Genomic DNA, 72089 nt, shown 5'->3' with positions numbered 1-72089 from the left:
TTGAGGCACCACAGAGTGGAGTGTCTAGGACTAAGTGCCCCATGGCGGCTTTCCCCACCCCCTTCCCCATGCCTGACCACAGCCGGGGCCTCCATCTAGGTGGCTCGCCTTAGTCACGAACTCGTGGCCGTTGAAGTTTATCTAGGAACTCATGCGCCCTGGTCGGTGACGTTTGATGGAAGGTCATCCGCCCAGTGATTAGTGTTAGTATCATCTGTTTTCTCTACAAGATGAGGTGCTGTCCCCAGCTATCGAGCCTTATCTGCCCGAGGGTTCGAACTCGGTACTTTTCGGTTTCGCAGATTATAACATTTTTAAAAGCATCAATCATTTCTTTACTGGAAAAATATGTTCTGCAAGAAAAGTATTTAAAAACTTAAAATCTTAGTAATTAAAAAATCACATCATGAAAAATAAATGAAACCGTGTCTTCACCGACACATGGGATTATTTCTTATGTTTTTTTTCTATCTTAGAGCGTCACAAGAATGTGGCATACCCGTGAAACGGTCAATGTGGTGGTATTGTGTCTAAGTCTACTGCTAACAGCTGACAGTGTCTATTCAGTTCGTTTGTCAGTGTCCTACATGAATGCTGACAATGTGACGTACAACAGATTCACTGACATGAATGATTACTTATACAACAGGTACGTTTATTGCGTATAAATGTTTTTTTTCAGTTTCCCACAGTTAGGATATTACAAGTTTGTATATGTGTTTGTTTATGTGTGCCAGTGTTTGTCTGTTGGTGTGTGTTTTGTATGTGTGAATGTATTTCAGAAAATTAGAAAAACAAAATGTATCTTTACGATTGAAGAATTAGTTAATTATATCTTGTTATTAAATTATATTCTTTTCACACATTAATTTATGCATTTCTTTAAGTAATAATATGCATCTTATTTATCTTAGCATCGTGTCTACACTATGTAGCAGCGACACCAGCAAATACGAGTTATCTCCCCAACAACCAACAGGCTACACTGAAACACACCAGAACCCTACAGAACCTACCAACGGCACCTTATTCTACGAGTGCCACGCATCCTCCACTGACATTCTCAGCTGCTCCAATACCCACATCATCACCGACTGCACCAACTACGGCCGCATCTTTCCGCTGGATACAAACACCATCGCTTCCTGCACTGACATATGTGTGCTCATCCTGTGGTCACATGACCAAGACGCCAACATAACCATGGTACCAGAACCATCAGACGGATTAAACTCAACCACCTGTTTTAACCCATGCTTGATAATCCCAACACTAAACCCTATCGACTCTCAAAATACCAGTGATACTTCATCACTCCAGACTACTGAAACCACGAATGTTCCCGAAACTTCTTCAAAAAACTCCGCGCAGATCTCTGTTAAACAGGATTCTGATGACCACACCAGTCTCATAATCGCCGTAACCATCAGCGGTGGCATGGCGCTGATTCTTCTCATCGTTATCGTTGTTTTTATCTGCTTCAAGCGGAGATACCCCGACCAAGAGCAGCCTTTGAATGAGAGTAGCGCATCCACTGATGAAAACAACGATAACAAGAACGAAGACATACATTTCACGCAAGACGATGTTGCGTATAAGGATAATAAAGATGGAGGATTATCTCAACAAAATGTGTATCATGTCAACGTCGCTGCTGACGTCACACATGGCCGTGATGACGTCAGTGAGTCATTAAGCTCCTCACCTGTAATGACAAGTATGTACGGGGTGGATGAGATTTCTGCAGCTGATGATGTTGTAGATGACGGGTCAGCTCAAGTCAGACTTTAAAAGCGACTCAGAATTTACACTTGACAAAATGTACATCGGTAATTCTGAGTTTAAGTGTATTATATTTTAATTAATGTTTGTACGATTTAACAACGTTTTAGTTGAATAAAAAGTAGGAGTAAAAATGTATTATATCTTTTTAAGTATGCATTAAATAATTAACTGATAAGGTGTATAGAAACGATGTCTCGCCAGCTATATTGAATGCTTGTTTGTATAAAAATATTATGGAAAAATCGATATATTTTCATTAACAAATACTGCCGGTTTCGAATTTAATTTACAACGTGAACAAATGTGTATATTGACTATATTTAATTAAATATGTGTATATTGACTATATTTAATTAAATTTTTTATTGTTTCCATTGTAATACTTATTACTTTGTAAAAAACAATGATAGTTTACAATTCTAAAATTTAAATCAAATTATATAGATATGTCGTCTAAATTATGTGAAATAATTATACGTTTTTTGTCTGTAGTAAATTTCAACTTCAACATCCTAGTTTAATGGCTTATATTAGTTCCCTTATACCGAAGTGTAGTATAAATTCAAACAATTCCCGTCATTGTTGTCTCCCTTCAAAAATCTCTTTGTCAACACAGCACAGGATCTTAACATTCTTCACTGTGAAATGTAATCTTCATAACATTTTTGTAAAGCTCAGCCTGAATCTAGATACTTGAATATCAACGGTAATTTGAACTGTCAGGTGACAACGTTATACAGCGATACATATTTAAAAAAAAACTATCTTTAAATAAACTGGCATCAGCGCAAGGATAAATAAAATGTAATATATGTGATTACCTGGTCTGCTGTTGTATTTGTTCTGTTATTTTATGATTTAAATACATTTTCTACTACCCCGTTAGGGTCTAACCTAGATTTTACATGCTTATATCAAGGTTTTTTATTAAATGCATATTTGCATTATAATCACACGTATAAAAGTATAGAGGCCTATGTATTATATAATTACATTTTGGATATTGTAAAGAATGACAGAGAGAGGGGGAAGCAATAGTTAACATACACACAGATATATATATATATATATATATATATATATATATATATATATATATATATATATATATATATATATATATATATATATTGGATTATCTGCATAAACATACTCATATGAAATTCACATTTGATGGTCTATTCATATTTGTTCAGACTGAAACATTCAAGTTGAAAGAAACGAAAAGCTGTATGAATATGTCTAACTTTTTCACAGAGCACACACATACACATACTACACTTCACAAATACACCCACCTCAGCATATTTCAGTGTGTATATAGGCCTAAACTCTTTTGATCCATTCAGCAGCCTAACACTAACTTTCTATCACACTACAGTGTGGAAATGATCAACTGTTATGTGTACACGTATGTGTTGTCGCTAAGGCGTACAACCTGTGTAAATGGATGTACTGTTGCCCGTAACTTTGCAGCGATCATTCACTTATATTAACATATAAATATAAACATTTCACATTGAGTAAACTATTGTTTACATGGGTATTGTCATATCCATTTATAGAGCAAAACTTAAAATGTAAGGGCTCTTTCTTCATATTTTTTAATGTGGGAAAGGATTTCATAGTAATGCACATCTATTATCATATGCATTAAAATGTATACAATGTTCTCTGTAATTGTGATTTGACTTAGAACAAGATGCAACAGAGAGCTCCTTTGACCACAGGTGGTTTGACCACAGCGGGGTTTTGACCTGAGGGGATTTGACCACATGTGTGTTATCACCAGATGGTCTTTGATCACAGGTGGTTTGTCAACGGGTGTTTGATCACAAGCGCTTTGTGCGGCTTTGATAACAGGTGTTTTGTCCACATAAGGTCTTTGATCACAGGCGGTTTGTCAACGGGTGTTTGATCACAGGCGGTTTGTGCGACTTTGATAACAGGTGTTTTGTCCAATGCTGGATTTGATAACAAGCTGGGGTCGACGGTAAAGCTCATGGTTGCTAAACCGAAAAGTCTCAAGTTCGACCCCCCGGGCAGATGAGGCTCGTTAGCTGGGGACAGCCACTCTTCTAGGAGAGACAACTCCAAAAATCAAACAACTGCTGCCTTGTATTTTGTTCTTGGTTGGACAAAAGCTATGGAAGCAAATCCAAAATTAAAAGCAGGCTGAAATCGGAGTCAATGGCCTCAATGGCGCATAACCAGTTGACACGTATCCTTAATGTTGACGGAGTAGTTGTCGAGTCAGCAAAAAGCTCATGGTTGATAAATTCGAAAAAAGTGTCGAATTCAAACCTCTGGCAGATAAGGCTCGATCCCTTCCAACACTAAATAAAATACTTAAAAAAAACTTTTTTAAAAACCACATTTTTCTTGTGGACTAAAAAGTAGAAAATAAATTTTTCTTCCGACCCTAGGGGCTCTACCAATGACTGCTCGTAGATTTTGTGCTTCCTCGAGCTGTGCAGGTTCTTGTGATGACTGTTCATACATTTGATGACAAAAATCGTGGGTACGTTCACCATCAAATTTACAAAATTCGTGTGTTGTGTGCTTTTCGCTTTAATCATAAATCTGACCGACCCACGTTTTTTGTGGGCTAATTTTCGTAGTCAATTTTAACAACAAACAAACAAACGCGAAGCTGAGTTAGGAAAAACGTGTTAAAATTAAGAACAAAAAAGAAGAAAAAGACAACAAGCGCTGTGTCCATATATGGTAGGGAATCATTTTAAAAGCTGCTAACTTATATTTTAAATTGCGATAGGATGTAATAATATGTTAAATCATCAAGTATAAATACAAGTAATCTACACCATTCTATGTAAAAAAAAAATTCTTGGGGAGTACAGAGGTAAAAAGGTAAAAGAACTGTATTGTATCCTGAACATGAATTTTGGTTTCACAGAGAACGCCAGGATGGATCACACGTTTGGCTGTGTAGGAAGAATCGCACTTGCAAAGCTACAATAATTGCACTCGCTCTTGTCATTATAGGTGGGAAAATCCTCAACATTTACACGCGAAGAAAACATTAGCTATGGTTCGGCAAAACGAGGTGTTATAGAAATAAAACGAAGACTTGAGGATACTCTTGCTACACCAGCTGCAATACAAACGACAGTCGCGTCAACTCGCACAGATCGTGTTTTGCACGCATTACCCAATAAAACAACTTTGTCAAGAGCGTTGAGAAAGCACATACAGAAGAGTAAAGCAATGCCTACTATTCCTCATTATCTTGAATTTGAGATACCGGAGCCTTTTCGTCACTTCGTTCAATTTGATTCAGGTCCAGGTGATGATCGTATTATCATACTCGGTTGTCACGAGCTCATCGATGGCCTAGCACGTGCACCTGTATGGCTAGCAGATGGAACCTTGAAGACAGTGCCAGACTTATTACGGTTAACCCACCTCTGTGGTCAAAGCCCCGTTGTGGTCGAACCCCCTACGACCAAAACTCCTATGGTCAAAGCTCCACTTTGGTCAAACCCCCTATGATCAAACCCCCTATGGTCAAAGCACCTGTGGTCAAAGCAATTAGGACCACCATTAAATTTTGTGCATTATCTACGACAACAAGTTTTGTCACATTGAAATACAATCTGCTATTTCTTTCTGGAATTTCTCCCGTAGTCTTTGTCTATTTTAATCTACAAAAAAAAAATCGTTGTTTGATTTATGAGTTTCCCCTCATGCTAGAGGAGTGGTGACAGGACAAATGATCTCTGACAAAATATAAATCCGACAAAATATCTCAGTACAAATGATCTCACGACAAATGATCTAAGACAAAATATCTCAGACAAAATATCTCACGGACAAAATATCTGACGGACAAAAAATCTCAGGACAAATGATTTCAGACAAAATGTCCCAGACAAAATATCTCACGGACAAAAGATCTCAGTACAAATGATCTCATGACAAATGATCTCAGGACAAAAGATCTCAGGACAAATTATCTCAGGACAAATGATCTCACGACAAATGATCTCAAGACAAATGATTTCAGACAAAATGTCCCAGACAAAATATCTCACGGACAAAAGATCTCAGGACAAATGATCTCAGTACAAATGATCTCATGACAAATGATCTCAAGACAAATGATTTCAGACAAAATGTCCCAGACAAAATACCTCACGGACAAAAGATCTCAGGACAAATTATCTCAAGGACAAATGTCTTAGTCATGAGCTTTTCCGCAACGACAAGCCGATCTAAAAATAAACATCTTGAAATAAAATGAATTATAATTATAATGTTGAATGTAAACAGATATTACTTTTACCTATTTTAATATGTAAAAATAATTACGTGTACAATTGTTTTAAAAGTCTATACATTATATAATACGCATGTATGTGTGTAATATTAACATACAAAAACAGTTTTAGATTTGACAAGGCAAGTGGCAGAACATTAACCTTCCACCTATAACAATAAAGCATGCATGGCGCTTATCGTTGGATAACACGAGCACATATTTTCACCAGGCCAGGTAATCCACCGCAGTGGATATAAATTAAACGTGTGATTTGACATGGGACAACAAAAAGAGTGAGAATCACTATGTTAATTTACATTACGAGAAGATTAACTTGGGTACTACACCATGTACTGTTAAACGAAAGATCATGAAATGTGATCTGTAGTGCTTGTCACAAACTAAACATTATTGTTGATTTTTATTTGTTTTGTTACTGGATTAACAATTTTAGATACGTTAAAGAAAACACTTTTTTTCAAACCGGCTGTCAGTGATTTTTACCTTCCTGATTATTGTGTGTTAATGACTAGCAAACAGGTGGGCTATCTTGGTCGGCGGGTTGTCTCGTTGATTGGCAAACTCGTTTGTTTATGCCTTGCAGTGTGGGTTTGTTGAGTCTTATGTTTATGGGTTGTCTGGTAGGTTGGTTGAGTTGTTTGTTTATAGGTTGCCTTGTGGGTTGGTTGAGTCGTTTATTTATGGGTTGTCTAGTGTGTTGAGTCGTTTGTTTATTGTTTGTCTGGTGTATCGGTTGAGTCGTTATGTTTATCGGTTACCCTGTGTTGGTTAAGTCGTTTGTTTATGCGTTGTCTTGTGGGTTGGTTGAGTATTTTGTTCATGGGTTGTGTTAGGGATGGTCATGGGAGGGTGCAGTTAGATAGAAGAATGTAGTTAGTAGTATTAGTAGACAGTATATAGTATAGACTAGTTAGGTAGAAGTAGGAAGTTAAATTGTGTAAAATAAGGAACATTAAATCTTGAATTAGACTTGTGTGTGGTGATTTCACAAAATTAAACAAAAGCCCAGTTTCGTCTTCTTCACCCCCACCCTCACAGGATGCCTTGGGGTTTGGTTGAGTCGTTTGTTTATGGTTTGTCTAGCGTCTTGGGTCGTTTGTTTATGGTTTGTCTAGCGTCTTGGGTCGTTTGTTTATGGGTTGTCTATTGTCTTGGGTAGTTTGTTTATGGTTTGTCTAGCGTCTTGGGTCGTTTGTTTATGGTTTGTCTAGCGTCTTGGGTCGTTTGTTTATGGGTTGTCTATTGTCTTGGGTCGTTTGTTTATGGGTTGTCTAGTGTCTTGGGTCGTTTGTTTATGGGTTGTCTAGCGTCTTGGGTCGTTTGTTTATGGTTTGTCTAGCGTCTTGGGTCGTTTGTTTATGGGTTGTCTATTGTCTTGGGTCGTTTGTTTATGGGTTGTCTATTGTCTTGGGTCGTTTGTTTATGGGTTGTCTAGCGTCTTGGGTCGTTTGTTTATGGTTTGTCTAGCGTCTTGGGTCGTTTGTTTATGGGTTGTCTATTGTCTTGGGTCGTTTGTTTATGGGTTGTCTAGTGTCTTGGGTCGTTTGTTTATGGGTTGTCTAGCGTCTTGGGTCGTTTGTTTATGGTTTGTCTAGCGTCTTGGGTCGTTTGTTTATGGGTTGTCTATTGTCTTGGGTCGTTTGTTTATGGGTTGTCTAGTGTCTTGGGTCGTTTGTTTATGGGTTGTCTAGTGTCTTGGGTCGTTTGTTTATGGGTTGTCTGGTGTCTTGGGTCGTTTGTTTATGGGTTGTCTAGTGTCTTGGGTCGTTTGTTTATGGGTTGTCTGGTGTCTTGGGTCGTTTGTTTATGGGTTGTCTATTGTCTTGAGTCGTTTGTTTATGGGTTGTCTAGTGTCTTGGGTCGTTTGTTTATGGGTTGTCTAGTGTCTTGGGTCGTTTGTTTATGGGTTGTCTATGGTCTTGAGTCGTTTTTTATGGGTTGTCTTGTGGGTTAGTTAAGTCGTTAGTTTATGGGTTGTCTAGTGTGTTGAGTGTTTTGTTTATAGGTTGCCTTATGGTTTGGTTGAGTCGTTAGTTAATGAGTTATCTTGTGGTTTGTCTGAGTCTTTTGTTTATGGGTTGCCCCTCGAACTGGCTGCATATTTATGTGGGTCGTCTAGTGGCAATGTGGGTTGATGTGTGTGTTTGTATGTTGTCTTGCTTGTACTGTTGAATAGAGTTGTTTAACGCCCTTGTGTTGGTCGCTTCGTAAGCGAACTGTACCAACAACTGCATTTTAAAGTTTGCTGATTCGTGTAATAGTTGTGTAATTGGCTTTGTAATAGCAACATGGACGTTACTAAAACAAATAAAAATTGAAATAAATATGAACACAAATTATAAGTAGTGTATGCAATATATGATGTATAAATGTCTGTTATGTAAAACTTTATAAAAAGATATTATTTCATGCGTTAAATTAACCAGAATATTTTTCAAACCACATTTTAACGATATTTTTACAGCTTATAATCTTTAAAACAATACCGTTTCCAGATTAACTACCGGGTTTTATAATGTAGCTTGACACAGTATTCAATTGGCAGGAAACGCCTAATTCTGCTATTGACTTTAAAACAACACATACTAAAAATAAACTTGATTAATGCAAGAGCTCTCGTGTATCTGAATTACGTTGAAATATTTTGCCTTCATCGTGTTAAACGTACAAGACAAAACAACACAAAATTCTATTGTTATCTAGATGGTTAGGTGGTTAATGTCATTACTGTGATGGTCATATCGAGGTATGATACTTTCTATTAGATACTTTGTTTGGATTAGGTAAGTAATAATAAGACTTGGTGACTTATTTCTACTGTCGTTTTAATGTGTAAGCATAGCGATAAGAAAAATAACTATCTAGATGGCTCAATTGAGTTGCTTTGTTTTCTCTTGAACAATAATTAGCTAATTCACCCTAAATTAGATTAAATATTAGCGCTTAACATCCATGTAGCTGAGTACATTAACGTATTTTAGATTACCATAAGTTCATACTCTGATGGGCTTAAAATTTAACATTTTATAAAATTTTGAAAACCTACCAATAAGTTATTTTTTTTAAGATGGACACCGTTGTCATAGTTACAAAAATTCCCCCTACCAAAAAAAAACATGAATTAATACATTTAAGTTAATCTATCATAAGAGAGCTATAGAAAATAGCTTATTTCACATTTTACTACATTTTTTTGACGTAGCCTATTCTCTTTTAAATTATGTCTGATATTTTAATATTTTGTATTGCTTGATATTCAAATTTTAATCCAGAAAATAAGTATTTGTATTAAAAGTGTCAAAAAACTATTTTTAGATAATGCAGAAGATGCAATAGTTTGAAACTGATACTTTGTTTTTTTCATTATTTTAGTACACAAAACATGAAGAAAAGCTAATCTGGTGAAATGTATACTATGATACATAACAAAGCCAAAATCTGATCTGGTGTTTGAATAAAAAGGATCACTTTGGACAGCGATTCTTCTGAGTTAAGCGATGTCTTACACCACAAAATATACATCACCCTCTACAACCATCAACACAACCGCATTGAACACAACCGTATTGAACACAACCGTATTGAATACAACCGTACTGAACACAACTGTACCCATACAAGCAACCACTCACCCGACGTCTACTGTACCCGACTGTACCAACAATGCAGCCCAGGTCGTCGGCGCTGTACTCGGCACAGTCATCCTCTTTCTGGTATTCGTCATACTGTACCTGATAACACGTCTCCACCGGGTACAACCTACGAACCAGGAGTCTGCTAACCCTAACGTTAACCAACATCTTGACCAACCATCCCAAGACCAAGCGTACTACAGTTCTGTCGTGTATAGTGCCAGTAATATAGGGTTTAATTCCGGTCTTAGTGCCGGCAACAGTGCCGCTTCTTGTCCCGGAAATAAAACTACTCTCCTGCCAAACCAACAAGAAACCTGTTATTCACAGGTAGATAGTGAAGACATTCCTCTCGGAGGTACGCCTAACCCAGGAGCTGTATGTGTAATTCTGGAATCAACAGATGTGGCTAACCACATGTACATTGATGTGATTTAATCTTTTTTTTCCTGCAATTTAAATACAACATACTGCTTACCTAAAATCATTATTAAACGTAATTAATACATATGTGTTTCATTGCTTTATTTACCTGCAACTAAATTATGACTATTTTTGTAACAATTTATTTTAATTACGCTAAACTTAATATTAAACGTATTTAATCGATGTTTGATTAATTTTGTTTTATCGTTTAATACAAAAAACAATGCGTAAAATGTTAACCTTCTTAAGTTAAGGCTTTGATGTTTTAGTAAATAAAATCGATTCTTAGAAAATAAAGTATATGTTTGTATTATTCTCACTAGCATAAGTTCTATGCCAGTCAGCTTAAGCAAAACATCCCTAGTTTATTAGACCATTGGATATTTCTTCTTCGTTCTTAATTTTTAGTGTTGGAAGGGATCTGCAAGAGGGTTTGAACTCTAAACTTTTTCGAATTTAACAACCATGAGCTTTGCCGACTCGACCACGCCTCCATCACAATTAAGTACACAATGTACCATTGAGGCCATTGACTCCGATTTCAGCCTGCTTTTCTTTTTGTTTTTGCTTCTATAGCCAATTAAGAACAAAGCAGTTTGATTTCGGAGTTGTCTCTCCTAGAAGAGCGGCTGTCCCCAGCTAACGACCCTCATCTGCCAGAGGGTTCGAACTCGAGACTTTTTGGTTTAGCAACCATGAGCCTAACCGACTCGACCGCGCCGACCTCTGATCATGGATTGGAAATCCAAGGACAATGCCTGTGCCTAAGTTGAGAAGAACCAGATGTTGCCAATACATCATTCCCCTTCTCTCCACACAGCTTATCTACCGAAGTTGAGATAATCTTAGTTGTTTCTGACAGTATTTGGTATTCGGTACGGCATGGTTGGGCGGTAGACTACTCAACTGCTAACCAAAAGGTCTTAAGCTCGAATGCCCGGTTGAGTATGTAGGACGTTTCGTATGTGATGCAGCTGTCATTTATACCTGACTCACGTCTCAAAGAGCAAAACAGTCAAGTCATAGTGCTGACCACACGGTGCCGAGGTCATGGAAGCTGATGACCTATACTGCGTCTGTCTTGCGGATTTTTAAGTCATCACAGTGTTTTCTAAGGGTTTTTTCCAAGAATACATGTGCTATATGTTATAATAAACATTAGCGTGATTGAAACGTAATTGTTTGTAAAAAAAAAAATATTGAATGTTAATTTTTTTTATTCATAATTGCATAACAAAAAGGAAACGTTTGTATTTTGTTGATTTATATATGTAACGATTTTTGTAATAATTATCTTTTTACCTTGCTAACTAAATCGTTTAAAAACATTGAATATTATTTATATGTTGGGGGTCATCCATAAATGACGTCACGCTTCTTTTGACGATTATCACCTCCCCCCTCTCCTCCATCCCACATCGTCACAAAAAGCCAGACCTACCCCCCTAAAATGACAACCCCCTCCCCCCCCCCCCCCCCTCAAAATTGCAGTTGAATTTTTTTTAAACATCGATATTATTCCCAAATCTTATCTGAACTCTGTCAAAATAGAGTATTTTAATCAATTCCTATTACAGTTTTTAATAAAACAGTTTTCTAAAACGCGAAATAACGTCTAAAATTCGTTTTCTAACATAGCTTTTTACTTTCTCGTATATACGAAGTATAGAGAAAGTCTTGTAATCGTGCAAAAAAAAATCGAGATTTTTACAAATCTCGACGTTTTACATCTCACTGATACGGAAAAACATAATTTTGCAATCTTGTCCGTATGTCTGTGTGTCTGTGTGTGTGTGTGTGTGTGTGTGTGTTAACACGATTACTTGAGTACCGTTACAGCTAGGTTGCTAAAATTTCATATATAAGTATTTTATCAAAATCGTAGATCCGTATTAACTTTTGAGCGATTTCCGATAACCGGAAGTGGTACTTTTTCTACTTTGAATTTTTCAAAAGCCTTTAACTTGAGTACTATTTCATATAGATAAATGAAATTTCACATGTAAGTAAAAGATCTAATTCTCTACCTTCTATCAAATTTTGAATAATTTCCGTTGACCGGAAGTACTAATTTACGCTATTTCCGATTTCTCAAAAAAACGCACGTAATTTTATAATGTACTAATAATATTGCGCTCACTTAGGCGTTCACTTAGTGTGCAATTCTTTTTTTTACGAGATTCCATTCTATTATAAAAAGTTTAAGTAATTAAAAATGGATTACAAATATTGTCTATGTCCTGAGTTGCCATCCCTCGTAGTTTTATCCTAATTTATAAAAGCCCAATGTGCGCACATCTCTCTCTCTCTCTCTCTTTCTCTGTCCGCAAAAAATTTTCGCCGGACATCACGTCAGAATCGGCAGCGATATATCGAGAATTTTTTACGGACTTTTGTTGAAAATAATATGTTAGATGTTTTAAATGTATAACCACAATTTTATTTAAAGAAGAAAAATAAAAATTTAAGGCGTATTCGAATGTAGAGAAACAGTATTATTTATGCAACCGGAAAAGCATTAATATATGTGAAAAAGAACGCATAAAACTGTGACGTCACTATTGCTTATACATTAACTAATGACGTCATCTGCTGTGTTTTGAATGAAAAGAAATGAACTATTTCATTCAAATTTGATTTAGATCTACGTACACTATGAAATGTATACAATACAATTTTTCCGGCCTAAACTCATAAAATTTATTTTATTTATTTGGATTCTAGATCTAGAGATTCTAGATCTAGACTAAATCTAAATCTAAATCTACGCAATAACTAGATCTAGACGTAGACGCTAAGATCTAGATTTAGACTCTAACTTCTCTAAAATCAATTCCAAAAATAAATTTCTATATTAGGACTAAACTATTTCAAGACTTATTTATTTTATACAAAATCTTTGTTTGGAACTGGCTAATTTGGGATAAAAAATTAATTTGAAAGAATAGGCATATTCGCGTAAGTTAAGATTTTAAAATACGTGTTTCATTCTCCGTATTTTATAAGGTGCCTAAATAGCGGAGATGTCAGTGTACATTAAACCACGCAGGTGGTGCGGGTTCGAGACACAGCAAGTCAGCTTGGTTAATGTATTCTTTTTTATTATGCTCGGGCTAAACTTAAAAAAAAAATTCTTTTAGGAATCTAGCTCTAGATCTAGATTGTCGGGTGTCCGATAGGGCACTTCCCGGCGCCGCAGGCGCTTCAAATTTGGCATGATCTTGCCTTGGTGCGACAGAACACGGGGGCCGGTTGGCCGAAAAGTCTACGATGTGGGGGTCAAAACTGACCTCGACTGACCGGTACCTTATATGAGCTATAAATCGAAAAAAATGTCCACGGAGGAACCTCTTCATAACTCTTGAGGTCGTAGACCGACCTTCGGGCGAATTAATTAAGCATTCAAATTCTCAATGTTTTCGAAAGCCTAAGCGAAGCTGGGCAGCATGCCTAGTATTAGAATATCCGAGAAAGTTTAGGGGAGATCACTCCCGGTTTATTTAAATTGCAAAAGTGTGACGTCGCACCATCTGAACCCCCCCCCCCCCCCCCCCCGTATCCCCCTCATCACACACCGTCACAAAATTACGGACCCCCTTCCCCCTACGAGTGTGACGTCATTTATGGACGACCCCTTGTGTTAACTATTTTCAGGGGACAATACCGGTTAAAAAGGATGGTTAAATGTACCAGTCGTTACTTCCCTTAGCCTAAACGGAAACTCTCCAACTTAAAAAAAAAAATTATTTAAAAATATAATAAAAAATTAATAAAAATTCTTTACTTATGTATTTTCTTTGAACATCTAACATTAAATTGTGTGTGCCTAGTGAACCATTTCCTTATCTAAGGTGTTATTATCAGTCTCCAAAAGAAAAAAAAAATCGCTTATAAAATATATCTCTTCATATAAGCAAGAACACATACACGCTCATTAGAATTTTAATACTGCACACTTCAATCTCAAAGCATTACCTATAACATTGAGCAATCTATAAAATGAATAAGACCCTCACGCCACGGAAATCAACCCACACCCAAATCACTCTATAAAATATGATAAGAATATTCAAGATTTTCAAGCGGTTTGTTTTCATTGAACTTCAAATAATCAAATTTCTTCTGAAAGTTGTTTCCTTTGAATGAAAGATACAGTAAATTACAAAAAAATAGAAATATTGCATTCCGTATTTAAGAACGACTACACTACAAATATATTTCAAATAGCATGCGATATTTAATTTAAACTCGATATCATCTCATTTTGATATCAAATCAAAACGGAAAAAGACGTGACTAACTCATGAAGGCTGAGACATTCACACTAACCAAAAAGCTAATACCCCCATAGCAGTAAACACCTTGTCGATTCCACCTCCTCTGAAAAAAAATGTAAGACATTGCAGCTTGTTTCTGTTAATGTTAGGGTTAGGGTTACATTTGGGGTTTAGTTAAGCATTGGGTTGCATTAGGATACGTTAATGACCAAGGAAAGTAATTTATAGGAGGTTTAATTTGAGGTTTGGGTTGGGTTTAGGGTTGGGAGTGAATTTGAGTTTGTGATGGGTGGGTTAGGGTAAAGGTGGAGGTGTAAAGAATTTCAGGGTTATTAATTTACATGGAACGGGCGATGGACACATCCGAGACACTTCCAGACACAATTGTGTTTGTGTTAGCGTTTGCATTTGTGTTGGTGTTTATGTTATTGTTTGCGTTTGTGTTTGCGTTTTTATTGTTTTACCTTTGCGTTTGCTTTTGTGTTTGTGTTTTGTAGTTGTTGGTTGTGGTTAGGATTAATTCGAAAATTAATATATTTCCTAAACACACAAGTTATGGTTCTGTACAGATGTTTCACATAGGCCAATGCAGGCTCTTTCCGAGCTATATATATATATATATATATATATATATATATATATATATATATATATATATATATATATATATATATATATATATATATATATGCTATTTATATATGTGCTATTTATACAACGTCTATGAATGTACACATGTACACATAAACCCGGAAGTTCTTTAGTCGTATTACACATATGAAGCGACAGAACTCAAGCTTGCATACAATTGTGCATATAAAAAAGTGCATTTAGCAAGACAAGTATAGGCTATACCGAGTTTACTATCTTGTTGTATTAAACAGAAGTTCACAGTGCGTTTTACGTAGAAGATAGATACACATTGATGCACGTTAAGAGGAGTCAGTAGAAAGGCAGTTAGCTCTGTGTATGTATTTACTAAATGTGTAAATTAAATGACTATGTATTACGGACTTGACTTGTTTTCAAATTTTGATTTATTGCGCGCTTAACACCTGCTTGATTTAGTGTTTTTAAATATGTATTCTGTTCGCTGTTATCAATCTATAATTTTCTTTTTTCTGCACCAGTTTAACTTTTGATTTAGTCCGACTGTTACTTTAACAAGGAATAAGCTAATATCAGTGACATCATTTTTGAGACTTAAGCATGCTTTTCTTTCTTAAAACTCTTTTCCGGCAGTCTTTCCTGTTCACTTACAAGTACGATTCTATTAAAAATACATTTTCACATTAAAAACCAAATCACCATTAACGTTAATATAACGTGTATAACGTGTATTGAAGGTTACAGATAGACAAGGCAACAACCAAACCATGGATCTTCGTGTTAGTGTTTATCTTACCAGTGACACGAAGTCAACTTTCTGCTAACTTAACAATAACGGCTACGGATTTTGCTGATTTATATAGCAGAACAATACATTTCAATGAATCTTTCTATGGAAGGTACAACTCTTTAAATCAACCGATACTTAGCTGAACATAATAAATGCATTTATTGTGAAACAGCACAGGTTTAATATAATTCCTCTTAAATATTAGTTTAAAAATGACTGATGGTTTGATTTCTTTGCGTTGACTATTGTTGTGCTCTGGGTTGTAACTTGTTCAATACTCTTATCCTTTAGGCTTTACGACAACTTGTGTAATGATTCAACTTACGCGTACACCTTTCAACACCAAATAAGTACTGGATTATTATTCGATGACTTACAGACTACCTCCCAGGTTAACAATGTTGAGATAACTCAAAATACTAGCCTCTATTCGTGTAATTACGGGAGTTCTATATTAAGTTTCCAAAGAATTCAACAGTCAGAATTCTGTTCACGAAAATCAAACAATATAATACTTAAACCGTACCAAGGATCGCCATGTGGAAATAAGTGTGTTTACATAACGGGGGTTGGTTACATTATTGAACTTTTTATTGAATACACAGGTACAGTACCACTTTTCACAGATGTATGTGCTGGCGTGTGTGATAGTACGTCAACATCTAGCTCAAGATCAATTTTAACAACCGATAATGCATCAACATCCACACTTACATCAGCATCTACGAAGTCGTTTAAAAGCGACGCTGATGCCTCAGCTGGTGATACGAATAAAGACAACGTTTTGATTATAGCAATTACTGTAAGTCTAGGTGTTGTTGTATTTGCTGTTAAAGTAGGAATCGTTGTTAAGTTTGTTCTACAAAAGAGAGCTAAACCCAAGCGTCAGGCTGACAATATTTACGACTCGCTTGGTCAGAGCACAGCAATACAGGAAGAAAACACAACCTACAACAGTCTCGAAAAAAATGCTCATGTGAACAGCCCTGTCTACATCAATGATGGTGTTACTGTACAGTACTAGAATGTGGGGGCATCAGACACTAGCCAGCAAATTTATCGAAACGTGTGAGGGTTTTGTTATCAACGGAACCATATGAAACATAACAGGTGGAATTTGATATTTAGTGACTGTATTATTAATTTAAATACCATTTAAAAATACTTATTGCGATTTTACAACGTTCATTAAATAATTACAAAATTAAAAATGTGAATAACATTGAACGTTTTGTGTCTTTAAAATTAACTTCTTTTATTGTTAAATAATGTCAGCCATACTTCAATATAAAAACATATTTCACCGTAATAGACAATATTTCATGTTTAAAACAAATACTACATTTTTATATTACAATTTGTAATATTATGTGGCGGTCTTTTACCAGACATTTCTTATAACTTTTTAATTTTTATTTCCGTATAGTATCATTGATTGAGAAAACAGTTTGATGTGTATGTAAGGCTAAGTTACTGTCTACTTTCTTAACTTCGACTCTGTATAATGCACTGTGTGTACGTGTACGTGTACGTGTACGTGTACGTGTACGTGTACGTGTACGTGTACGTGTACGTGTACGTGTACGTGTACGTGTACGTGTACGTGTACGTGTACGTGTACGTGTACGTGTACGTGTACGTGTGCGTGTACGTGTACGTGTACGTGTGCGTGTACGTGTACGTGTACGTGTGCGTGTACGTGTACGTGTACGTGTACGTGTACGTGTACGTGTACGTGTGCGTGTACGTGTACGTGTACGTGTACGTGTGCGTGTACGTGTACGTGTACGTGTACGTGTACGTGAACGTATATTTGTACTTGTACCTGTAGGTGTACTTAAAGCGTGTACTTGCACGTCTACGTGACGGGGCAGGTGCAGTTGCATGGGTCGGTGTCGGTGTCGGTGTTGGTTTAAGTACAGGTGTAGGTATAGGTGTAGGTGTAGGTATAGGTGTAGGTGTAGGTGTAGGTGTAGGTGTAGGTGTAGGTGTAGGTGTAGGTGTAGGTGTAGGTGTAGATGTAGGTGTAGGTGTAGGTGTAGGTGTAGGTGTAGGTGTAGGTGTAGGTGTAGGTATAGGTGTAGGTGTAGGTGTAGGTGTAGGTGTAGGTGTAAGTGTAGGTGTAGGTGTAGGTGTAGGTGTAGGTGTAGGTGTAGGTGTAGGTGTAGGTGTAGGTGTAGGTGTAGGTGTAGGTGTAGGTGTAGGTGTAGGTGTAGGTGTAGGTGTAGGTGTAGGTGTAGGTGTAGGTGTAGGTGTAGGTGTAGGTGTAGGTGTAGGTGTAAGTGTAGGTGTAGGTGTAGGTGTAGGTGTAGGTGTAGGTGTAGGTGTAGGTGTAGGTGTAGGTGTAGGTGTAGGTGTAGGTGTAGGTGTAGGTGTAGGTGTAGGTGTATGTGTATGTGTAGGTGTAGGTGTAGGTGTAGGTGTAGGTGTAGGTGTAGGTGTAGGTGTAGGTGTAGGTGTAGGTGTAGGTGTAGGTGTAGGTGTAGGTGTAGGTGTAAGTGTAGGTGTAGGTGTAGGTGTAGGTTAGGTGTAGGTGCAGGTGCAGGTGCAGGTGCAGGTGCAAATGCTGGTGCTTGTGTAGGTGTAGGTGTAGGTGTAGGTGTAGGTGTAGGTGTAGGTGTAGGTGTAGGTGTAGGTGTAGGTGTAGGTGTAGGTGTAGGTGTAGGTGTAGGTGTAGGTGTAGGTGTAGGTGTAGGTGTAGGTGTAGGTGTAGGTGTAGGTGTCGGTGTAGGTGTAGGTGTAGGTGTAGGTGTAGGTGTAGGTGTAGGTGTAGGTGTAGGTGTAGGTGTAGGTGTAGGTGTAGGTGTAGGTGTAGGTGTAGGTGTAGGTGTAGGTGTAGGTGTAGGTGTAGGTGTAGGTGTAGGTGTAGGTGTAGGTGTAGGTGTAGGTGTAGGTGTAGGTGTAGGTGTAGGTGTAGGTGTAGGTGTAGGTGTAGGTGTAGGTGTATGTGTAGGTGTAGGTGTAGATGTAGGTTTATGTGTTGGTGTTGGTGCGAGTACAGATTCAATGCATGCACATGTGCAGTTGCACTATAAGTGGTTACATGCATCTCTACATGCATGTGCAATATACCTCTGTTTGTATATATGTAGGTCTACATATTGGCGCATTCTAACACTAGCTGTTGCTTAATTTTATAATTATATTGTTTGATTAACATTTTTTGAAATATGTTACAGGTACAACATCATCAGGGTAAACTAACATTACTGTGAGTGTGACAGTGAATTGCAAATAAAACCATTTTGATGCTATGAACCACATAGTCCTTAAAATGACTCACACATGGAAGCTTGTTGCAGTATGCACATTTCAACTAATACTGGGACAACGTATAGTTAACCTAAAAATAGAAGTAAAAGATATTATTGATGTCTTTACTATTTCATTAAATTTCAATGAGACATTTCTTCAAAGGTCAATCATATTTATATGTTCAAACATTTTATAACTTTCGTTTTTAAGTTAATTTTGTTTTATGTTGAAGCGTTTAAGGGTTCATGCATAGCATTTCTGTTTCTGAAATATTCAACGTCTATATTTGCATGTTGTATTTCAGTTTTGCTAATGCTTTGTGTAAGAAAGAAACAAAGAAATTTGAATTGCAGTATCAGGAACATAGTGGATTTCCGGTTAATGATAAGAAAACTTAAATTTGCAAATAGACAAAGTTTATATAACGGAACGACTGTATATGCCTTTAATTATGCGTCTGGTTGGTTTGGTTTAGAAAGAATCCCACAGGATAATATTTGTCCAAACGGAAATTCTTCAATTTTTCTTAGGGTAAACAGTATCTCAGAATGTGCAAATGAATGTATATACTTTGTTACGCAGTCTAATATCGTCAGTATTGTGATAGAAAACCGCGGAAAAAACCTAGAACCTGGTTATAATTACGAGTGTCCAGTACTATGTGGAAAAGATACACAAGCACATAAGGAAACATCAACCTCCAAATCAATCGCTACGTCTAATAATAATAATAATAATATCACCTATGCAATTACAACACCAAATTTAACAAATTTATTTACTAAACCCGTTGCTACCTCTACTGACTGTACTAACCACAGTACTACAACAGGGATTACTTCTAATGTTGAAACAAACACATCGACCATAATTATTGCAGTAGTTGTAAGTGTATGTGTTGTGCTAATTACTTTTATCCTAGTGATCATAGTGTGTTTTATGCTAAGAAAACGAAACAAATCAAAACAACAAGAACATGAGAACCAATTACCGGAACTAACCCCAACAAAAACTCCTGATGACAATTATACATTTAACTCACTCTATAACAGCATCGACAACAACGGAAAAGAAACGATTATTTCGATGACAAATAAAGGAAACATTTCTCAATCTTATCAGAATGATGTATTCACTTACACGACTCAAGACACTTTTACAACCGATAAAAAAGCAAACGTAAGCAGTAATCATATAGGAGACGTCTATGCTGTTGTTAACAAACCTAACACATCGTTAGAAAAAGTAATGATACACCAGAGGTACAAGACTTGCCTGCAGCAACGGACTTAAACAAATCAGAAGACTGCAGCGGTGTAAACAAACCATGTTCAAAGGAGTCAACCAAAGCCGGAGTTGAAGGTCACGCGGGTGAGTACTCAACACTGCACCAGGTGAACAAGATGTCGGGGAACATTTACAGGCTAATGATAAAAGAGTTCAAGATGAAGGTCGTTAAGGTCTGGCCAACATTGAGATTGTCTACCTGCCAAATAGCGGGCACACCAACAACTAAGAATTTACGCGGACTTCAATGGGTATCTAAAATAAATATGAGTAGCATAATACTTGTTAACATGCTACCTAGTAATTAAAAAAAATTGCCAAATTTCATTTGCTGGCATTTGCGACGGAGCCTCCCACCTAAGATTTCTGCTAGGTGGGTACTGACATCGATAATGCAATGTGCAATAAATTAATCTATAATAATAGTTTCGCTGTCTGTCTATCTATCTATCTATCTATCTATCTATCTATCTATCTATCTATCTATCTATCTATCTATCTATCTATCTATCTGTCTGACAAGAACGCTCTAGAGAAAAGACAAGCAATTTAAAAACATGCATAGTAATTCGAAAAACGAAGTATGACGTCGACACATTTAGCATAGAGTTGAAAATAATCTCACAGTAATATAATGACGTCATTGATTCTGGCGTAAACATTGAATAAAGAGGAAATGTTGTCTAATCTAAGTGGTTTGCGTGAAGAGTTTCTTGCATACAATTCTTCGGGTAGGGGTGAAGCCCCACCCCCCGCGTAAGAACGTCTGAGCCCCTCCCCCTCCCCAACTCAAAAGAAATTTCTTCATCGATACTCTATAATAAAATTACCGCCTAATTAATGTGTCTAATCTCAAAAGTGGTTTTCTTGCAATTTCTTTAATGCAATTCTTCGGGTAGTGGCTAAGCGCGACACCAGTGTTTCTTTCAGACTTTTTCCTCCCCGGAAAGGGGTGGGGGTAATTGAAATTTTCGGGGGCGGGGGTAGAATTTCCGGGGAGGGGGGCGGACACTGGAAAAAGTATATAATTATATTTCGTTGAATGGGACGGTAGACATGTTTTTTTTGGGAGTGGGGGGTGGGGGGTGGGGGGGGGGTGGGGTGGGGGGGGGGGGTGGTTTCCTCATCGATACTCTATAATAAAATTACCGCCTAATTAATGTGTCTAATCTAAAAAGTGGTTTTCTCGCAATTTCTTTAATGCAATTCTTCGCGTAGTGGCTAAGATCGACACCAGTGTTTCTTTCAGACTTTTTCCTCCCCGGAGAGGGGTGGGGTACTTGAAATTTTCGGGGGCGGGGGTAGAATTTTCGGGGAGGGGGCGGACACTGGAAAAAGTATATAATGATATTTCGCTGAATGGGACGGTAGACATGTTTTTTTGGGGGGTGGGGGTGGGGGTGGGTGGGGGGGGTGGGGGTGGGGGGGGTGGGTTGGTTTTAGTTTAGAGAAAAGAGACAGCACTATCAACCTAGCGCCCGGTGTATCCTTCCTCAACGGGCCATTTTTTTTTATTTTTTATTTTTTTTTTTTTCTTTTTCTCTTTAAAGAGAAAAACGGGCCATTTTTCTCGTTAAAGGATATGTCTCGTAGCAATGCTATGATGTTCCAACGAAAGGGGAACGTAAGAAAGGTTTATACTAAATTTTAAGTACTTTACTTATGTTTTCAGAAAAATGTTTACATACAAATTTAAAATGTGATAGAATATTAACAAAATAATTTTTTGAAAATTTGTTGCTATACATATAACCTACAATTTATATACTGTATTATAGCAGATGAAACGTTACTAACGCTGTAAAAAGTTGACATGTGTATGTCAAATAGTTTTTTTTGTGTGAATATTTTTGTTTCTCTCCCCTAGTCTGGGCTGGGTGATTACTGCCCCCTCAATAATAACAAATAGTATTTCTAACTCAGTGTGCTATAGCAGCAAAGACACATATTAAAACAAATGAAGGGAAAAAAAAACAACATCTGCATTGCAGGAGGAATAAGTGGATTTTAAAAGTATTGATGGTAAATCTATTTTTAAAAACAAGGAGTAGCCTAACCTACATAATCTAAAATAATCTGATATACATAAAAGCCCATGTTCTCACTTTTCTCTCTCTCTCTCACTCTCTCTGTCCGTCATATATTTCCCGAGGCTATTAGATCAGTATCTTCAACAAGATATAGAGAACTTGAAGATACAGACTGTTGTTGGAACTAATATGTTGGATGTATTAAATGTATAAAGTTATGTTTATTTAAAGTAGGAAAATAAAAATAAAGGCATATTCGAATGTAGAAATACAAATTTTATTATGCAATCATATACGTGTTTACAGTTTTGATACGAACGCTATGAAGAGAATATAAGTAGCACACAAACTACCACTGTCAATAAAAATTACCTCACATGAAACAAATAGAAAAATATCTTTATGAAACAATGTTTTGTTCATAAAAAGTTTTAAAATGCTGAAAGTATACAACATTAATGGTGTCATGGATTATAGGATATAAACATATTTTTTTTTTTTAAATCGAATGTTGAAAATGATAGAAAATACTAATGAAACTATCTTGTATAATATTCTCTTTCAACATCTTCCAAGTTTAGTATATGAAGAAATGAACTATTTCATTCTGGATCTCAAGATCTGCTTATCATGGTGCACAGCTTTGAAATTTATATAATTTTCTTGGCTTAAGAAGACAAAAATAAAAATTATAAAATGTTTGATCATATAAATATGATTTACCTTTGAAGAAACGTCATAAATTTCAAAATTTGTGTCCGTTCAAAACGCTTAATTTTTTGGGAATTTTGGGGTATTAAAACTAGTGTTTTTAATGGACCCACAGTTTGAAAATTCATAAAAAATTAGTTTGAAGATATGCACTTAAAATTTGTAGCTGAGTGCCCCAAAATATGGAAGAAGATTATGAATTGATTGTTTATTGGGCTAAAAAAACCTATGAAGGGGTTATTTTTTCAAGATAGTCGCCGTTGTCATTGTTACCACGATTTTTCCACCAATTTGTTTTAGTGGAAATGCATATTCAGATGTATCTTATTAAAGCTGTATAGAAATAACTGTTTTCTAACGAGTGTTAAAAAAGTTGTTTTTTTTTTTTACCGGAGTCTTCCCCCTTAACAGTCTTTATGGTAACTACATTACGACTGTACTGTGTAATGAAGATATGTATAAAAGGTAAGCTGTTTGAATTGTATCTATAAATATTCTTGTTTCCAAGATGTATTAGCATAAACTGTTTCTTTTATATGTAAGAATTTGGTGGAAACCAAATACAGGAAGTAAGTTGCTATTTAAACTTGAATTTTGTATACATAAAACAAATGACCGTATATATGTTTGTATGTAAATATAAAGGATGGCGTGGCCTAACACGTACAGACTCTTATCCTGATAGTCTCGAGTTCTAATTCGGGTTCCACTCAGTTCTGATGTGTACGTAATTACGTTAGGGAAAATAAAGAATACTGAACTCAATAATCATCACACTACATCTTAATAAGCGGAGGTCACAGAAACAGTTGAACTCTACTTCACTTGCCCATGTAAAGTAAACAAACGTTGTTGTATACATACATACATATATATATATATATATATATATATATATATATATATATATATATATATATATAATATATATATATATATATAATATATATATATATATATATATATATATATATATATATATAAGAAGACTCCGCCTCCAGGTTTGTCTTGGTTGCCTTCTTACGCTTTCCCTGGGGGTTCCACTCAAGCGCTTGGCGTGAAACATTTTGATAAGCCTTTCGCAGGATGTGACCCACCCAGCGCCACAGGCTCCTGCCTAGCTTTCTTCCATAGTTCTATGTTCGGCACTTTGTCCTGCCATCTTAATTTCAAAATCTGTCTTAGGCATCTGTTCATGAAGGTCTGTATCTTTGCTTGCTTTGGAAAGTCTCCATGTCTCAGCTCCATACAACAGAACTGCCTTGACATTTGAGTTAAAAATCCTAATTTTTGTGGTAATGGAGATGGCAGAACTTTTCCATATGGGTCGCAGAACTGTGAAAACGCAGCGGTCTCTATTAACTCTAGCACGTATGTCCTCCTCTGTGCCTCCCGTTTTGCTGATCTTGCTGCCAAGGTAGACAAACTCTTCCACATCCTTCACTCGTCTTCCGCCTCCTGGTTGTTGTTAACTCTCATCACTTCTGTCTTTTCTTTGTTGATCTTCAGACCTACGCGCTGCGAGATGGCTCCTAATGCATCAACTTTTTCCTGCATGTCCTATAGCCTGTGCGAGAGTAAGGCAAGATCATCTGCAAACTCCAGATATTTTAGTTTCCCTGTGAGTGTCCACTGAACACCTTTTCCAGAGCTGGCAAAGGCTGTGCGTGTCACCCAATCGAGAACCACCTAGAAGAGAAGGGGCGACAGCAGACATCCTTGTCTCACACCTGTGTTGACCTGAAAAACTTTAGACAGTTTCCCAGCATGGCTAACTTGGCATGAAAATCCATTGTAAAGTTGCTGGATTATTGCACTATCTTAGCAGGTACACCATAGTGTCTCAACAGATTCCATATTGTTTGCCTATCTACACTATCAAAGGCCTTCTCAAAGTCAACAAAGCAGATGTAAAGCGGGGCTTGCCAGTCTATCGTCTGTTCTACAATAATTCTAAGAGTGGCTATCTGATCTGTACAAGATCATTCCTTCCTGAACACTACTTATTCCTCTCTTAGCTTAAGGTCTACTGAGCAGATAATCGTCTTTCTGATATTGCGAGCGACTGATTGTGTTTCAAAGCTAATGTGTAGTCATTTATGAATCACTAAAAATATGAAAATAAAACAAACAAAAAAAACATGTTAGGCCACAAGCATTGAAGTACACCGTGAATCAGAAAATGAAACCAATTTTTGTTCTCTAATAAAAGCGTGGTAGCTCATGAGATCTTTTACATATTTTAACGACAAAAAATGTATTAAAGAAAGTAAATTAGTTTTACTTATTTTTTAAAAGATTGTTGCAATAAAGGTTTTTTTTTTTTCTATATTTGTTTTATTCTTTCTCATGTTCTTAAGAGAATATGGCTATACCATTTAGTGATTAGAAAAGCTTTAAATACTGATTTGTTTTATTTCTCCAAAAAATATTGTTTTTATTAACGAGTTTATTGTAAGATTTCTTTACTTTTGCAAAGTTATGCGATACAGTTTGAAAGATAATATGGAAAAAAAAAACAACGACACGATAACACCAACATTGAGAGTTTAGTAGTTGCGTTTAGTTTACACGAAGATGCCTTAAATATTGTTCTTCTTTGTTCTTAAGTTTTAGTGTTGGAGGGGATCGAACTCGGGTCTTTTCGGTTTGAGCAACCATGAAATATACCGACTGGACCACGCCGACCAACACACTTAGCTATAGGCCATTGACTCCGAAGTCAGCCTGTTGAATCCTTTTGAACAAACTACAATTTTGAGTTGCCCATCCTGGCGGGTTCGAACTCGAGACTTTTCGGGTTAGCAACCATGAGCTTTACCGACTCGATCACTCCGACCCCCTTAAATCTAATAACCAAGTAGAAACTATATTGTACACTTCTCTGTGTCATGATGTTAAAGTAATAATATTTTATCTATGGTTTTAAGGCTACTGTCAAGCTGGATGCATGTTTAAACATCCTGTTTCGGTCTACCTAACCTACACATTTAACACAATACGGCTATGGCGCACGTAAAAGAAGATGGTCTATTAATAACACCTTACAATAAAAGAAGATTTGGAAAGTCACGCAACAGTTTCTAAAGTGGCGATACAATTTACAAAAGAACAGGAAGAAGTTTGAATTTTTAGACGTCTAAATAGAACGCTGTGCTGGGTATTGTTGTTATGATTCCAGTGACGTAAAGTTTAATCCACAATCTGTTAAATATATATATTGAGAAGTGGTGGTGAGAAGTGTAAGTTTGCGTGAAGATTTAGTTCCAACCAGGATTATCAAGCAATAATAACATTTGAATAGCAACAATCATCTGTTGACGGTAACCTTTTAATATATTTTATTTGTGAAAAAAAAAGCTGCAAATAAACAAATTTCATTTCTTCAATAATTTATCAAATTTTGAAATGTTGATAGAATCGGCGGAATAAAATAAAATAAAACCTGACTCATTTACTATTACAATGTTCTAAAAGATGATGAATACGATTACATGTGCATTTAAAACCTCATGTTAAGATTGTATTTTGTGATTTTACTTGTAGTTGTTCCACCATGTGTATTTTCAAACCAAACGCGATTTAACATTTGCCAACGAAACGACATTTAAAATCAATACTTTTACACGGGTTTCTCAACCTTATTTTGATCATACGACTTACGAAAGCGTGCTAAGCTTCATCAATGAAACAATTGATCGTTTTCATAGACCCAATTAATTTAACAACTAATCTTCTAATTTAGAAGATAACAAACGACGCCTGGCTTAACGTCATGCTACAGTACTTAAAAATACTATAGCCTACATTTACATTCATATTATACCTTCCGCGTTCTTTTAATCCACGCCTAATCTGATTTAATAAAACACGCATGCAGTGTAAGGGGTAGGCCTATACCGAGGTTAATCTAAGTTGCATAGACATATTGAGCAAACCCAATCCGCCTGTCTCCACAATGTTTTGTCTTGGACTAGTTTTTCCCTTATGTGATTTCTTTAATGTTTATTTTCCTCAGGTCGCTTCAACAGACACCTCTGTAGTTAAGCATGGGTTGACTTTTCTGTTCATAAGATCCCCGTAGAGGTTGTCTTTTGGTATTTAGGTGCCATGTATGCGGCAGACATAACCCAGCTAACGCAGTCTTCTCTAAGTTAAAATGGCCAAGGCAAAGCCCCAAACTGCCCCTGAAGAACGTCCACCACCCAATCACCGAACAAACTATAAGTTATATGAAATTATATACTTTTACCAGTGTCTGCTTCATCCCCAGATAATTTAGTTTGCCCCCCCCCCCCATTCGGATAAAAAGTCTGAAAGTAACTATGGTTGCATGTGTAGATCATACAGACTAAAGGTAGACCCGACATCTCTAATCAAGATAGGTTTCTTTCTTTTGGGCGAACTCGATTGTTTCAATCAATGACGACAAAAATGAGCATGTTAAATAAAAGCTTGTAATTTAGATATTTTCATAATTTCAAATGCTACCTTTATCGTAATATATGTTTTATTTTTCATTTTTCCAATAGCGCATCAACATTTTTTATTAATTATACTTTTTTTTTTAAATTAATAATTAAGACCCTTTTCCCGCCCTTTTATTTCTTCTTAAATTTAAGTTCAATATGGCGCGATGTTCAGCGTGGGGTAGTGTAGTCTCTTATTTTTTCGCTCTCTGTATTCACATTTGTAGTCTAAACTATTAATCTGAATAATTTAGACGTGGTTGAAAATATAAGTAAATATAGTAAAATGTTGCTATAATTATATATCAGGTTTTTATTTTATTATTATTTAATTTTAAACCATTGTTTACTGATAGTACTAGTTAGTTATTTTATCAACAGTTTAGGCCACTGGCAATATAATTTTAAAATATGGTATCAGGTACATTGATGCAGTTGCGTTGGTGTTGCGATACGTCACATTTGATCGTTTATTGTTATTTTAGGCGTAGATTGAGAGGGTTAATGTATATGTTTGTGGTGGCTGTTGATTCATATTTTGTTTATGTTCTTGGTTTTTGGGTTTATGTTTATTCTTGTGTTTAAGTTTGAGTATGTGTTGAAGTTTTCATATTTGTAAGTTTTTGTTTGTGTGGTTGTTTATTTAGACGTTCAAGAAGAGGAGAAGGTTTGTCTATGTTTGTTTGTGTTTATGTTTATGGTTGGTTTTCGTAAGTGATAGATTTAGACTTAGAATTAGGGTTATATATATATTTCTATATTTGCATATAGAAATTATTTGGAATTTAATATATTCAAAAAATCCAGACAGCGCCAGGATTGTGATGCTGAATAAACACACAAATCATTGCTCTTTACAGATACGTTTTTCCCGGTGGCAGGACAAATAATCTCAGGACAAATGATCATAGACACATATCTCATGGACAAATGATCTCAGACAAAATATCTCACGGACAAATGATCTCAGACAAAATATATCAGACAAAATTTCTCACGGACAAATGATCTCCGGACAAATGATCTCATGACAAATGATTTCAAGGACAAATGATCTCACAGACAAAAGAAAGCAGGAAAAAATATATCAGGACCAATGATACCATGAACCTTCGATCTTGTTTTGTCCACCGTACATGGTAGGATTGTCTCATGTTTGGCAAGCCCACCTACGTTGTCTATCAACACATTTCTTTAACCCATATTATCCCAAGGTCTCAAATTTTTATAATTTTTTGATATGGTATAGCTTTTGGGCACTGAATGAAGGAATGACTATGGATTTTTTTTTAAAAATCAATACTTTTTTAAATATCGATTTTTTAAAAAACGTCCCATAAATGGGACGCTAGCAACGAACGGCCCCATGTACATTTATTGAAAAATAAAATCATTTTTCACGAAATATGGCTATTTGAGCGAAAATTAAGCTGTATACTGATCTTGTATTGTTAGACCAATGATTACATTGTTTAGGACAGCTAAAAATACTGATAATGATCAATTGGGTTAGCCGTACCATGGTCTAAAATGCCGAAATTATGTTCAAAAGTCTAGTTTTCTTTCAATCTAGCATCCATCAAAGTGAACAACACTTGGAAATAAGTAAAGCTGTGACTAGTACATCTAATTAAACACACCTGATCACAAATATTGTTATTATTCATCGAAACTGTAATATAATTAAATATAAATCATTGATTTTTTGGGGGGGGGCGTACTTGAAATTTTCAGGGGTGGGGACTTAAATTTCAGGGGAAGGGTGGACATTGGTAAAAGTATGTTTTGTATATAAATTCCATTTTCTTCTGGGGGCAGAGCCCCCCCCCCCTCCGAAATGATGCCTGAAAAAAACTCTTCCCTTAGTCAATTTGTAATAGATGATCCGGTCCAGTCCCAGATGTCATCCAGCCATCTTCTCTTTTGTTACCCTCGCTATTCCCCCCCCCCCCCACAGGCGTACATTAGGACATCAGACATCTTATTTCTAGGGCACGAATCCGTCTCTGGGGGCTTGTATTGAGTGTTCATGGCTCTCATCCATGTATGCACCTCACTATGCGAACAGCTCCCAATCTAACACCAGGAATCTCCTTAAAAAGTTAACAAAGTAAAGCTGGTATCGGTAACCTTTGGAGGGGGATATTATTGGGGCATGACAACTGTACACAGCTAATTCACCTTTCTGCTATATGTAGCTTAAGCTCTCTTATTTGAAGAGAGTTAACCAACCCCCATGACTGAATCATTTCACCTAAATCGTGGCCATTGTTATTATTCTGGTTTGTTATAATTTTAATATCACGCGCTAGTAAATTTACAGCAATACTAAATTAGTTTGTATTCAATGGTATTAAATACTTCAGTAAGTGTAATTCTGAAAACTTAAAAATAAAATGTAAGTTTTTCAATATTTGCAATTTTCTAATACAATAATATATAAGAAAATATAGCTCAAAGTCATAATTAAATATCTATAAATACTACTTAACACCCCAAAGTCAACAGTTAACAAAGTCAACAATTGTTTCACCATAAATAACCATTTACCATAAATATTTGCATCTGTGTTTCACGCTAGTGTCCAATAAATGTGACGTTTGTGTAACAATCTGCATAAATATAGGTCAAGGTCATAATTAAATATCTATACATACTACTTAACACCCCAAAGTCAGCAGTTAACAAAGTCAACAATTGTTTCACCATAAATAACCATTTAACATAAACGTTTGCATCTGTGTTTCTCGCTAGTGTCCAATAAATGTGACGTTTGTGTAACAATCTACATGGGGCCATTCGTTGCTAGCGTCCCACTTATGGGACGCTTGTTGTACACTTGATATAACGAAGTAGTAAAAAAAAATTGTTATTTTTACATTTTTATCAGATAGAAATATGGTACTGCTACAAGTTTCAAATGTATTTTGCACTTAAAATGTTAATATTTTAGAAGATATGCATTTTCCTGTGCGCATGTTTTCTTTTTTTCCGCCATTTTGACAAGTCCTGCAAATCCGGCACTATAACATTTTTCTAAATTAATTTTTTCACAAAACACACAAAAATTCAATAGTCTAGCCATTTTCAAATACAATGAAACATAATTTGTGTTTTAACTAGTTTTTAATAAATTTTAGCATTTTTTTTACCAAGCGTCCCATAAGTGGGACGCTAGCAGAATATGGGTTAATCTTCACGTACCATATCTATATATATAATTCTCTTCTTCGAGCCGTTAGAAAAACAAGCTGCAAACGCTCTCCCTACCTCCCCACCCCTACATGGTTTTAGTGAGCTGTGTTCACTCTAAATGTTTACAAGCAGAGCCAACGATTTTAAACGTAGGGGGGGGGGGGAAGGAAGGGGGGGGGGTTATGGTCCTTAACGAGCTACTTATAGTGTTTTAAAGAAATATTTTCAGTGTCAGCGTTGGTACTGTCGAATTCACAAATTATGAATTATTGAAAATTAGAAACAACTAAATAGCGGCGTATGTTATGCCGCGGGCCGGCTCGTTAGTAATATTAATTTTAAAATGTTTAGTGCAATATGACAAATTTATGCAGCAAACATATCTTATATTTATAGTGTTTCTCTGAGATCAATTGTCCTGAGATCATTTGTCCTGAGATCATTTGTCCTAAGATCATTTGTCCTGAGATAATTTGTCCTGAGATATTTTGTCCTGAGATTTTATGTCCGCGAGATATTTTATCTGGGATATTTTGTCTGAGATCATTTGTCCTGAGATCATTTGTCCTGAGAACATTTGTCCTGAGATCTTTTGTCCTGAGATCATTTGTCCTGAGATCATTTGTCCTGACATCATTTGTCCTGAGATATTTTGTCCGTGAGATATTTTGTCTAGATTTATAGTGTTCCTCTGAGATCATTTGTCCTGAGATCATTTGTCCTGAGATCATTTGTCCTGAGATCATTTGTCCTGAGATCATTTGTCCTGAGATCATTTGTCCTGAGATCATTTGTCCTGAGATCATTTGTCCTGAGATTATTTGTGTTGAGATCATTTGTCGGGGAACCTTTTTTTCCCAAAAGCCACTATAGAGCCTAGCCATGATGGTTAATGTTTATTTAAATATAACTTCGTGTCGTGATTTAATCTCGCATAACAATATGTGACATTAGAATCACCTTCACAGTACGGCACTTTTGTGTGGAGCTTATGGATCAACACGCTTCCTGCTGCGCCATTTAGTCGTCAAGCGGATGCTTAAATCAATCGCCTGCTGAGGACGGTATATGATCTACTGTTATTCGAGAAAATACATTACATTGTAGTTCAATTGTCTTTAATGTTGATACTAATAATGTTTCTACATTGTTTAGCAAGTCAATGAAATGTTCATGGACAAGATGGTAAGAAATCAATTTTCATAACAGTACACATTCATTATTACAATTATTAGGTTTAATTTTTTTTTAAATAAACTAGATAGATGTATATCGATTTTATAACATATTTTTGACTTTGCTCTTCTAATAAAATGGATTATGTATTAATGTATTATATTATTGTCTCATCATTTTGCTGAATGGAAAATAAATGGATGCACACCCTTTCAATATTTCTAAACAAAGTTTACCTCAATTTTCGTTTAAAATTTGTAGAAGTCCTAAAACTCAGATTCAGAAAACAAGGATACACGTCTTAGAGTATAGGATTTTTAACACATCGATGAAACCCTTTTAACACGGTGCCTTAGACTTCCTTCTAATACTACAGAAACGCACGGAACGGGTACACTACAATATATATATATGTATATATATATATATATATATATATATATATATATAAATACATAATTTGAAATACATAAACACAAAAAAATAATAAGTAATTAAAATTTATAATGAGTAAGAACTAAGATAAATAAACAAAAATTACAATAGACGAAACTAATATACATAAAAACCGCTACCGATTTCGGGACTTATGTCACATATTATGCCTGTGCCTATTATCTTGTTGTATATGATACAAAGTGAGTGAAAAGTTACACAATATTGAATGTCCTCTCAACGATCTCATATGTTTTAAGTAACGCAAATATTTACAGTTTTAGTAAAGTCTCTTAGGTTATATACTAAAATTTAAAAACAATTCTTTTTCAATCCTGACCGTCTTTGGGGTTAGTGACACCACATATGAAGGGATAGTTTTTTTTTTTTACCTATCAGAGCTTGGTGGCTTCAATGACGTTATACCGGCTTGAACTCGGATTCGAACTCTAGTTGTCTAGTACTCTATCTCTAGGTCACGTGTTATATAGTACATATGCAATAATAATAAAGACGTATGTATGTTTGTCCATATCTATTTTAAAACACAGAGCGTGTTTTCCATTTTCAGCTATAGTCCGCATACACAGGTCATCTGGAGTCTGTGAAAGCTGGGAACATTAATTCTATCGCATATGTAGCCGCTGAAATAGTCTGTGGATTATAAAACAAGTCGATTTGTCATAATTAAAAGGCTGATATAGGCCTACTTTTGAATGATTGCGCCGGGGAAATCAAGACACCAAGCCTGAAAGCACGTTAGGAGGACTTCGTTGTTTACACATTCATGATTGACAGATAAGGCTCGATCCCTTCCAACACTAACAATTAAGAACGAAGAAGAAGATGATTCACATTTCTTTAACATAGCTGCGGTGTTGTGGTAGCGTTACACATGCAATGTTGAGCTGCCAATAGGAAAGAAGTGTTGGAAGTTCTATCGCCACAATACTTCACCAACTTTGGTTCAGATTAAACAAGAGTACATTTCAAAACTGATATCTAAACTGATATTTTAAAATCGCTACAAGCTAATTAATTAAAAATAATCCACTTGAATTATGGAGGGAGAACGTGTTTTCTGTTTGGCATTGAACGTGGGCTTAGGAACTCCTCTTGTCATTCTCATCTTCATTGTCGTCAGTCTTGTCATCAGCAGACGGAGACTGCAACGGGAGTAATTTCCCCTAAACTTCCTCGAATATTCTACAAGGGATGGCAACTCGGGACGTAGGCAATATTTTTAGTCCATTTTTAATTACTTAAACTTTTTATAATAGAATAGAATCTCGTTGAAAAAAGAATTGCGCACCAAGTGAATGGTAAACAATAATGTGGTTAATAATGTGGAATATTATATCAAACTTGTAGTTCTGTATAATCTTTTCAGGGGATTATTCCACTTTTGATTTTTCAAAAGCCTATAACTTGAGTACTGATTAAGATAGATAACCACAATTTCACTTATACCTACAAGATCTGATTCTCTGCTCTCTGTCGAATTTTACGTAATTTCCGTATACCGGAAGTAGTAATTTCTGACAGCTATCACAATTTTACTCCACAGTATTTCATCAAATACGGCTTATAGGGGACTTGTTTTAATCTGGTAAAAATTATAAAACCAGATTTAAAAAATGTCGGTGTTTTATGCTTAATCGTGTCGGAAAAACTTGACTTTGCTCCCTTCTGTATTTCTGTGTATGTGTGTCTGTGAACAAAGTAAGAATATTCGAGAAAATTTAGGGGAGATCACTCCCGCTTTATTTTACGATGCAATTGTTAAACATAGACATTTTACACGTTTTCTGGATATTAAATAAAACAAGACTTCACTCACAAAGAAATATATTTTAACGTATTTTATTTGTCATTTTGTTTTTAAAACTAAAATGATTAATAATTGCAAATATATATTTAAACAAAACAAGGCCTAAGCAGTTTGAGCTAGCTAACAATCTGTAAATCGAAACACTTTTAAATAAGAATATCACCTGGATTTTCACAGAAACTGTATTATTACAAGAATATGTGTAACATAAATATTAAATGCTATTATAATGGGAACAGGGCATTTTCCCCATGCCAATTACCCCCCGGATATTCCCCCCCCCCCCGACATTACCCCCCAGAGTAATTACCCCCCCCCCCCTGTCAATTACCCCCCTGTCAATTACCCCCCGCCCAGTAGGACATTAACCCCCGGACAGGGTTAGAGTTAGGGTTAGGGCTAGGGTTAGGGTTAGGGCTAGGTTTAGGGTTAGGGTTAGAGTTAGGGTTAGGGTTAGGGTTAGGGTTAGGGTTAGGGTTAGGTTTTAGGGCTAGGGTTAGGGCTAGGGCTAGGGCTAGGGTTAGGGTTAGGGTTAGGGTTAGGGTTAGGGTTAAGGTTAGGGTTAGGGTTAGGGTTAGGGTTAGGATTAGGGTTAGGGTTAGGGTTAGGGTTAGGGTTAGAGCTAGTTTTAGGGTAAGGGTTGTGTCTAGCTTTGGTTTTGGTTTTGTGTGAAGTTTTAGGCTAAGGTGGATGCTTAGGGTTTGGTCTTTTTCTTAAGGTTTGGATTAAAGTAGTATATAGGCATAAAATTCTAGTTAGAGTTAGGATTTTAACTTGAGAGGGGGGGGGGGGTAATTCCCCGGGGGGGGGGGGGGAATTGACAGGGGGGTAATTGACAGGGGGGTAATTGCTCCAGGGGGGGGGGAAATGCGGGGGGGGGGGAAATGTCCGGGGGGGGATATCCAGGGGGGTAATGTCCTGTAGCCATTATAATATATGCTATTTAATTTTGTTTCGATATCTTATTATGGCATAATATTCATTGTAAACTTTACGTTCCCTAACAACATATATATGCTAACAATTATAAACGTGTATAAATATGTAAACAGATTCAGCAGGATTATACTTGTTAGGCTCTATACTAAAGAAACTTTGATTCGCTTTTCTTTTTTTTTCATCATTAATTTGTAATTTAATTGTAGCAAGTATATATTGTGAATAATAAGTCTTAAAATAGTAAAATTAATTAAATATTAGTATTGTTAAATGTTTTTATTCATTTAACATTACGAAACAATGAATGAACTTCTTGAAAACGATGATCAACCTGCCTTTCCGAACATAGCATTGTTGTTTTAGAGTGGGTATTCACGATAGGGCCCATTTAAAAATATATTTGGAAATAGTGTCAGACTAGGGGTAGGCGTGGTCGAGTCGGTAAAGCTCATGAGTTCGAACCCTCGGGCAGATGAGGCTCGTTAGCTGGGGACAGCTACTCTTCTAGGAGAGACAACTCCAAAATCAAAACAACTGCTGCCTTGTACCTTAATTGTGATGGAGGCGTGGTCGAGTCAGCAAAAAGCTCATGGTTGATAAATTCGAAAAAGTCTCGAGTTCAAACCCTCTGGCAGATAAGGCTAAAAATAAGACTAAAAATTAAGAACGAAGAAGTGTCAGACTCTACTGTCAATTACATTGATGTATAATAGTTCCAGGCCACGTACCACATGCTTTTGTCAAGCTAGTTATTGTGATGATTTAAGTTAATTTACTAACTAAATTAATCTATAACTTGTGCCAATTGGAAAACGATCTAGCTTACCCGTCTCTACTACGGTAAGCGATAATGTCAACTACCATTCCTGTGACTTCTAAAATTATGATAGACACACTTGATGTTAAAAAACATAAATTGTTATTTTACTTTAAATTAAAGACAGAAAGAAACAATTCTATCAGAATTACACATTGCAATACGACAAATTTGATAATAGTTTAGAATAAACTTTAACTTAATTGTATGTGTTGCGAAGCTCCAGAATAACACGACTACAAACCATGTTGCTGAAATAAATTCGCTGAAGTATAAAACATACAATTCCTGAATGTAAGGTGTAATAAACCTGCATTACAGGGCGGATAACTGAATTATTAAAATTGTTTTAATTTTTGAATTACTTAACCTTGCAAGACATGGTATCTTGATTCAAGATAAACATAACGCGGCCAGTTCCTTTATTTAGATTGAAAAGTGAATGTGGTCCTCACTTGAATGTCATGTCACAATAGCCCACTAAATCAAGTGACCACTGGTCAATATCTGAAAAAAATTTCTAAAAAGTGATAAGACATGGTGAATAGGTTGCACATATGTAGTATAGGTAACTGTAGAACAATGGTGCACATATAGTGCTACCTGGATGCTCGTACATATTTTACCTAGAGTTAACTGTACATTTTAGGTACGTAAAAATGTTTGGTTACTGTGTGATCCAGCGGTAAAAAGTTACAAATTTGAAACCAGGGCTCAAGACGTCGGCATTTTAGATGGTTGTTTTGCTTTCTAGCACTTTGTAAAGTTGTCTTAGGTCTGTTCCTAACACATATCGAGTTTCCCCGCAGCGATGTATAGATTTTCAGTTATTCCAGTGTATGATGCATGTTGCTTCATTGCGTGTCAATGTCGAGTTATTAAAAAACAACTAAAGTTTTCTATAATGAGGAGTTTGATCGAAGATAGTTTGTAGCCTCCGGCAGTGTAAAGTCCCCGCTTTGAGCACAGTTAATTGTCTATGTAGACTACATACAAAGATTCATAAGTCTCTTAACTATCCCACGAATTTGTGTTTTTTTCCAGACAGTCATTTTTTTTTAAATTGAAATATCGATCGTTAGTAAGTATAAATCGCCTTAAGATGCGGCTTTGTTGTTTTTTTGTTTTTTTTTGCAGGCATATCTAATACAGGCGTAATGGGGAGTGCTTAACTGGGTAGAAAAAGCTCATTTTGGGTTGCAATACTGAATTTACAATTCTGATGCTAGGTAAATAGGCTGCTACAATGATTTAAATACAGTTTTATAACATCCAAACTTTAAACTGTTTAAGGATAGCGGAAAGTGGGCGCTATTTACCAAAGCAAATATCTATATTTAAATGGGGTTCAAAATGGAAATAGACCCGGGCGTTATAGTGGGTCACTACATCTCATATATTTAGGGTAACCCAAAATAGTTTTAAATGGAATATTGATGCAGCTTTATTTCAATATTTAGGTTACATGAGACGCTCTACACTCAACCCTTAACCTCTAATCATGTTCGTAGAAACCGGCCTATAATTGGGCTGGTAAGTAGGTCATCAACCAGTTCAACGGCTCAATAAAACCTGCATAAATTATGTCATAGAACGGGTTGGTGACCTACTTACCAGCCTTATTGTCACTCTTTTTTTCATCTAGACATGTACCAAATATTATTAACCTGCACTACCACTCTGGAAAGGGTCCCTTATTCAACGAGAAATGGTACCTAATGTAAATTCACAAAATCTGGGCCTGTGCCAACAATGAATCACACTGCACACCGATCTTTGGAAACCTTATCTAAGAATAATTTATCGAGTTTCCTATTATAAATAGAACCCGTGTATGTGCTGATCGAATACAGAAACTGAAACACAATAGCAATAGGTAGCGTGTGATTTTACTACCTGTTTGATTCATCCAGTGCATGTTATCATTCAATGTTGTATGAATAATTAGGCTGCTTGTTATCTTTTCTACGCCTAGGAAAACTTAAAGATTAACAAAAAAATGGTACCTAGTATTTTTTTTTAAAGAACTGATTGCACTTTTTATGTAATAGGTATTTGCTTATTTGTGTGTATCAAACCATGTAAATATTATGTGGAAATTCACGAGAACACATCATATTTTGAGACACGACAGCAACATGGTAAGACGCTTAAGGTCAGTCAACTGCCTTCTGAAATTTGTGTTTTTGTTGTATATGCCTATTCTCAAAACATGTATCCTTTTATCTCTACTATCTGATCTCTCAGAAAGCCATTGATTTTCAACATAATTCCATTGTTATTTGTTTGATTTTATTACAGGAAGCGAACTAAACAGGGTTAATTGAAAGTGATATCGGGATATAAGCCATTTATTAACCTCACCAATTCATGAGCCTACTAACACGTAACATATATGAATTTCGTCAAAATACACCTTCAGATACTGTGTAAAGTAAATAACTGATTAAAAAGGAATGTATTTTTCACGGTTACTGTTCTTGGAAATTCAAGTCGCTATCGGCGTAACACAGTGAAAACACTATGCAAGCAGACGGTGATTTCTGCGTTGCGTTTAATGTGTTGTTGGGCTTAGCCGTTGTAGTTCTCATTTTCGTCGTCCTTGGCCTAGTTATAAGCAGACGTAGGTTGAAAAGACAGGTGTCTAGACTTGTACAGAGACTTTACGTACGCCGTGTAAACAAACCAGCTAACCCGGTCACAACACATAGGAATGGAGGTACACGAGTTACCCCGCCTGTTCAAGGGAATTCGCTTGGTAGCAGATCTATTCAAGTTGGGAATACAGGGACTTATGATGAAGTTTCGTATTTCGCTAACCCGGACAATGTCCACGTATTAATTCCTGAAGATTACTTAAACGAGACGTCGGATTATTTAGACAATACCACTGGATACATGCTAGATATAGATGGGGTGTGTAGGATAAGTCAACAGAATACAGATGTAGGCCTACCATCAGGTTGCTGTGGTGGAGATGGTAAAGTCACTGAAAGCCATTCAGATAAAACAAGTGAAGCTTTAGCACATGTGTCTAACGAAAAACTATCAAGAAAAGATGAATCAACACTTGCAACAATCGACTCTACCCCTAACTTTTCTACAATAAAAGAATCTGACGTTGCACTAAATGAACCACAACATACAATACATACTGACGCCATTAGTGCTGACACAACATACAACAGATTAGTTGACAGTGATGAATTGGAACACGTTTACAGAGAAATAAATTAACTATATTTAAACGACCTCCAGCTTCACAAATGCAGGGTTGTATGTGTACTAAATTCATGTTACCTGTTGTTAGTTTACCAAACACAAGAAAGCATTTACATTATGTTTATAGGAACATAGTTCAAATTTTTAAAACATCAGAGGCTAGATACCTGGACATTTACGTTAAACGTAAAAGGAGTTCAACTGTATAATAAAATCACAATGCCATGCGACAATGTATATAATAACATGGTTCCATTATATTAAATAAAGAAAAATGAGAATTAAATTAATTACACTAAATACAATTTTCAGATATTTTCAAAATTTACTTTTAGATTGATATCATGTTGTTGCATGTGACTTTCAAAGTTGTCTTTTTTTTCTGTTCGTTCTAATATTGTTTCCCATAGTTATGATCTTCTAAAAATATTTAATTTAACTCAGTACAACACCCATGCCTAAATTTACTTTGTTCTCCTATTAAACAATAGTCTACAGTGTACATTTGTCCTACTTGTACATTGGTCTTGAATACTTGCCTTATCGGCTAACGCGTCTAAAAATAAGTATAATGTTATGAAAAAAATACATAAAAATCCGTAAACAGTTGTAAAATTCATAAAACCGGTTTCTCAAGTTTTGTAAAAAGTAAATAGCTTCCGTGTTGCAATAAATAAAAGAGCCATTACTGTTTTATAACCGTTAATTTCATATTCTTAAAATGTTAATTTATGTGCTTCAAGGAGTTTCATAAAAAAATCATTTGCATTTTAAAGGACTACTACAATTAAAACCATAATTGTATAATGTGTTATTCCTGGCTCAAGTGAAGTAAAATAGGAGCACGGTATAAAAAACATTGTATTGAATAGAAGCATTCGTACGTCAGTAATAACCTGAGCTTGTCTCGCCTAGTCAACTAACCGCAAAGCAGGAAGTATTATGATAAGTTGGGTTATGACGAGTTTGTATGTGCTGTAAGCGGAGATAAGCCACCGCTTGAATAACAGCGTTGGTTATTTATTATATGTATATCGAAATGTAATACAAACACAAGTTACGAAAGTTGATACATCTAGGCTGATACCAAAGTGAGTACAAAGAAAAATAACAACGTGAACTTGGTTGTTAAAGTAAGTAAATTATAATTTAAATTTAAAAAACAATTTTTAGGATTATTTTTTATACATTTAGGTAACAAGTAATTTAGAACTTTCAAAGTTTTAAAGTTGTTGCCGATATGAAGGCCAACTATTTCTTACAAAAAAGTTAAAAAAAATATGTGTATAAGTATTAGTGACAATAAGAATATTATTTAGCTTTGTTCAACTGCTTTATAAAATGTAAATACAAAATTAAACTACAGCAATATGTGTATTAAAGCGATCGATCTGTAAATATCTGTATATATACAGATATATATATATATATATATATATATATATATATATATATATATATATATATATATATATATATATATATATATATATATATATATGGAGATGTGTAATTGAACATTTATATTAAGTTACTATAATCAACAAAGATATATGCATTTTTACATTTTGCATTATTATTTTAATTATAATGTAGTTTTATACAATTTTCAAAAAACATTATTATTTAAATCCGATTTGTATCAATAACATTTTATCTGCTAGTTGAAGTCACTAAATAGAAGTATCGTTCTCCTTTATTAATTAAAAATATTATTTCAAGATAATAAGCTGTCTTCCGTTAATAATTAGATTCTAATTTCAGTTACAGATGGAAAATAAAAAGATAGCATTGATCATGCTTCTTGTGCCCATATTACATGAAGCTCAAAGTCAGCAGACGGCCAATCTGACAATATTGAACAATACTCTTACAATTGCATTTAATGCGACTTCATATCAAAGGTAATCACTTAATAAAATTGCCATTAATTTTTAAATAGTACATGTTTGATGCATAAGCATCTAAGCTAAAACATTGTCTAAATACATACACAAGCGATCACACATACATACACACACACACACACACACACATATATATATATATATATATATATATATATATATATATATATATATATATATATATATATGACAATTTTATCTTTTAGTCTTCTTAAGGTCATGTGTAGTGAGACAACTGATTGCTATTGGTTTAGTTACCAGCGAATTACTGGGCTTCTATTTGATGTTGCTTGTGATTACCGTTTAAGTGGCAACGATAATCGAAATGGGAGTCTTATTTGGTTTGACTTTAATTATTTACTTAATCAAGGCAGCTTCCAGAGAATCTCTCAGCAAAACGAATGTCCAAGAAACGCTGGTATTATAGGCCCATTGAAACATAACAATGTTACACAATGTGGAAATAAATGCATCTATATTCTTTTGAACAGTTTCTTAATTAGTAGTGATATCGAATACAGTACATTAGAATCAAATTATATTGACCAATGTCCCAATGTCTGTGGTACTTCAACTCAGCCACCTAATGGTACACCATCAGCATCTCAGGCAGCCACAACTGCAAGTGTACATACACCCAGTAGTCAGACAGTAGCACCGACCACTTTATCGACGAATGTCTTTGTAACATATACTGATGGTGCTATACACAACACAAGTACAGCATTAACTTCAAAAGGTGAAACAGACACAAATACTGTAATTATTGCAGTCACAGTGAGTGTCGGGGCCATCTTAATAATTATTATAATAATTATTATTGTGTGTGTTGTGAGAAATCGAAATAAATCAAAACAGGAAGGACGAGAGAAAGGAGTGCAGGAAAAAAATAACACAATAGCACTCGATGATACTTATACAAGCACCTCAGACTATAATAGCATAGATGACAAACAAAAAGGAACAACTATAATTCCTGTGAATAATAAAGGAAAAAGTGTTAACCAGTATCAGAACTCGCTATCGCCAGTCAAAACAAAAGACAGCTTATCCACATCTGATACAACACATGTTAACGTTAATCTTGTGGGTGACATCTACGCTGTGGTTAACAAACCGAACACAGCATCACATAAAACAAACACAAAATCACAGGTTGAAAACATGCCAACATCAAACAATGTCCCCGAAGGTGGTGATGACTGCAGCTATGTCGACAAACCAGGCTCACATAACTCACCCTCACGTGAAGGTCAGGCGACAGAGTACTCAACACTGCACCAGGTCAACAGGATGCCTGACGACACCTACACACATCTAGGTGAGCAGTTAACACGGCAGAATCAAGTGACCAATATAGGAGAACGCGATGAATCAGGAAGTCGAGATGGACCTAGTGACATTCAGATCGTCTATCTGTCAGCTAAGGGTACTGGTCATAATGATGAAATGAAGAGGACTTCAGTAGAAATTTAACTCTAGCCTTAATATTGATCACTTAACATAGTTTAAGGAATTCACCAAACTGTAGTTCTTATTCAAACTTATTCTGGTTTTACGTATTCTGTTAATGTTAAATGTTATTTTTATTTTACATAAGCATGAGTGTTTAATAATATGCATTATAATTGCAATTATTGAAACATAGGCCTATTCCTAAAATGTATATACATTTAATAAACTGATGTAGAAAACATTGAATTGACCACAGACAACCAGTGATTGAAACATATAATTTCATATATAAACATGCATATACGAAAACATGCAATCGAATAAAAATGCACGCACACATGAAGAGATTCAGTGATACAACAGTGCATTTAACAAACAGAACTTTGTAATTTACTTTTCCTCAAACTATTTGTATTTATTAATAAACTGTTCGGTATTTTTCCGTGCATCTTAATTGCACACAAAAAAGATATAAAAACCTTGGAGAATGTAATTCAATATAACACTGGAGAAATATAGGCTTAATTAATTGTACACACACACTTAAAGAAAATATACTTCTATAGATTTCTATCGCGCACACGATGACGCCACAAATCAAATAAAAACTTCAAACACAAGTACACACGTCAACCTACCACATAAACATGTGTGGGTAGTTTAGGAAGTATAACTAAAAGCCGTACTTTGGGCTGTAATGTTAAATACACATTTTTGCTATGTTTGTTTAGTTAATAGTTTAGCTTTTAGGAATACGGCATAAACTTGGGTGTAAACTGACTGAAGTTGTGTAAATAATGTAAAGTGTATAATTATAGAAGACTTGCTTATTTTAGGCTATGATTATGTGGTTACATATTTATACTATAAAGGGTGTATCTGATTATTGATTTACATTTTATAAATAATTTTCATGTTGCGTTACCGCCAGTTATGTTGAAGTAATTGTTCTGATATGATCTTTTTTTTAGCATTGTTGTATATTGCACTTGTTTCTTAAATAAACATTTAATAAATATTTAGAATATATACATTTAAATATTAAAGTGCACACTATATTTATTTCTGGTTTTATTGGAAATTTAAATAAAATCAATTGCATTATCGATAAATATTGGTTTTAATTTTTAACAAGCACTTTTGAGAGTTGTGTATATACTGTGTCATTGAGAAATAAAAACAAAAATTCCGTTCTTTAAAATCTCAACATTGTTTCCTGATTTTGTTACAACCCGATTTTTGCTTATAGATTGCCATCGTATTGGTGCTAACAACTTTAAAATACAGCTATTATACTGGAATTAAAACATTAAAACAATTATAGGAAACAATAAGAAATTACTTACTTTGATTTTTCTTTTTGTGGTAATTGTTACACAAATTTAAGGCATGCATGTGTAATCAGTACGAGGCAATATTCACTTTTTATAAACTTATTCTGCATGTAAAATTCATGATTGTTTTATCCAATTCTTATAAGTTTCTATAAATAATGGCTGTATTCATTCCCTGCGGCCGAAAAGCGAAGAATTATCTTAACTATATTTTAAGACTCAACCATAGCATCCATATAACCCACCTCAAACATAAACAATCATAAGATTGTGAGTCAAGACGTGAAAGACAATACAGACACACATGCCCAACAACAGATAATTATTACATCGTGTTTATACTTGCGTCATGTATCCTACATACGTCTTTGGAAAAAAACTCTCCAAGTAAACGTTAAGTGAAAACATTATTTCACTTATGAGTGTAGTTACTTGCAGCGTCCTTTTTTTTCTTTGTTTTGTTCTTTTCTAGACGTATAGTATGCATGTACATGTGTAGTATACATGGTGCAAAGGTACACACAGTATAATATTACTTTTTAAGAACAAACCACTCTTTTTAAAATAATGTATTAAAGAAATGTTTAACGTATACATCCATTAATCTTAAAAAAAACCTGACGTCAAATTGCGTGTTAAAACATATCTAATCTTCTGGGTTCTTAATAACATTAGATATCTGTTGTTTTTTTTTTAAGATAATTGAAAATCCACCGAATGAGTTTAATTAATTTCCTGCCGTCTATTTAGCAAATTGTTTGTTTGAACATTTTAAAACATTTAAAATTTTTTCTCATGTATAATAATTGAGAACTGTGTTAATAGTTAAAATAGTTTCGGTATACACATATGCATTAATGTTGAATCTTATTAATATTACTGTACATCTGTGCAAAACGAATTTCGGCTGTGTAGGCCTAGGCGTGTTTTTCAAACTTTGTTTAACAAGCGAGTGGATAGTTATGCCATTTGTGCACTTTAAAAAATACATGTATAAAAGGGTATTGGATTGGGTGTAGTGAATGTCCACACCCAGAAACTAAAATAAAACTGTTTTTTATGATCATTTCTACAAAGTCCACTTAGCTAAAGAGCTTTTAATGAGGAATTTCATGTTCATACTATATAGCCAGCTTACTACATTAAGTATTAACACAATTATAAACTTCATTGTCAAGTGCTGTAAAACAAAATATGTATATTGAAGCAAGAAATTTTTTAAAAAATTGAGAACTGCAATATAGTCGTTTATTCCATACTAATTAACCATTTTGACAACAACAAAAAATTGACAGCAACAAATTTATTATATGATATCAATTTTTTTCTATAGTAACATAGCTCGCTAATTGCGTATGTTTTGACACCTACGTGTAAAGCCTATGTTATCATTAACTTCATTATATGAACACAACTCGTCAAAGTTTTTGAGAATTATCAAAAAAGATTAACAGGTGACATCACTGGCTGATATGACATTTCACAAAAAATTAATTAACCTTCCTCTAGTATAAAAAGAACACAGGATTGTCGTTACTAAAAATCATTTGCTTAAGCCAATTACCAATGTATATGCTGTTTCGCAAGGAATTATAAAGTAAGTGAAAATGAACTTTTTAACAACTATTTTAACTTGTGTTCATAAAGTAATGAACTTTATCATACATTATTTGTATGTGTTTAATTATCAGGCGTTACCTCTTTTCTAAATTATTAACATGTGCAGAGACAGTCAATGTGGAAAAAAAAGCATGTATCGTGTATACGACCTAAATGAAGATAGAGAGTTTGAATTACATTTAAATTGTGTATATCTTCCTTTAAGGTATTTTAATTATGAAGTAAATGAAAAAAAAAAACAACGGTAGAGTGCTTAAGTAAATTTCTTAATTGTGTTATGTTAATCTATGTGTACTTTATCAAGACTGCCTTCAGATCTGATGATGGGTGTATTCTCTACACTGATACTTCTGCTATTAGCCCTGGAGAGAACGTGTGTGTCACATCTACTAGAGAATAACTACGCCAGGAGGCTGACTATTGCTGATGATCTGATCAACATTGTATTCGCTGAAGATGCCTACACTATGTACGTCGCATTTGTTTTAAAGTACATTTTATTACATGCTATACTACATATTCATCTTTTCCCAGTGTGTTCCTAAGATATCACTTATGAAAAGTCTAATTTTAGTCTTAGAAAAAAAATTCTTTCTTTATTATGTTTTTTCATTGTTGCAATAGCTTGTTTGGTTTTAAAGAAGGGTGTTATATTTGTATTGGTGGAGTGTCTTTTAAAATTGATACTGCTACCAAAATATATGAAATATTTTACGTCCTCTACGTAGACCTATTTCTAACAGATACTTGGCTAGTTCGTCTGATAATTTTTAACTTATCGAAAAAAATTACAAACATAATTGCACAATTACATCGCCAATTTAAATAAAATGTAGAACAAATATGGCACTTTAAAATTTAAAAAAATAAATGTCATTTAGATAATTTACAATATGCAAACTCAATAGTTGAAATCGTAGTTTGAAAAACATTCAATAGAGCTACACAAACTGTGTATGTTTTCAAATAAGAAAAAATAAAATGCTCTATTATGTATGTATCCCAGGTTCTTTGACTGCTTAAATGAGTCATCCATCTACTCATGCCAAGCTCTGGCTAGCACATCCACTGTATCAGAAAACCTACAAGACGTCGGTATAACAGAGATCAGATACACGTATTTGTTGGGCGGCACCAAATCATATCAGCCCAAGATCTGTTCCATCAACGACGTCCATCACGATCACCTGACAGGTAAAAACATCACCTGCCACAAGCAGGTAAACGAGTCAGTCATGAGCTGCAGTCATGAAGTCATCATTAAGTCAAGTTTTTCTCGTGCCTCTGTCCTTAACGATAATGCTAGCATGTGTCTGGACACTGCGATGAACATTTCAATTTTCTACTCCAATTTTAGCCAAATTCTTGATGTACAAACAAGTCATTTTCCTATTGCTGATCATGTTCAAGTGACTTCTCCTGGTATAGATAGAACAGCTAATACACTGGGGGCGTTTACCACATCTTCAATTTATAAAGAAAATGGAAGTTCAGTTTTTGGGAATACAAGGAATGATATTAACGAGAATGTAACAAACATTGATACAACAAAGAACATTATTGTTAGCAAAGATTCAATCATATCTGGGGAAATCACAACGAAAATGTTTGTAACTGAAAATATCTCTGAAAATTCAATCGTAAGCACTAGTATTGTCAATAGGAACATTAACAACAGAGCAAATACAGAGAGCTCTGTTGATATAATAAATGCTGATACAACTTCAGAGAATGAAGGCGTATCTAAAAACACTCCTACAAATACCCAAACAGACACCGGATCCAAAACCATCAACGCTTACATGAAAATAATATTGATATCCGGTATAACTGGTACTTTTATAGTAACACTAACTGGCGCAATTGTTGTAGTATTTTGTTGCAGGCGAAAGCAAAGATGTATTACGACATCTTCAGATATCGAGTCCAACCCGGACACAAACTGGTCAGGTTTGGCTAGTTTTAAAAAACAACCTCAATTTTCTACTTACAGCCATACAAATCAGCTGTACGCCACTCTAGATTTGGATAGAAGTGTGAAGAACGACTACTTTAGCGTGTTTCCGGAAAACACATACTCCACGACCAACTCTTGCAAGAACAAGAACTTGATTAAAAAGGCAACGTTAGCTCCCTTGAAACCTTCAGTGAGTTTTGCAAAAGAGGGAATTTTAGCGAAAAAGTCGACTGAAAGAAACATGAGAGATAGCAGTTTTAGACATATGTACACGTATATAGATGAGGCGTACACAGGATTCGGGGACTGGGATAACGGGTACACATTCATTCCCCCGGATACGTACGCACGGGTGTCGAACAAGCTTCACCAATCATCGGCTGACCGCTTAGCGTCTTCCATACCGTATAGAGCCTCTGATGTCAACTACCTTGTCGTACCGGAAGAGATTCGACACAGTGAGTATTTCCCGATACCAGACATCAACACCGACTACATCCGAACGTCGATACTTGTCGATGATACCAGGCTTAGCGATTACCTAACAATGCCGAATATTTACATTGAGAACAACCATTTTCAACCATTTACCGACTACAAGACTTCAAGCTACATCGACCCTGTAGAAAACAACGGAGCTAACGGCAACACTGTAATAAATGAAGAGAGCCTCAACACAAATTCTCAAAAGTGTTGCACTACCGAAATGGATGAAGATCCTGTTAACGGAAATTCCCACAAATCGTATATTACCGTTGAGTTTTGAAAAAAAAAACAACACATTATTCGGTAGTCAATTTGATTCTTTTAATAAGCTTACATTCTGGATTTTTAATAGAAAAAGCATGTTAAATTACTCTTATTTTTGTGCTATATACTTCTTTAAATAAAAAAAAAATAATTGCATGTCACGTTCTTTAAGTTGTTTATAAATAATTTGGGTATTTTTTTTTCAGAGAAAAAAAATGGAATCTGTAATGCTCTGGGTCATCTATATAATGTGTTTTGTTAGGATTAGACCCACATTTGTGTCAGCGTAAGGAAACTATGATCCATGTACAGACACTTGCATTAACTACACATATACACATTCATACATATATGCATCTATATATATAATTCTCTTCTTGGGTTGTCTAAATTAATGTAACTGACGTGCAGTGTCTTTACGCGTTTGTCGTTTGATATGTCGTCATACATCCTTTGTCGCTTTAATAGAATAGTGTTGGTAGAGGCACGGTCTGTTTGGGTCGCTGATGGGAGTTGGATGGTTTGTCTGTCAGTTGCGGATGGTGTGTCGGTCGGTATAGTTTGGTTGCTGTGTGCTTTAGTAAAGTGTCTTGTTAAATTACTTAGTCTTGTAAATAATTCCCCGCAAGTTGTACATTGATGTCTTCCTCGAATATGTACCGTATCGCGATGCTGAACTAAATTGTCTTTGCGGGTGAATACCCGCTCGCATATGTCACACTTGTTACGGGTCATGGCTGGGTGGGTGGTAGGCTGGGCGGCTTCCATCATGTTTTGTTGACGAGTTGTCTAGTGGGTGGAACTGTTGGATGAGTGGGTAGGTCGCTGGCTGTAGAATAAAAATAAAGATTAAAGTAAATACATAAAAAAAAATACATATTTAAAACAAAACTAAATTGAAAATGAAACGTACCTATGGGTTGGTTTGAACGTCTAAGCTGATCGTGAAGTTAACTATAGGTGGAGATCCGAAGTGGTGTAGATGGATGTAGTTGGATCCTTTGGTTCAGTGGAGGCGTCGGGGATGGGTGGGTAGCTCAATAGGGTTAGTGTGTTGAGCCTGTTTTGTCGATGGGTCGGTTGTACACCAAAAAGGAATACAGTTGACTACTTATTTAGATACATATTTATTTAAAGGGTATTTTAATGGGGTTAGTTCCCTTAAAAAAATACGTACTATTAACCTTACCTCGGTGTACACCACAAAAGTAAAGTAAATACATTCTAATAAGCTTTGATGAAAGGGTATTTTAATGGGGTTAGCGCCCATAAAACAAAAAGTAATATTAACCTTACCTTTAATAGAATAAACACGCACAAAAAGATGTGGCCCGTGGAGGGTTAGGTGGACGTATTGGTTGAGTCCTAAGCTGGCGTGGGTTAGTCTCAGGAGTAAACGGCGGTCTCAGGCAGGATAAGTCGCGGTGATTCTTGGTTCGGAGTGTGAAGTCGATGTGATTAGAACACAATTTTCGCGTTCATTTATACGGTTGGTCGGCCTAAGTGCGGGATCAGCTGTTGCACAGCTGTTGCATAATGACCTACGTACTTCACGGAGAGGCATTTAATGGCTTCGATTAATTATCTGGTGTGATCGCTTCAGTGAACCCGACATAAATCCATAATGCGTGACCAATTTAATTAGGCTGGCTATCATGTTGATGATGGTCAGTGGGTGCGATCAATATTAACTCGGACCGTATACGGTCCCTCTCAAAAACAAAGGTTCGCTTTTGAATCGATAAGTAACAGCTGTCGCTAACGAGTAACAGCTGTGGTTTAATGGATGTTGAGAGAAAGAATGTTCTATTTTCGGTACACGTTCGTTGTGTTGGAGAATTTAACCTGTTTTTTGTACACGTTCGTTGTGGGGGAGAATTTAAAGCAACATACAAAGAAATAAAATGAATTTCAAAAAAATAATCAAATTACGTAACTAGTTAATAAAAAAGTTAAAAAATCATAATTAAAAAATTAAAAATTTAAAAAATTAAAATCAAATTACGTAACTACTCAATAAAAATTACACAATATAAACAAAGTAATTAAATTAAACAACAAGTAAACAAACAAAGTAAACAATTTAAAATCAAACAAATAATCAAGTTACGTAACTCGTTAATAAAAATTAATAAAAATTTAAAAAATTAAATTCAAACTCATAAAAAAACTCATTAAAATTACGTAACTATGTCAATGATGACGTCACAAGGTCACTAATTACGTCACAATGTCACTGATTACGTCACAAGGTCACTGATTACGTCACAAGGTCACCGGTGGTGACCTACTGACCTACTTCCCCAACCACCTCCCCCGCCACCAGGCGGGGGAGTATTTTACTATATAACATGTTTAACCCTCACCATCCTGCTCCCCCAGGTGGGGAAGTATTTTACTATATGTCGGTGTCCCTCCACCTCCCCCAGGGAGTATTTTACTATATGTCGTTGTCCCTCCGGATCCCCCCACCACCACCCGGTGGTGGAGTATTTTGCTATATGTCATTGTCCATCCGCATCCCCCATGCGGGGGAGTATTTTCCTATATAGCCTTTGCTCCTGCTCCTGCTCCACCATGCGACCCAAAAGGGACCTAGTATACTACTTCTAAGGCAGACCGTATTATTTTGATTACCAGTACTTATATACATAGGATGATTTAAATAAATTGTGTAATTTACCTCAGTAAAAAACGACCTTTTAATTACATATTTTTCAATAAAATGAAAAGCGTCGGTGGTAAAGGAATGCTTTCGTTTTTATAGATCGAGGGAAAGTGCACGTGATAATTCGTGACAGAACTGAATTGTAAAAATAGACTACCCCCACTTGGACTGACGTATTGATGGTGCAGTTGCGTTTGATTGCATAAGCTGTTTATTAGTAATGCACGATGTCGGGACACAAGCATAAATATCAAATTATTACTACTATTCGAGTTCGCGGGGTCGACGATGGAATATTTAGATTTTATTAAAGAGTTTGTTTATTGATCTTTGCTAGTAATAGCAATACCGAATGAATTTGTAACATAAGGTGTAATACCTGCTTGAATGGATGGCGTTGTTGTGTTAGTATTTATTTTTGTATTTTCTAGATTATGTAGTGTTGTGATTGCTCTCTTTATCGTAGTAGCTACTTCACTTGTCAGCATTGTCAAAGGTTTCGTGTTTGTAGCTGCTTGACTGAGAGATGTCGTAGACTGGTCAATAGTAATGGTACTGACTACCTTCTTGCACACAAATGATTTATTATGGTAGCAAGAATAATCGTGCAACTTGTCTGAAAGGAATCAATATTTAATATAGTTTATATTCGATTCATTACAATCATTTGATCTTGTAAATGTAATTGATTACTAGATAAATAGATTTAAGATTTATAGATAAATAGAGTGATAGAGTGATAGTGTGATAGATTGATAGATTGATAGATTGATAGAATGATAGATTGATAGATTGATAGAATGATAGATTGATAGATTGATAGATTGATAGATTGATAGATTGATAGATTGATAGATTGATAGATTGATAGATTGATAGATTGATAGATTGATAGATTGATAGATTGATAGATTGATAGATTGATAGATTGATAGATTGATAGATTGATAGATTGATAGATTGATAGATTGATAGATTGATAGATTGATAGATTGATAGATTGATAGATTGATAGATTGATAGATTGATAGATTGATAGATTGATAGATTGATAGATTGATAGATTGATAGATTGATAGATTGATAGATTGATAGATTGATAGATTGATAGATTGATAGATTGATAGATTGATAGATTGATAGATTGATAGATTGATAGATTGATAGATTGATAGATTGATAGATTGATAGATTGATAGATTGATAGATTGATAGATTGATAGATTGATAGATTGATAGATTGATAGATTGATAGATTGATAGATTGATAGATTGATAGATTGATAGATTGATAGATTGATAGATTGATAGATTGATAGATTGATAGATTGATAGATTGATAGATTGATAGATTGATAGATTGATAGATTGATAGATTGATAGATTGATAGATTGATAGATTGATAGATTGATAGATTGATAGATTGATAGATTGATAGATTGATAGATTGATAGATTGATAGATTGATAGATTGATAGATTGATAGATTGATAGATTGATAGATTGATAGATTGATAGATTGATAGATTGATAGATTGATAGATTGATAGATTGATAGATTGATAGATTGATAGATTGATAGATTGATAGATTGATAGATTGATAGATTGATAGATTGATAGATTGATAGATTGATAGATTGATAGATTGATAGATTGATAGATTGATAGATTGATAGATTGATAGATTGATAGATTGATAGATTGATAGATTGATAGATTGATAGATTGATAGATTGATAGATTGATAGATTGATAGATTGATAGATTGATAGATTGATAGATTGATAGATTGATAGATTGATAGATTGATAGATTGATAGATTGATAGATTGATAGATTGATAGATTGATAGATTGATAGATTGATAGATTGATAGATTGATAGATTGATAGATTGATAGATTGATAGATTGATAGATTGATAGATTGATAGATTGATAGATTGATAGATTGATAGATTGATAGATTGATAGATTGATAGATTGATAGATTGATAGATTGATAGATTGATAGATTGATAGATTGATAGATTGATAGATTGATAGATTGATAGATTGATAGATTGATAGATTGATAGATTGATAGATTGATAGATTGATAGATTGATAGATTGATAGATTGATAGATTGATAGATTGATAGATTGATAGATTGATAGATTGATAGATTGATAGATTGATAGATTGATAGATTGATAGATTGATAGATTGATAGATTGATAGATTGATAGATTGATAGATTGATAGATTGATAGATTGATAGATTGATAGATTGATAGATTGATAGATTGATAGATTGATAGATTGATAGATTGATAGATTGATAGATTGATAGATTGATAGATTGATAGATTGATAGATTGATAGATTGATAGATTGATAGATTGATAGATTGATAGATTGATAGATTGATAGATTGATAGATTGATAGATTGATAGATTGATAGATTGATAGATTGATAGATTGATAGATTGATAGATTGATAGATTGATAGATTGATAGATTGATAGATTGATAGATTGATAGATTGATAGATTGATAGATTGATAGATTGATAGATTGATAGATTGATAGATTGATAGATTGATAGATTGATAGATTGATAGATTGATAGATTGATAGATTGATAGATTGATAGATTGATAGATTGATAGATTGATAGATTGATAGATTGATAGATTGATAGATTGATAGATTGATAGATTGATAGATTGATAGATTGATAGATTGATAGATTGATAGATTGATAGATTGATAGATTGATAGATTGATAGATTGATAGATTGATAGATTGATAGATTGATAGATTGATAGATTGATAGATTGATAGATTGATAGATTGATAGATTGATAGATTGATAGATTGATAGATTGATAGATTGATAGATTGATAGATTGATAGATTGATAGATTGATAGATTGATAGATTGATAGATTGATAGATTGATAGATTGATAGATTGATAGATTGATAGATTGATAGATTGATAGATTGATAGATTGATAGATTGATAGATTGATAGATTGATAGATTGATAGATTGATAGATTGATAGATTGATAGATTGATAGATTGATAGATTGATAGATTGATAGATTGATAGATTGATAGATTGATAGATTGATAGATTGATAGATTGATAGATTGATAGATTGATAGATTGATAGATTGATAGATTGATAGATTGATAGATTGATAGATTGATAGATTGATAGATTGATAGATTGATAGATTGATAGATTGATAGATTGATAGATTGATAGATTGATAGATTGATAGATTGATAGATTGATAGATTGATAGATTGATAGATTGATAGATTGATAGATTGATAGATTGATAGATTGATAGATTGATAGATTGATAGATTGATAGATTGATAGATTGATAGATTGATAGATTGATAGATTGATAGATTGATAGATTGATAGATTGATAGATTGATAGATTGATAGATTGATAGATTGATAGATTGATAGATTGATAGATTGATAGATTGATAGATTGATAGATTGATAGATTGATAGATTGATAGATTGATAGATTGATAGATTGATAGATTGATAGATTGATAGATTGATAGATTGATAGATTGATAGATTGATAGATTGATAGATTGATAGATTGATAGATTGATAGATTGATAGATTGATAGATTGATAGATTGATAGATTGATAGATTGATAGATTGATAGATTGATAGATTGATAGATTGATAGATTGATAGATTGATAGATTGATAGATTGATAGATTGATAGATTGATAGATTGATAGATTGATAGATTGATAGATTGATAGATTGATAGATTGATAGATTGATAGATTGATAGATTGATAGATTGATAGATTGATAGATTGATAGATTGATAGATTGATAGATTGATAGATTGATAGATTGATAGATTGATAGATTGATAGATTGATAGATTGATAGATTGATAGATTGATAGATTGATAGATTGATAGATTGATAGATTGATAGATTGATAGATTGATAGATTGATAGATTGATAGATTGATAGATTGATAGATTGATAGATTGATAGATTGATAGATTGATAGATTGATAGATTGATAGATTGATAGATTGATAGATTGATAGATTGATAGATTGATAGATTGATAGATTGATAGATTGATAGATTGATAGATTGATAGATTGATAGATTGATAGATTGATAGATTGATAGATTGATAGATTGATAGATTGATAGATTGATAGATTGATAGATTGATAGATTGATAGATTGATAGATTGATAGATTGATAGATTGATAGATTGATAGATTGATAGATTGATAGATTGATAGATTGATAGATTGATAGATTGATAGATTGATAGATTGATAGATTGATAGATTGATAGATTGATAGATTGATAGATTGATAGATTGATAGATTGATAGATTGATAGATTGATAGATTGATAGATTGATAGATTGATAGATTGATAGATTGATAGATTGATAGATTGATAGATTGATAGATTGATAGATTGATAGATTGATAGATTGATAGATTGATAGATTGATAGATTGATAGATTGATAGATTGATAGATTGATAGATTGATAGATTGATAGATTGATAGATTGATAGATTGATAGATTGATAGATTGATAGATTGATAGATTGATAGATTGATAGATTGATAGATTGATAGATTGATAGATTGATAGATTGATAGATTGATAGATTGATAGATTGATAGATTGATAGATTGATAGATTGATAGATTGATAGATTGATAGATTGATAGATTGATAGATTGATAGATTGATAGATTGATAGATTGATAGATTGATAGATTGATAGATTGATAGATTGATAGATTGATAGATTGATAGATTGATAGATTGATAGATTGATAGATTGATAGATTGATAGATTGATAGATTGATAGATTGATAGATTGATAGATTGATAGATTGATAGATTGATAGATTGATAGATTGATAGATTGATAGATTGATAGATTGATAGATTGATAGATTGATAGATTGATAGATTGATAGATTGATAGATTGATAGATTGATAGATTGATAGATTGATAGATTGATAGATTGATAGATTGATAGATTGATAGATTGATAGATTGATAGATTGATAGATTGATAGATTGATAGATTGATAGATTGATAGATTGATAGATTGATAGATTGATAGATTGATAGATTGATAGATTGATAGATTGATAGATTGATAGATTGATAGATTGATAGATTGATAGATTGATAGATTGATAGATTGATAGATTGATAGATTGATAGATTGATAGATTGATAGATTGATAGATTGATAGATTGATAGATTGATAGATTGATAGATTGATAGATTGATAGATTGATAGATTGATAGATTGATAGATTGATAGATTGATAGATTGATAGATTGATAGATTGATAGATTGATAGATTGATAGATTGATAGATTGATAGATTGATAGATTGATAGATTGATAGATTGATAGATTGATAGATTGATAGATTGATAGATTGATAGATTGATAGATTGATAGATTGATAGATTGATAGATTGATAGATTGATAGATTGATAGATTGATAGATTGATAGATTGATAGATTGATAGATTGATAGATTGATAGATTGATAGATTGATAGATTGATAGATTGATAGATTGATAGATTGATAGATTGATAGATTGATAGATTGATAGATTGATAGAGATTGATAGATTGATAGATTGATAGATTGATAGATTGATAGATTGATAGATTGATAGATTGATAGATTGATAGATTGATAGATTGATAGATTGATAGATTGATAGATTGATAGATTGATAGATTGATAGATTGATAGATTGATAGATTGATAGATTGATAGATTGATAGATTGATAGATTGATAGATTGATAGATTGATAGATTGATAGATTGATAGATTGATAGATTGATAGATTGATAGATTGATAGATTGATAGATTGATAGATTGATAGATTGATAGATTGATAGATTGATAGATTGATAGATTGATAGATTGATAGATTGATAGATTGATAGATTGATAGATTGATAGATTGATAGATTGATAGATTGATAGATTGATAGATTGATAGATTGATAGATTGATAGATTGATAGATTGATAGATTGATAGATTGATAGATTGATAGATTGATAGATTGATAGATTGATAGATTGATAGATTGATAGATTGATAGATTGATAGATTGATAGATTGATAGATTGATAGATTGATAGATTGATAGATTGATAGATTGATAGATTGATAGATTGATAGATTGATAGATTGATAGATTGATAGATTGATAGATTGATAGATTGATAGATTGATAGATTGATAGATTGATAGATTGATAGATTGATAGATTGATAGATTGATAGATTGATAGATTGATAGATTGATAGATTGATAGATTGATAGATTGATAGATTGATAGATTGATAGATTGATAGATTGATAGATTGATAGATTGATAGATTGATAGATTGATAGATTGATAGATTGATAGATTGATAGATTGATAGATTGATAGATTGATAGATTGATAGATTGATAGATTGATAGATTGATAGATTGATAGATTGATAGATTGATAGATTGATAGATTGATAGATTGATAGATTGATAGATTGATAGATTGATAGATTGATAGATTGATAGATTGATAGATTGATAGATTGATAGATTGATAGATTGATAGATTGATAGATTGATAGATTGATAGATTGATAGATTGATAGATTGATAGATTGATAGATTGATAGATTGATAGATTGATAGATTGATAGATTGATAGATTGATAGATTGATAGATTGATAGATTGATAGATTGATAGATTGATAGATTGATAGATTGATAGATTGATAGATTGATAGATTGATAGATTGATAGATTGATAGATTGATAGATTGATAGATTGATAGATTGATAGATTGATAGATTGATAGATTGATAGATTGATAGATTGATAGATTGATAGATTGATAGATTGATAGATTGATAGATTGATAGATTGATAGATTGATAGATTGATAGATTGATAGATTGATAGATTGATAGATTGATAGATTGATAGATTGATAGATTGATAGATTGATAGATTGATAGATTGATAGATTGATAGATTGATAGATTGATAGATTGATAGATTGATAGATTGATAGATTGATAGATTGATAGATTGATAGATTGATAGATTGATAGATTGATAGATTGATAGATTGATAGATTGATAGATTGATAGATTGATAGATTGATAGATTGATAGATTGATAGATTGATAGATTGATAGATTGATAGATTGATAGATTGATAGATTGATAGATTGATAGATTGATAGATTGATAGATTGATAGATTGATAGATTGATAGATTGATAGATTGATAGATTGATAGATTGATAGATTGATAGATTGATAGATTGATAGATTGATAGATTGATAGATTGATAGATTGATAGATTGATAGATTGATAGATTGATAGATTGATAGATTGATAGATTGATAGATTGATAGATTGATAGATTGATAGATTGATAGATTGATAGATTGATAGATTGATAGATTGATAGATTGATAGATTGATAGATTGATAGATTGATAGATTGATAGATTGATAGATTGATAGATTGATAGATTGATAGATTGATAGATTGATAGATTGATAGATTGATAGATTGATAGATTGATAGATTGATAGATTGATAGATTGATAGATTGATAGATTGATAGATTGATAGATTGATAGATTGATAGATTGATAGATTGATAGATTGATAGATTGATAGATTGATAGATTGATAGATTGATAGATTGATAGATTGATAGATTGATAGATTGATAGATTGATAGATTGATAGATTGATAGATTGATAGATTGATAGATTGATAGATTGATAGATTGATAGATTGATAGATTGATAGATTGATAGATTGATAGATTGATAGATTGATAGATTGATAGATTGATAGATTGATAGATTGATAGATTGATAGATTGATAGATTGATAGATTGATAGATTGATAGATTGATAGATTGATAGATTGATAGATTGATAGATTGATAGATTGATAGATTGATAGATTGATAGATTGATAGATTGATAGATTGATAGATTGATAGATTGATAGATTGATAGATTGATAGATTGATAGATTGATAGATTGATAGATTGATAGATTGATAGATTGATAGATTGATAGATTGATAGATTGATAGATTGATAGATTGATAGATTGATAGATTGATAGATTGATAGATTGATAGATTGATAGATTGATAGATTGATAGATTGATAGATTGATAGATTGATAGATTGATAGATTGATAGATTGATAGATTGATAGATTGATAGATTGATAGATTGATAGATTGATAGATTGATAGATTGATAGATTGATAGATTGATAGATTGATAGATTGATAGATTGATAGATTGATAGATTGATAGATTGATAGATTGATAGATTGATAGATTGATAGATTGATAGATTGATAGATTGATAGATTGATAGATTGATAGATTGATAGATTGATAGATTGATAGATTGATAGATTGATAGATTGATAGATTGATAGATTGATAGATTGATAGATTGATAGATTGATAGATTGATAGATTGATAGATTGATAGATTGATAGATTGATAGATTGATAGATTGATAGATTGATAGATTGATAGATTGATAGATTGATAGATTGATAGATTGATAGATTGATAGATTGATAGATTGATAGATTGATAGATTGATAGATTGATAGATTGATAGATTGATAGATTGATAGATTGATAGATTGATAGATTGATAGATTGATAGATTGATAGATTGATAGATTGATAGATTGATAGATTGATAGATTGATAGATTGATAGATTGATAGATTGATAGATTGATAGATTGATAGATTGATAGATTGATAGATTGATAGATTGATAGATTGATAGATTGATAGATTGATAGATTGATAGATTGATAGATTGATAGATTGATAGATTGATAGATTGATAGATTGATAGATTGATAGATTGATAGATTGATAGATTGATAGATTGATAGATTGATAGATTGATAGATTGATAGATTGATAGATTGATAGATTGATAGATTGATAGATTGATAGATTGATAGATTGATAGATTGATAGATTGATAGATTGATAGATTGATAGATTGATAGATTGATAGATTGATAGATTGATAGATTGATAGATTGATAGATTGATAGATTGATAGATTGATAGATTGATAGATTGATAGATTGATAGATTGATAGATTGATAGATTGATAGATTGATAGATTGATAGATTGATAGATTGATAGATTGATAGATTGATAGATTGATAGATTGATAGATTGATAGATTGATAGATTGATAGATTGATAGATTGATAGATTGATAGATTGATAGATTGATAGATTGATAGATTGATAGATTGATAGATTGATAGATTGATAGATTGATAGATTGATAGATTGATAGATTGATAGATTGATAGATTGATAGATTGATAGATTGATAGATTGATAGATTGATAGATTGATAGATTGATAGATTGATAGATTGATAGATTGATAGATTGATAGATTGATAGATTGATAGATTGATAGATTGATAGATTGATAGATTGATAGATTGATAGATTGATAGATTGATAGATTGATAGATTGATAGATTGATAGATTGATAGATTGATAGATTGATAGATTGATAGATTGATAGATTGATAGATTGATAGATTGATAGATTGATAGATTGATAGATTGATAGATTGATAGATTGATAGATTGATAGATTGATAGATTGATAGATTGATAGATTGATAGATTGATAGATTGATAGATTGATAGATTGATAGATTGATAGATTGATAGATTGATAGATTGATAGATTGATAGATTGATAGATTGATAGATTGATAGATTGATAGATTGATAGATTGATAGATTGATAGATTGATAGATTGATAGATTGATAGATTGATAGATTGATAGATTGATAGATTGATAGATTGATAGATTGATAGATTGATAGATTGATAGATTGATAGATTGATAGATTGATAGATTGATAGATTGATAGATTGATAGATTGATAGATTGATAGATTGATAGATTGATAGATTGATAGATTGATAGATTGATAGATTGATAGATTGATAGATTGATAGATTGATAGATTGATAGATTGATAGATTGATAGATTGATAGATTGATAGATTGATAGATTGATAGATTGATAGATTGATAGATTGATAGATTGATAGATTGATAGATTGATAGATTGATAGATTGATAGATTGATAGATTGATAGATTGATAGATTGATAGATTGATAGATTGATAGATTGATAGATTGATAGATTGATAGATTGATAGATTGATAGATTGATAGATTGATAGATTGATAGATTGATAGATTGATAGATTGATAGATTGATAGATTGATAGATTGATAGATTGATAGATTGATAGATTGATAGATTGATAGATTGATAGATTGATAGATTGATAGATTGATAGATTGATAGATTGATAGATTGATAGATTGATAGATTGATAGATTGATAGATTGATTGATAGATTGATAGATTGATAGATTGATAGATTGATAGATAGATTGATAGATTGATAGATTGATAGATTGATAGATTGATAGATTGATAGATTGATAGATCGATAGATTGATAGATTGATAGATTGATAGATTGATAGATTGATAGATTGATAGATTGATAGATTGATAGATTGATAGATTGATAGATTGATAGATTGATAGATTGATAGATTGATAGATTGATAGATTGATAGATTGATAGATTGATAGATTGATAGATTGATAGATTGATAGATTGATAGATTGATAGATTGATAGATTGATAGATTGATAGATTGATAGATTGATAGATTGATAGATTGATAGATTGATAGATTGATAGATTGATAGATTGATAGATTGATAGATTGATAGATTGATAGATTGATAGATTGATAGATTGATAGATTGATAGATTGATAGATTGATAGATTGATAGATTGATAGATTGATAGATTGATAGATTGATAGATTGATAGATTGATAGATTGATAGATTGATAGATTGATAGATTGATAGATTGATAGATTGATAGATTGATAGATCGATAGATTGATAGATTGATAGATTGATAGATTGATAGATTGATAGATTGATAGATTGATAGATTGATAGATTGATAGATTGATAGATTGATAGATTGATAGATTGATAGATTGATAGATTGATAGATTGATAGATTGATAGATTGATAGATTGATAGATTGATAGATTGATAGATTGATAGATTGATAGATTGATAGATTGATAGATTGATAGATTGATAGATTGATAGATTGATAGATTGATAGATTGATAGATTGATAGATTGATAGATTGATAGATTGATAGATTGATAGATTGATAGATTGATAGATTGATAGATTGATAGATTGATAGATTGATAGATTGATAGATTGATAGATTGATAGATTGATAGATTGATAGATTGATAGATTGATAGATTGATAGATTGATAGATTGATAGATTGATAGATCGATAGATCGATAGATCGATAGATTGATAGATTGATAGATTGATAGATTGATAGATTGATAGATTGATAGATTGATAGATTGATAGATTGATAGATTGATAGATTGATAGATTGATAGATTGATAGATTGATAGATTGATAGATTGATAGATTGATAGATTGATAGATTGATAGATTGATAGATTGATAGATTGATAGATTGATAGATTGATAGATTGATAGATTGATAGATTGATAGATTGATAGATTGATAGATTGATAGATTGATAGATTGATAGATTGATAGATTGATAGATTGATAGATTGATAGATTGATAGATTGATAGATTGATAGATTGATAGATTGATAGATTGATAGATTGATAGATTGATAGATTGATAGATCGATAGATCGATAGATCGATAGATTGATAGATTGATAGATTGATAGATTGATAGATTGATAGATTGATAGATTGATAGATTGATAGATTGATAGATTGATAGATTGATAGATTGATAGATTGATAGATTGATAGATTGATAGATTGATAGATTGATAGATTGATAGATTGATAGATTGATAGATTGATAGATTGATAGATTGATAGATTGATAGATTGATAGATTGATAGATTGATAGATTGATAGATTGATAGATTGATAGATTGATAGATTGATAGATTGATAGATTGATAGATTGATAGATTGATAGATTGATAGATTGATAGATTGATAGATTGATAGATTGATAGATTGATAGATTGATAGATTGATAGATTGATAGATTGATAGATTGATAGATTGATAGATTGATAGATTGATAGATTGATAGATTGATAGATTGATAGATTGATAGATTGATAGATTGATAGATTGATAGATTGATAGATTGATAGATTGATAGATTGATAGATTGATAGATTGATAGATTGATAGATTGATAGATTGATAGATTGATAGATTGATAGATTGATAGATTGATAGATTGATAGATTGATAGATTGATAGATTGATAGATTGATAGATTGATAGATTGATAGATTGATAGATTGATAGATTGATAGATTGATAGATTGATAGATTGATAGATTGATAGATTGATAGATTGATAGATTGATAGATTGATAGATTGATAGATTGATAGATTGATAGATTGATAGATTGATAGATTGATAGATTGATAGATTGATAGATTGATAGATTGATAGATTGATAGATTGATAGATTGATAGATTGATAGATTGATAGATTGATAGATTGATAGATTGATAGATTGATAGATTGATAGATTGATAGATTGATAGATTGATAGATTGATAGATTGATAGATTGATAGATTGATAGATTGATAGATTGATAGATTGATAGATTGATAGATTGATAGATTGATAGATTGATAGATTGATAGATTGATAGATTGATAGATTGATAGATTGATAGATTGATAGATTGATAGATTGATAGATTGATAGATTGATAGATTGATTGATTGATTGATTGATTGATTGATTGATTGATTGATTGATTGATTGATTGATTGATTGATTGATTGATTGATTGATTGATTGATTGATTGATTGATTGATTGATTGATTGATTGATTGATTGATTAATAAATAGATTGATTGATATTTTGATTGATCAGTTGATTGATTGATTGAAAGTTCGGTTGAATAAAATACTCTACCAAAAGAGTGAGCCACTCCACAATCTTCTCCAATTCTTCCAGGCTGTCCAACGTCCCATAGAATGAGATTCACGTCTGACTTATCAACCCATCTGAAGCGACATACACAAAAATACAACAGTGGTATAGTTGCAATGTACACTAAAACATCACCATGTACACACAGCAAGGCTTAGTCTTTTAAGTTACATATTTTAAAATATTTTCAAAATTAAATTGTATTAAAAAATCTTTAATATTTGTTAAAGAGGATTTTAAAAAATGCAATATACTTCCATGCATCGTTCGTCCCAGTTTTATATAAACCGATCCAGACATATGTTATGCCCTGAAACAAATTGTACAAATATATTATTACAAAAGCATTTTTTACATTCATGAATAATAGTGCAAAACAATGATTAGGCTACGAAGTGTAAAATAAATTAACGAGAAACCAAAACTCAATTACTTGTTTATTTAAGAAATCGATTTCCTCTTGCGAAGTGAGACTGACGAGGTTGGCGTTAAAATGAGAACAAAATGTTTGTGCTTCTTGCCAAGTTTTTGAAGCGGTCTGTTGTAGGTTGTAGCAATTTCCAGCATAATGTATCCAATCTGACCCTGGGCATTCTGAAAATAAACAGTTATCATCAGTAAAATAAAAATAAACAACAATATATTTGATGATATTGTTACTATTCGTGAAGATGATGCGTATGTTAAATATGTTGAATCTACATAATGAATAAATTACATATACATTAATGTTTGAAGGCCTATAAAGTAAATGTTATCTTTCAGAAGGAATAATTCATAGAGCAGATGAATTAGATCTACATTTTTCTTGATCACGGCATAGGAAATTATGTTGTGGTTAAAAATACACCAAGACGCCTCTACTTTTCGTAGCATGAGTCAGTCTGGTGTCAGAGCTGGTGTTTTTTCGAATGCCGTACAGCAACATCGTAACAGCGATCAGGCACTCCAGATCTACGCGCTAGAAACAGAGCATTCTATCTCTCAGCCAGATTTCCCGTTGTGAAGGCCCAGTGGCGTAGGCAGGGGGGGGGGGGGGTTAGGGGGGTCATAAACCCCCCCATAGACCCCTCGGTATATATATATAACAAGTATCAGGGGGGTGCAAATCGAAAGTTTGAGGGGGGGGGGGGTGCAAATCGAAAGTTTGTCCTCGGGTAAAAATTGGACCCCCCCCCCTTGAGACGATCCTGGCCACGCCACTGTGATGGCCTATACTTATTTACATACGTTAATGTAAATAAAGTGTTTAATAGACATATAGCCCATGAAGGAGAAATACAACGATCGCTACACTGATATTTTTTTCTTTTTTTTCTTCTCTGAACCAAAACCAATGAATATAATATCAATTTAAACCTAAATCTAAACATAAGCCTCTAAAAATGAACCTTAAGTCTACCCATGGGGGCGGGGTGTGTGGACCGCATAGGGTGACACCATTTAATGGGTGACACCATGGCAAAAAGATGCAATATATAGACGAAATATGCTTTTTGCCATTTCAATTAATGATTAATTAGCGTTATTCCACCTATATATCCACCTATAACTGACAATAGATGAACATCTTTACTGTGCACCATTTAAAATTATACACACACACACACATATATATATATATATATATATATATATATATATATATATATATATATATATATATATATATATATATATATATATATATATATATATATATACATACATTTTTAACGTATTAACTTGGAAACAGAAAAAAATGCCAGCAAATACTCTAACACAAATACAAGGCAACACGGAAACACAAACGCTAATACACATAAAAACACAATATAAAACAAATATGCAAACACAACACATACGCAAACTCAATCACAAACATAAATGCTAACACAAAAGTTAATACAAAAGCAAAAGCAAACAAAAATACAAACGCAATGGAAACACGAAAATGCAAACACGAATTCAAACACAAAAGAAAACACTAACGCAATTAAAAGCATTCGTAAACTCAAGTTAAAACGCAAACGCAAACACGTTATCAAATTACATTTCCCATTAGTTTCGCAACCAGAGACAGCCTTCCCACATTCTCTAATTTAACCACCCAATTAAATAACATCCCAACAGTTAATGTGATTTTTAAGAAATCATAGAAATAATTAAAAACAATTATAAAATACAGTATCGACTAATCTTAAAATTCATCTTTTATATTTATAAGCCCTAACATAATTATCATAACGGTAAAAAATATTATATATATATATATATATATATATATATATATATATATATGTATGTATGTATATATATATCTATATCTATATATATATATATATATATATATATATATATATATATATATATATATATATATATATATATATATATACGTTTCTTATATATGTAATGCTGTAATTGTATTTACTTGTTTCCGTTTGATAAGTGGTCGTGATCCATTGGCAAAACATCAAATAAATGAAGAATAGCATGCTTGACCTTGTAGTATTGAGCTTCTATGCCACTCGTATACAGTTCACCTATTAGAATGATGTTGTCTTTACAGAGGTAGCTATATTCAAAGTTTCATATTGATTAGCAAACATGAGCAATTAAAAAGGTGGGTAAAATTCAAGCAATGGAAGACTGCACGATCTGAAAAATGATGCTACATTAGCATTATTCTTTATGATTTTTAATGTTAATGGAAAATGTATCTGCCAAGAATTATGCTTTATGTTTACTAAAATGTGAATACAGTTCTAGCATTCAATAAAAATAGTGTTATTATTTTACTAACTTTAAGATTTTAAAAAAATATCTTACTTCTATTTGAACGAGCCAAACAACATTTGAAATTGTGTTCTCAACACTAGCACAGTACAACAACTGATTCAAGCCGAAAGTCCGTTAGTTATCAATGCGTTTCGCTATTTAATCCCTTAAACCGGATGTGGAACAGGATCAACTTAAGACAATATGAAATAGATTTTATGACAACGTGCAGTAACCCTTTACCTACTGTCAGTAATTATGAGTACCACTTTAATTAAGCGCCTATATTATGTTTAATTTAAAATGATTTTTAATATAATTAATAGTAATATATGTCCTGAGTCACCAGTAGGTGAAGGGTTTGATGTTAGTTGCAAATTTTCGGTGCGGCGCTTTTGTTTTAATCTCTTCCTGTATTAGTAGTTTACAATCGTGCTGTACGTGTTCTTAATTGTCTTTAAATTTACCTTATTATTACATGTTTTCAAGGCCAAATATTGTCATGGGTAACTTCCACTTATAAAATTTTAATCAAATTGTCTTGGTATTAGATCGATGGTTAAACGAATACTTGTGACAACCGTCATAAATTAGAACAACAATTTAAAAAAAAATATTTAAAAAATGTTTTAATAACAAGCCTTTATGTAATAATGCACTAAAAATTAGAAAATAAATTAAATACTACTATTTAATTAAGAATTAAGAAAGTCATGTATCCCTTTATTATCTATTGGATAACTTTACTAATATTTAATTTTCTTTTTGGTTATTTAAATAGTAGTGAATAATTTATTTTCTACTCTTTAGTGCATTATTACATAAAAGCTTGTTATTAAAACGGTTTTTATGAAAAAAAAAATTTAGTGAATTAAAAATTTTAAAAGTTTAAAATACAGTTGCATGACTAAAAACCATTGCGCACTTAATGAATGTAATAACGGGCGTATAATAGTGTGACATAGTTGGGTAAGACTGCCTACTAATTTGGTTAATTCGTAAAACAATTAGTTAGGCATCCAATAAATTAAAATTTAATGTCAGATTGTATATTTTTGTGTCTTGACACACCTTCCGACTTTAAACCGTCAGTTAGAAGTACCCGAAATTACGCACGGCCAATTCGATCTAGACGGACGACAGACAGAAAAAGTAAGTTAAATAAAATTTTGAAAAATAAATCTATAAAAAACTATTTAATAACAAGCTTTTATATAATAATTCACTAAAAAGTAGACTGTTCCCATAGAAAATCAATTAAAAATAGTTCTCAAAAAATACTTTTGTCTTGTGTTTATGTTTGGTGATTTTTTTTTAAATGCTTGTCATGATGATTGCCATGTTATTAGCTAACACATTTTACAGTTTATTCCTATTTTGTTAATTTTTTTTTGGAAAAAATATTCTGCATTCCTGAGGGTACTTATACGTACCAATACATTTTTGGGCCATTAACATTTAAAGAAAGCAAATTTTCTTCAAATGCTTTAAGTGTGCCAAAAGGAAATATAATAATACATTGTTTAAGCCAAAATTTCATTTTGAACTTAATTCCGTAAATAAAGGGTTACAGGATTCAGTTAAAAACAAGGCTATTAAATGTTATTAAAGTTTTAGAATATTTTTAATATAGGTAAAACATATCACATTTAGCATAAAAATAAGGTTAATTTTTTTATATGCTTACTTTAAGTTAGGTATTAATATTATTAACCATTTTGTGAATATTATTTGATATTTAAATACGTTATGATAGATTATATTTGTATAGTATATATAGAGTATGATGTGTGTACAGTGGTCTGAAACAATGTCTTATATTTTAAATTTCTTTTAAGTTTACGTTAATGTTACGCTTTGCAGATTTTTGCTATTAAGGTGTAAAAATCTGTATACTCTGTTATGGTACTTTTTCGATATTTTATGTTTGCGTAGTGAAAGTAAATTTGTTAATTTAAAAAAAAAGCTTTTAGTGTTTGAGGGTAGCAGTATGTAGTGTGTTCAGTGTTTCTTACAGACCTTTTTCTCCGGGGGGGGGGGGGGGGCACTAGAAATTTTCGGGGGGGGGGGGGCGGTAGACTTGCTTCGGGGGGGGGGGGGGGGGCTCCCCGGGAAAGATGCCTAGAAGAAACTCTGAGTGTGTTACAAATCTTCTCCTAATTGTGTGTGTGTGTTGTGCTCGAACTACAGGTACCCTATTTTTGTATGCCAATGTAACCTTTAGATGTTTACATAGAACGAGAAGTGTTCACGTGGTGATTGTCAGAAGCGAATTATTGACGTCTGGTTTTCGAAGTCCTTATTTCTATTTAGTATCATCATTAGCGTTATCAAATCTGTTGTATCATGCAATATACTTTGTGTTGTTCTGCATATCCATAGACACAAGAACACAATTTTAATTTTTATTAAAACATACACACATCTGCGTCAACATTTACATTTGGACTTCGCTGTAAACGACTGGGGCAAACGCCTAGCCGATAGCGGCTAGTTATTATACATTTTAAGAAAGTGTTTATTTTGTTAATATAATATGTATATGACATATCATAATTAATACTTGACCGATGGAGATGAAATTTGGTATACTATGTCAGGACACTAAATAGGCTACATTATTTTCCACATTGGAAAAACGTTTATGACAAAAATCCAGAAGTCGTCTAGGAAGAGGATAATTCAGATAAATAATAATTTAAGGAATACAACTTTAATTACAAAAGTTCCGAAAACATGCTCTATTCCCTTATTTTCCACCCCAAATAAGGCTTCCCTAGAAAATTTGACCAAATAAGCTAATTTAAAAGTTGAATACATTATAATGCTAAATTTTATTTCGGTTATAACTTTAATTAATACTTCTGAGCAAGATTTCATTTGGGGTTAAAACACTGTAATGGGTTAGCATAATTGGATATTCGTTTGCGTTTTGCAGGGCCGCCGATATACCGCTTCCGTGTTGGAAACTAGGTCGCTGTATATTTTTAAATTTCTCAACGTACCGTTTTAAATTGCGCGACAGTCTACTTCGTCTCCACTTAACCTATACTAAAATAGCAGGCGAACTGAGGATAAAGACGACACTGTGAAGTATGCGATGCAGACGCGCTGACACAAGTGGCAAGGTGGTATTATCACTTCAGTACCAAGTGGTGCATTTGGGGCGGTGACGTGTGCCGACGCCAATTGTTCTCAGAATTGTCAAGATAGGAAATATCTACGATCCGTGTTTCGATGCACGGCTTTTCTCTCTCTCTCTCTCTCTCTATCTCTTTATATCTATCTATCTATCTATCTATCTATATATATATATATATATATATATATATATATATATATATATATATATAGGCCTATCTATCTATCTATCTATATATATATATATATATATATATATATATATATATATATATATATATATATATATATATGATATGGGCGGCCCAGGGAGGGTGCGATTTTCGTCAATACACAGTTTGGTGCCCAGAGTTCCAAAGCGGCTGTTACCACTTGGCATCCGTTAATTGTGCGTCCTGCATAACGGGTAAAGGATACTAGTATATTCAGCGTTAAAACTTTATCAGGCGCAACCACCGGCGCCACGTAGGTTGCATGACCCGAAGCGCCCCGGGCTTTTCAGCGAGCACTATGGCGCCTAAGTTCGTTTTAGAACAAGACTATACACTACAGACACGATGGGCAACCCTGTAGGGTCGATTTGGCGCCCTGGGCTTTCCCCTGAGCGCAATAGCGCCTGCGTTTGTTCTAAACAGTGCGATAGACAATGCATAAAATGCGGAGTTACAGTCGCTCACAAAATTGAATCAGGCGTGTCTGCCGGTGCCCAGGTAGGTTGCGATTTTGCTGTGAACAAAATTTTCAGTGTCCACCCCCAAAGGCTCACATCGGCCGCTTAGGGTCCTGTAATATTTATTTTAAAAATAATCATATACATTAACCAAGGTTGCTTAGAGGGTGTACTTGAAACTTTAGGCTGGTGGTAAGGGGTGGACACTAATAAAAGCAAATATTTTCTTTCTATACCCTATTTTTCTCGGAAGGAGGTGGGGCAATGAACTCTTGCAGTTGTGCCATAAGAAACTATGTCGACCTGTGTTACTTATTACCCCACTCGATTGTTGGAAAAAAAAACACACGAAAAAAAAGCAGGAAAAACACCCAGAAACACGTGAAGGAAAAAAATTCACGGGAAAAAAAGTAAATGGAGAAAAGTCACAAATGTGTTTTTTTTGCATGGAATTTGTAAATACTTGTACGCATTAAAAAAAATTCATAAAAAACGTTTTAATAACAAGCTTTTATGTAATAATGCACTAAAAAGTAGAAAATAAATTATAGACTACTATTTAAATAACTATAAAGAAAAGCGTGGGTCACTTTAGTATCTATTGGATACCTTTACTAATGTTAAGGAAGACACCCACGCTTTTCTTTATAGTTATTTAAATAGTAGTCTATAATTTATTTTCTACTTTTTAGTGCATCATTACATAAAAGCTTGTTATTAAAACGTTTTTTATGAATTTTTTTTTCAGTAATTTACATGTTTTATTTACAATAGAGTTACATGACTAAAAACCATTGCGCGCCTACTGAACATCACGTTCAGTAGGCGCGCAATGGTTTTTGAACGCAGCCATTACGTGATGGCGCAGCTATTGAAGGTGATGACGCGTGTGGTGTGGTTGGCTAGACATGCCTACTAATTCGGTCCAAATTTTAATTAATTCATAAAAAATTAATTAGGCATCCAATTAAATCAAATTTAGTTTCAGATTGCATTGTCTTCATGTCTTGACCCATGTGCTAACTTTGAATCATATCGGTCAAGTAGAACTGTCCGAATTTTCACTCCTGCGTTTCCGTCTAGACTGACGACTGACGACAGACTGACGAGGAAGTGAGTTAAATAAAAGCTTGTAAAAAAAATTCATAAAAAACGTTTTAATAACAAGCTTTTATGTAATGATGCACTAAAAAGTAAAAAATAAATTATAGACTACTATTTAAATAACTATAAAGAAAAGCGTGGGTCACTTTAGTATCTATTGGATACCTTTACTAATGTTAAGGATGACACCCACGCTTTTCTTTATAGTTATTTAAATAGTAGTCTATAATTTATTTTTTACTTTTTAGTGCATCATTACATAAAAGCTTGTTATTAAAACGTTT

General features: G+C 33.3%; 2 protein-coding genes across 2 annotated transcripts in view; one reads left to right on the top strand and one right to left on the bottom strand.

Moving 5' to 3' along the window:
- Window positions 1-2828, top strand: part of LOC131953052 (uncharacterized) — a 3692-nt gene extending 864 nt beyond the window's left edge. The window contains exons 2-3 of the mRNA XM_059316067.1: window positions 477-649; window positions 915-2828. Of these exons, the coding sequence (XP_059172050.1) occupies window positions 489-649; window positions 915-1791 (1038 nt within the window). The 5' untranslated portion in view covers window positions 477-488 and the 3' untranslated portion in view covers window positions 1792-2828. The remainder of the gene's footprint in view (window positions 1-476; window positions 650-914) is intronic.
- Window positions 2829-48936: 46108 nt separating this feature from the next.
- LOC131952998 (CD209 antigen-like protein A) lies at window positions 48937-67035 on the bottom strand. The gene is made up of 6 exons (XM_059315975.1): window positions 66942-67035; window positions 66544-66655; window positions 64564-64724; window positions 64385-64440; window positions 64108-64204; window positions 48937-49041 (listed from the first exon to the last, which is right to left on the bottom strand). Exons 2-6 carry the CDS (start codon window positions 66605-66607, stop codon window positions 48937-48939), a joined length of 483 nt encoding a protein of 160 aa, XP_059171958.1. The 5' UTR covers window positions 66608-66655; window positions 66942-67035.
- Between the last annotated feature and the right edge of the window lie 5054 nt (window positions 67036-72089).

This window comes from Physella acuta, unplaced genomic scaffold, assembly GCF_028476545.2.
Source record: "Physella acuta isolate Inbredline_101_S28 unplaced genomic scaffold, ASM2847654v3 ptg000074l, whole genome shotgun sequence".
Classification (NCBI taxonomy): Eukaryota; Metazoa; Mollusca; class Gastropoda; family Physidae; genus Physella; species Physella acuta.
Note: the sequence above shows the minus strand (reverse complement) of the source record. Positions and strands in the feature narration are given on the sequence as shown.

Excerpts from the sequence above, each read along its gene's own strand:
- LOC131952998 (XM_059315975.1), bottom strand. The coding sequence starts at position 66,607 with ATGCTATTCTTCATTTATTTGATGTTTTGCCAATGGATCACGACCACT. Across the intron at positions 64,205-64,384 it reads GGGACGAACGATGCATGGAA|ATGGGTTGATAAGTCAGACG; the intron begins GTATATTGCATT and ends ATGTCGCTTCAG. Across the intron at positions 49,042-64,107 it reads TGGCTCACTCTTTTGGTAGA|CCAGCGACCTACCCACTCAT; the intron begins GTATTTTATTCA and ends TTTATTCTACAG.